This window comes from Oreochromis niloticus, linkage group LG3 (genome assembly GCF_001858045.2).
Source record: "Oreochromis niloticus isolate F11D_XX linkage group LG3, O_niloticus_UMD_NMBU, whole genome shotgun sequence".
NCBI classification, from domain to species: domain Eukaryota; kingdom Metazoa; phylum Chordata; class Actinopteri; order Cichliformes; family Cichlidae; genus Oreochromis; species Oreochromis niloticus.
The window spans coordinates 77,477,127-77,549,215 of NC_031967.2; the positions used below are offsets into that span (position 1 = coordinate 77,477,127).

Below are 72,089 nucleotides of genomic sequence, written 5' to 3' on the forward strand. Positions count from 1 at the left end.
TGTCAGACATTATCTACTGCACTCTGATCACATCACTCAGACCAGCTGCTTTCTACAAAGTCTCATCAACAACATCTTTAGAAACAAACATCAACAACCAGGAAGCAGCTTCACCTCTGATCACACACACACTCAACTCTACTCACTCACCTGGAGGAGCAACTCTCAGGTAGGTGGTGTTGATGGACTTCCATGAGCTTGGTTCTCCCACGAAAACACGACACTCGTACGTCCCAGTGTCATTCGTGGTCACATTCTTCAGAATCAAAGACACGTCTCCATCCTTCATCTGTCTGCCTTGCAGATCCACCCGGTTCTTCAAAGATGGATGCTGGTTGTGTGGCTCAAAGTGCCCGTCCCGGTATAAAAGCACATATTTTTCTCCCAGGTCAGCTCTGCTCCAGTTCACAGCTATGAGGTTGTTGTTTGGAGCTCGACATGTCAGAGTGACGTTCTGTCCAGACTCAGCTATGATGTTTTTCTGGTCTGAAAGAGGAAACAACACAGAGCAGATATTTCTATGATATATTTCTGGAGATTTGGGGAGATTTTCATGCACCTGTTGGATAAGAGCCAATCAATCAGAAGTAGGAATTATGAGCCAATCATGGTGGTGCTTTAATGCACAGTGGAGGTTTGGGACAATCTCAATTACTGGTTATGTTGATAAAGATGTCGTCGAGTACTTATTGGAGGAGCAAACAAGGAGGAACCGTTTACATGTCAACTAAAACTTGTCACACAAGATTCAAGTGTAACATTCTTAATCTTTCGGGTAAAAAAAAAAAATCCCATTCAGATTAAAAATTGCATTTCAAAGAGAGACCTGCATGATCAAAATAAAATGATAAAAAATAATAACATTTAGATAAAAATCTATCAGTTTTTTAATCAATAAAAAGTGTAGAAAAATACCAAAGATCAAGATGTAAAATAAATAAACTAAAAGAAAAGCCTTACGATAAAAATGAGACTGAAGTGATGTCAACGAAGACAAGTTGCACAGTTGAGCTCTAAGAGCAAACGTTTGATCGCTGTGCGTCTTTACGCGTGAGGTGGGAACAGTGACCAGGTTTCTGTCTGCAGGATCTGGGGATAGACGCGGTGGCTGTTACGGGAACAGCAGCTCTGGAGCCAGACCATGGAGGACTTTAAAAGTGATAAATAAAACCTTAAAGTCAGACTGCCTTCTTTAAGTTACCTCAGCATTATTGAGAGATATTACTTTGTTTCGATCAGTCAGGTAGAAGTTCAGGTCTGAGGCTCGGCTGATGTCAGAGCTCACTTTCAGCAGCGCAAACCACGACGCAGACGCACAGCACGCCCCGGAAAAGTGACGCAGGTTTAAGATGTTTCATTCCTGCTAACAGTGAACCAGAGGAACCGTCTACTTCATGCCTTTTCATCAATATTTAGTCACGAAATCCCGAATAACGTTGAGGAAAGCCTTATTTTAAGCTTTGGCGTGGGTGGCTTCAGCTTCTGACAGTAAGCTGAAAACTCTTTTGCATTTTTCATATAAGATTTTAGCATTTTGAATACTGGTTTTAATGTGATTCAACTCATATTTGGCTTTCTGTGGGTTCACACCGCAGACATAAACACGAATCTTACATTTTCTTTTGTTTTTTGTTTATTTCTTTTTTTGTGTGTGTTTTGTTTTTCTCGAGACAAATTTCCTTCCCCTTTTTTTCCAATGATGACGCTGTTTAAATCTGACTCGTCTTATATGCGGGCTGACTCGTGTCCGTACATAAACTAAATATCTTTCACCTTTAAACGGGGAAAAATCCGCAATTTGGGGTTGAAGGGATCGGTGGAGCCGTTTACATCACGCACAACCGTTCGCATTTTGACCCGATTTTTCCCACATCATTTGCATTACTTTACAGAAAATGAAAAATAATACAACTGAGAAGTGAAAATCAAATCATAACTGACATTTTACGTTTTACGTTAAGACAAAAAAACAAAACAAAAACCAAACAAACAAACAAACATGAAAACCCGAAGTTTGAAAAAGGTTCGCGTTCATCAGCGATACTCTGGTGCAGTGTTGAGTGTGCTGATGTGGAGCTGCTCGCATCGTTGCTCACAGCGTGAAGAAACGCAGAGCTCACCTTCGGCAGCGCAAATCAGGACGCAGGCGCAGAGCACGGCCCAGTACAATGAAGCGGCTGCAAATGTTTCCATTGTGGCTGAAAGCAAATGAGGAGAGGTGTCGCCTCCATGCGTTTTACCAACCAAATTTCGATTAACAAAATTTCGATCAAGGTTACAGAGTCGGCAAATTCTCGGCTTTGGCTTCGGAGTGGAAATGATGGTTCGTCTGTGAGGATACGCTGAAAAGTACTAAGTACTGATTCACGTACTGGCTATAAATATTCCTTTTAGTATAAATGACGTTCAGAAGTTTGAACTTTTAAAAGTTAATTTAAAAGAAATTAAGAACTTTATGAATATCTGAAGTGAAACTGTGTTTAAAATGTGTGGATGCTAAATGATTGAAACGTTTCTGCAAAACTAAACACAAAAACGATAAAAACTAAATGTGAAAATCGTCACTTCATCCTTCTGCATTTTTTTTCTTGAATTCATAGATTCTTTGTTTGGATGGGAGGTTGATTATTTTTATATGAGTCACATTTTTCAATGGTAAAGTGAATTATTTGAGGAATACATCCTAAAGAGGTTTGTATTTGGGATAACTTGAAATGCTGCTGGGGTAGACTTCATCTCCCTGTGAACCTGAGCTGGACGTGCAGAAGCAAATGAAGAGGGGACTTGAAATATCTCTTCAGTAATTTATGTGATGCTGAATATGAGGAGTACCTGAGCCACCTTTAGTTTCTGTTGTACAGACGTGATTATAAAAGCTGTTGTTCTGCTCTGTGTTCTCTCTGGACTCCTGTTAAATCATCAAACAGCACACAGCTCACCCTCCTGAGCTTTTGCTCCAAGCAACCGACAGTGGAAACTAGAGGGATCACTGATCCTCCTCCTTAACCACAGAGCACTTTATGAAAGCAGTCTTAAATCTCTGTTTGATAAGCTTTTATCAACCAGGTACAATCAGACTCATTGGTTCTTGTAGTATCAGGTAAATGTTAAGAATTAGGAACGTTCTGCTGGGTTGTTGTTGTGGGGGGCATGAAAAATAATAAAGTACACTCATTGGAGTAATGGCACGTCTCGTGTGTCTGTGAATTATGCCTCCACTCAAATAACATCCATAACCCCAAATAACTGAACAGTTCTGTGTTCACTTTTAAATCACAAAGATTAAACAAAATATAAGCTCTTTACTGTTATTGTTAACCTTTTATTGTGAGCCTGGGAGTCAAAGATGTGATCTGGCTCTAATAAGCTGCTCTTGGCCTTTTGCTGTCATTAGAGGCACCAAAATGAAGCTGTTGTTACAGATTTCAGCTGTTACACCTCTTCCTGTGATCTGTCACTAAGTCCTTGTTGAGTCAGTTTGACTAACTTTTGCAGGATATCACAGGTTGTTTTTAAGTGTTTCAAAAAGACTTTGTTTTTCTTTTTTGTTCTCTCATTTTTAAAACTTGTATGGGAGGATTTTGAAAGCCAAAAATCACATATTGTGGTAATGCAGAGTTAGAGGTACTTCAAACCACTGAAAAGCTAATGTTTTTAGACTTTTTGTACATTTTTGTACATAAATAGATAGTATAAAATGTACATAAGAACAAGAATGCAAACAATAAAAATACAGTGTGAAAATAATGTTTTAGTTCTGTGCTTTCTTTTTTATGACACTCGATTGGTGGACTGGCTGAGGTGACCTAATTCTCTGTTTCTAAATTCAGACAAAACTGAGGTTATTGTAGTCTGTGCTAAATCTCAGATACGTACTTTTTACGGCATTAACTCGCCGTTTAGTAAAAGAGTATGGAAGTGCCATCACATTTCCGCTCCTGCACAGGTCAAACACAGCTCCGTGTTGGATATAAAAGAAAAAAGTAACAGTTTCCTGCTCGTCAGTGTGTTACACGACTAAACCTATGACCACACTGTTCATCGCTTTTCTCTGCAGTCTTGTTAAATGTCAAACTCAAACTGCTGACCTCATTGTTTACCTCCCCATGAGTCTCTTGCTTTAACCTCTATTAAAAATTTCTGATCTTCCTCCGACAGGAAGTGACTTCATCATCTCCATGGCAGCAGAACCACCGAAGCATACTGAGCAGAGATTGGCTGTGGGGTGCTGTGACTGCTCAGCATCACTTCTGAGCTGCACAGACTCAGAGTCACAGAGTTCATGTTGAGTCAGTTGGGTGTAACTTGAGCTTTATTCACTGAACTTAAATGAATCCTGCCTTGTTCCATTTTAGTGAATTCTGAAAGGAATACAGCTCCGAGCTTCAGGGTCTCTTAATCTTTTCTTGTTGGAAACATGAACTTCCAGTTAGTATCTGCAGTGACGTGTAGTGATGGATTATCTCTAGCTTAGAAGAGCACATAATGTCAAAGCCTCCACAGGAACAGAGGGAGAGACTGTGGGGGTCGCACTCGATCTGTTTTTACAGCATCAACCAAGAAGGTCAAACTTTCCTACTAAAGAAACTGTTTAGTTTTAATCCTTGATACATTTCGCATTTGCTAACATGGATTTTATTTTGATTTGCATTAAGTTAAAGTTAGTAACTGTCTATAAATCATCACAGTACAGTTGGTCTGTTATCCACCTCGTGGGTAACAAACGCAAACACCTGTGTGGTCGTCCAGGTTCAAGTTTCTGATCCTCAAGCTCACACGCTGCGGGCATGTTAACATCTAAACCTGTTTGACTATTATAAAAATCTAATTTCAATAGGATCAAATTATAAGCAATATTAATTCCTATTTATCTACTAAAATAACTTAAACCTACTCTTAGACAGTTTTGATTTATATTTTGAATAATTTGGAGTTCACATTTCACTCACCATGACAGATGTTTACATAAATGTGGAACAACCAGCAGCTGAAACAGCAAAGCTCATTATCAGAAGTCATTTTAATATAGCAGACGTTAACAGTATCTCCCATATTATACATAACACACATAACTTTGTTTGTCTGATATTCTGAGACTTGGAGTCATACATTTTGGACAAAGACAATGTAGGAAGAGCCGATCATGTCCACACTGTACATGTATTCCTGACTCTCTTTGTGGTCAGTTTGAAGCCAGGTTAGGGTATCTTTCTTTTAGTGTTTGGTGCCTTTGCAGTTATTTCTGCTGTCTGCGTTATATGTTCCTTCCCAAGAATACCTGTGTGGAGGCACAGGAATTTGGCTGCACTGCTAGACAAGGATCTCCAAAATCTGCTCAGCTCATTGTCTGTTTCAGTCAGCTGGCAGAATCACTCCAATTACTGCTTTCAACAAGGAAACTTCACCCATTATATACAACGCTAACAGATGTGACTCCACTTAAATAACATCTGTTTGCAATGCAGTTAAGGTCATATCAACAAAGCAACAGTAATAAAGCATCTGCAGAAATGTCTTCAAAACTGAAGGATATTCTGACTGAAGCATCACAACAGGAAATAAATATAACTAAACAGGTCAGAGACAGCTCAGTGGCTGATGAACTATCAAACTACTTGGAGTCTCAGATCCCAGACATGAAGAAGAAGGAAGAGCTCTTCAATGATTATCTGGGCGTACTAGATGTTGTGTAAAAAAGCAGTAACAACAAACCAGAAGCTTCAGATCTGTCTGCTCTGAATGAGTTTTGGGGTATGCTGCTACTCACAAGCTTCAGTACAAAAGACTCTACTGAAGAGTTAAAAAGTCGACTGAAAACTGATCTGGACACAGCGAGGCAGAAACTCAGACAGAGAGAATCACCATCATCAAACCTCTACCACTACATTAGTTTTGGTAATGACCTGCGTGAAAACGGGAAGTTTGCATAGAGCATCAACATGTACACTAAAGCCATTCAGAAGGATCACTGTTGGGGAGCTATTGCATATTACAACTGGGCTTTTACATCTTTGAAGCAGCAAGACAGGAGTCAGAGTCCAGACTGTATCAGTCGAGCTCTGGAGGATTTGGAAAACGCTCTCAAGTCTGTTCAGCTTCACTTTGACCAACTTGAGGTCATACGCAGGTTCTTAATACAATAGTGCCATGTGGCTGTGTGCAGGCAGGAGTGGTGGTAAGGAGGACCCAAAGTGCAGACACTTGGAGGCGGAAAGTAATCTCAAACTTAGATTTATTGCTAGATGGCAGAAAAACAGAGAACTGGCATCACTTGAAGCTGACGCTCCGGTGCGTGTGTCAAAATAAACAACACACTGCTTCAGAAGCATTGTGTCGAGGCTTGATTCGCTTGGCCAGAGTCATCCGAAGCTTCATTTAAGACCTAACTGCTTTGGTAACTGATTCACTGTTTTATAAGGAAGTGAATCATTTGCAGGATTTGTGGAGTGTTTTGATGGTGAGAGATAGCAAACCACTGATCCTTCTATTGAGAGAAATGGAGCCAGCAAGAGGGTAGGTTCTGTCATATGTGAGTATTTTGAGTTGATTTTGGTCAATCGGATGGGTTAGTCAGCTTTATGTTCTTTTTGTTTGCTCTCGTTTTGTCTGTTTATTTTATCTTAAAACCTGAAAATCTTAAAGTGTTAAAAATCTGCTTTTCAAGTTAGAAACACTTCTATTTGAATTAAATTTAATATAATGAAAAATATGTATTTTTAAAATAATCCTAAAATGTTATTTTACAAAATGTCCAGCAATTTAATTAGATTATTCTTTTTAGCTGATAGTCTGTGGGACCCAGGAAGACAGTATAACTGCATCTCTACAGTTTCTGTGCACTCCAGCCTCTTCTGTTTCATGTGAGAGGATTTTCTCTAAGAGAGGAGAAATTATCTCCAAGAAAAGAAACAGGTTCGGCCATCGCACAGTGGACCAAATTCTCTTCTTAAATAAAAATGAAAAAGGGTTACCTCAAATGCATCATGTTTTTACTTTGCAAGTTCTTAAGCATTTTCCCTTTCCAGTTCACAATCAATTCAACCCCCAGGTCAAAAATATGTATAGGAAAATTTCCCTAATATAATATTATTTATAAATATACCTGTCTAGCGATTAATTGCATAAGTAGCCTACATGGAGGCAGGACCTCACAGCAGAAGCATACTCCATAGTGGGTTGTCCATTATTATATGTTTATTATATGTATTTTTCACTGATTGCTTTTACCAACATTGAGAAGTTACAAGTAAAGAAAGACCAAACCATGGTACATGTTTAAACAAGGAAAGTTTACTGATCATAATTATTTATTAAACATATAAACAACAAATTTTTCACCCCCCCAAAAAATACATGTTCAAAGTAACACAGCGGTGGCCCAATATTAGACAGAACTCCACCCTGTAGAGTGGGCAGCCATAACGAAGCACTTCGTTTTATTTTGTAGATTCTAGCTGCAAATCAGGGCTAATGAGACAGGGGAAGCAAAGCCTCATACAATAACCTGAGACACAGACTTCAAAGTAAAACAGCAAACATAACACAGAGACACAGACTTGACAAGGAATATAGAACAACTAAGGAACATAGACAGAAACCAGAAAGCAGAACTCTAAGAAATCAAAAGACTAGAAATAATAAATAATATCAAAATCAAAGTTCAATAATGATGCAAAACTGAAAACTCTGGGTCAACAACCCAGGCAACCTAATTGCCATTTATGATCCTTTCAATGGAATCAGAGCATGTTATCATAGAGATCCTCTGAAGTGCTTCCAACTCATTTATCACAACTCCTTTGATATTCTAAATGAACTTAAGTCTGTTAAATATCTGGGCCTGACTCCTGTCTATACCTTAGACACACTGTTTTCTCTGGGAGGCTTTTTCTCATAGATGTTAATAATTCAACTTGAGCACAAAGAAGAGAAAAAAATGATGATAGAAGTTTTTTTCTTTCTTTCTTTCTTAAAGATTTTTTTGGCTGCATTATGAAGAAATTATCCAAATGATTAAAAAAAGAAATTAAAAGAATTTAAAAGGATGTATTTTGAGCATTTATTATATGATGAATGATATGTTCAGTTTTTTTAGAGTCTTTATAGATAAGTTATATAATATTATAATATATTGTATGCAGTACTATTTTAGTTGGCAGTGTTTTGTATAGTTTATATGATTGTCACTGTATAAATCAACTAGTGATCTGGAATGTAATCCAGAATGGGAATCAATATGTTGAATGTATAATGAAATAGTAAATTTAGATGAGGCTTTTGTTTTCCCAATAAATCACTGGTTTCTGAAATACCACGGCACCAAGAACCATGCCACGTTCAGTGTTCCTAAATCACTTTTCTTCACTTTTTGTTCTCAGTTGGAATTTCAGCAGGTGATCTTAACCATGTCTGCATCTCGAAATGGATTTACTCTTAATCATTTAGGCATGCAGACATTTGATTGGCTGATTAGATATTTCAATTAAAGAATAGTTGAACAGGTGTGCTCAATAAAGTGGCCATTCGGTGTATATGCTTGATGCTTGATGATGCCCAGTAAAATGAATTCTGAATTTCAGTGTAAGCCAATAAACAGAGCAAAATGGTGACAAGTGATTTATAAAACACAACAGTGTAATAAGGAGCATGTACAGCCTCTGTGTCAAAATTTCACTTCATCCACCTTTTTTTCAGAATATTAAATAAACATCCTCACCATTCTGACTAAATATTGTGGATCATAGTCAGATCAAGAAGTCAAAGAGATAACACCATCAGTAATAAAAACATATTCAAGATACGTAAAGCCACAGATGGATCATAAAACTGCAAAGCTGCTCCTTGGGAGTTTTCATTGTTATATTTTGTGTTCTTTTTGTGGCTTTTAAAGCAAAATGGAGCTTTTCCAATGCTGTATGTAAGGGCATAAATCTGACAAATAATGAGCTGCAACGAGTTAAACAGGATTATTTTCGTGTAAAGCGGGGAGGAAACCATCCACCAGTAACGTTTTTAATATCGGTGGATTCTCTGGCTCAGCATGCAAGAAGCTCGGAGACACTGAGGCAACCATTCTCTGGGTTATGAAACCCGAGACTTTTCTTTTTTTGGAATATTTTTTGCAAATCAAAACAACAACAACAGTAATAACAGCAAAAACAGAGAGACCAACTTTCAGTCCGACAGATCCATCCTCTGTGTGTCCTCCTGTCTGACCTGCAGGTGAGAAACAGGTGTGAGGTGTCAGCTGTCAGGTAGGTGATGAGTGAAGAACAGAACAGAATCCATTTCCTCTTCAAACTGCTGTCAGACATTATCTACTGCACTCTGATCACATCACTCAGACCAGCTGCTTTCTACAAAGTCTCATCAACAACATCTTTAGAAACAAACATCAACAACCAGGAAGCAGCTTCACCTCTGATCACACACACACTCAACTCTACTCACTCACCTGGAGGATCAACTCTCAGGTACGTGGTGTTGATGGACTTCCATGAGCTTGTTTCTCCCACGAAAACACGACACTCGTACGTCCCAGTGTGATTAGTCGTCACATTCTTCAGAATCAAAGACACGTCTCCATCCTTCATCTGTCTGTCTTGCAGATCCACCCGGTTCTTCAAAGATGGATGCTGGTTGTGTGTCTCAAAGTGCCCGTCCCGGTATAAAAGCACATATTTTTCTCCCAGGTCAGCTCTGCTCCAGTTCACAGCTATGAGGTTGTTGTTTGGAGCTCGACATGTCAGAGTGACGTTCTGTCCAGACACAGCTGTGATGTTTTTCTGGTCTGAAAGAGGAAACAACACAGAGCAGATATTTCTATGATATATTTCTGGAGATTTTAGGAGATTTTCATGCACCTCTTAGAAAAGAGCCAATCAATCAGAAGTAGGAATGATGAGCCAATCATGGTGGTGCGTTAATGCACAGTGGAGGTTTGGGACAATCTCAATTACTGGTTATGGTGATAAAGATGTCGTCGAGTACTTATTGGAGGAGCAAACAAGGAGGAACAGTTTACATGTCAACTAAAACTCGTCACACAAGATTCAAGTGTAACATTCTTAATCCTTCGGGTAAAAAAAATTCTCATTGAGATTAAAAATTGCATTTCAAAGAGAGACCAAGATCAAAATAAAACAATAACATTTAGATAAAAATCTATCAGTTTTTTAATCAATAAAAAGTGTAGAAAAAAAACAAAAGATCAAGATGTAAAATAAATAAAATAAAAAGAAGCCTTACGATAAAAATGAGACTGAAGTAGTGATGCCAACGAAGACAAGTTGCACAGTTGAGCTCTAAGAGCAAACGCTTGATCGTTGTGCGTCTTTACGCGTGAGGTGGGAACAGTGACCAGGTTTCTGTCTGCAGGATCTGGGGGTAGACGCGGTGGCTGTTACGGGAACAGCAGCTCAGGTACAATATTCTGGAGCCAGACCATGGAGGACTTTAAAAGTGACAAATAAATCCTTAAAGTCAGACTGCCTTCTTTAAGTTACCTCAGCATTATTGAGAGATATTACTTTGTTTCGATCAGTCAGGTATAAGTTCAGGTCTGAGGCTCGGCTGATGTCAGAGCTCACTTTCAGCAGCGCAAACCAGGACGCAGACGCACAGCACGCCCCGGAAAAGTGACGCAGGTTTAAGATGTTTCATTCCTGCTAACAGTGAACCAGAGGAACCGTCTACTTCATGCCTTTTCATCAATATTTAGTCACGAAATCCCGAATAACGTTGAGGAAAGCCTTATTTTAAGCTTTGGCGTGGGTGGCTTCAGCTTCTGACAGTAAGCTGAAAACTCTTTTGCATTTTTCATATAAGAGTTTAGAATTTTAAATACTGGTTTTAATTCAACTCATATTTGGCTTTCTGTGGGCTCACACCGCAGACATAAACACGAATCTTACATTTTCTTTTGTTTTTTGTTTATTTCTTTTTTGTTTGTTTGTTTTTTGTTTTTCTTGAGACAAATTTCCTTCCCCTTTTTATCCAATGATGACGCTTTTTAAATCTGACTCGTCTTATATGCGGGCTGACTCGTGTCCGTACATAAACTAAATATCTTTCACCTTTAAACGGGGAAAAATTCCGCAATTTGGGGTTGAAGGGATCAGTGGAGCCGTTTACATCACGCACAACCGTTCGCATTTTACCCGATTTTTCCCACATCATTTGCATTACTTTACAGAAAATGAAAAATAATACAACTGAGAAGTGAAAATCAAATCATAACTGACATTTAACGTTTTACGTTAAGACAAAAAAAAAAACAAAAAACGAACAAACAAACATGAAAACCCGAAGTTTGAAAAAGGTTCGCGTTCATCAGCGATACTCTGGTGCAGTGTTGAGTGTGCTGATGTGGAGCTGCTCGCATCGTTGCTCACAGTGTGAAGAAACGCAGAGCTCACCTTCGGCAGCGCAAATCAGGACGCAGGCGCAGAGCACGGCCCAGTACAATGAAGCGGCTGCAAATGTTTCCATTGTGGCTGAAAGCAAATGAGGAGAGGTGTCGCCTCCATGCGTTTTACCAACCAAATTTCGATTAACAAATTTCGATCAACGTTACAGAGTCGGCAAATTCTCGGCTTTGGCTTCGGAGTGAAAATGATGGTTCGTCTGTGAGGATACGCTGAAAAGTACTAAGTACTGATTCACGTACTGGCTATAAATATTCCTTTTAGTATAAATGACGTTCAGAAGTTTGAACTTTTAAAAGTTTATTTCTTTTAAATTAAGAACTTTATGAATATCTGAAGTGAAACTGTGTTTAAAATGTGTGGATGCTAAATGATTGAAACGTTTCTGCAAAACTAAACACAAAAACGATAAAAACTAAATGTGAAAATCGTCACTTCATCCTTCTGCATTTTTTTTTTCTTGAATTCATAGATTCTTTGTTTGGATGGGAGGTTGATTATTTTTATATTAGTCACATTTTTCAATAGTAAAGTGAATGTATTTGAGGAATACATCCTAAAGAGATTTGTATTTGGGATAACTTGAAATGCTGCTGGGGTAGACTTCATCTCCCTGTGAACCTGAGCTGGACGTGCAGAAGCAAATGAAGAGGGGACTTGAAATATCTCTTCAGTAATTTATGTGATGCTGAATATGAGGAGTACCTGAGCCACCTTTAGTTTCTGTTGTACAGACGTGATTATAAAAGCTGTTGTTCTGCTCTGTGTTCTCTCTGGACTCCTGTTAAATCATCAAACAGCACACAGCTCACCCTCCTGAGCTTTTGCTCCAAGCAGCCGACAGTGGAAACTAGAGGGATCACTGATCCTCCTCCTTAACCACAGCGCACTTTATGAAAGCAGTCTTAAATCTCTGTTTGATAAGCTTTTATCAACCAGGTACAATCAGACTCAATGGTTATGTGTTCACTTTTAAATCACAAAGACTAAACAAAATATAAGCTCTTTACTGTTATTGTTAACCTGTTATTGTGAGCCTGGGAATCAAAGATGTGATCTGGCTCTAATTGGCTGCTCTCGGCCTTTTGCTGTCATTAGAGGCACCAAAATGAAGCTGTTGTTACAGATTTCAGCTGTTACACCTCTTCCTGTGATCTGTCACTAAGTCCTTGTTGAGTCAGTTTGACTAACTTTTGCAGGATGTCACAGGTTGTTTTTAAGTGTTTCAAAAAGACTTTGTTTTTCTTTTTGTTCTCTCATTTTTAAAACTTGTACGGGAGGATTTTGAAATCCAAAAATCACATATTGTGGTAATGCAGAGTTAGAGGTACTTCAAACCACTGAAAAGCTAAAGTTTTTAGACTTTTTGTACATTTTTGTACATAAATAGATAGTATAAGATGTACATAAGAACATGACTGCAAACAATAAAAATACAGTCTTTTTTATGACACTCGATTGGTGGACTGGCTGAGGTGACCTAATTCTCTGCTTCTAAATTCAGACAAAACTGAGGTTATTGTAGTCTGTGCTAAAACTCAGATACATAATTTTTACAGCTGCATGATAAAGAATAAAAGTGCAGGAGGTGCCCTGTAAGGGACTAATTCAATGAGAGAGTGCAGGAATTTATCTATATACAAGATATTAAAAAAGTAAAAATGAAGTAAGAAGTAAGACTCACATTGTGTAAGAGAGAAGTGCAAACTGCATTAACAAATAATGTGTACACTAAAATCTAAGAAAAATATCTTGGAAATGAACAGATTGGTAACAATAAATAACAATTTCCGAAACTCTAACAAAGTCACAGCTTTTAAAAGAAAGCAGAAATTCAGAATGCTGCAGACAAATAATGAGTGCAGAGAGTTAAAGATGAGCTCAAACATGATATTTATGTGTGATGGGACATTTTTATTTCTAATGGGTTCTCTTGCCCAGCATCGTCGTGTAAGAACCTCTGAGATATTTCAAATATTCATTTTATATCCATAACACAAAAATTTGCGTCTTCTGTAAATCAAAATTCCAACAACAGCAGCAACAAGAAGCCCAGCAGGAACACTCAGACCAACGATGAGTCCAACAGATCCATCCTCTGTGTGTCCTCCTGTCTGACCTGCAGGTGAGAAACAGGTGTGAGGTGTCAGCTGTCAGGTAGGTGATGAGTGAAGAACAGAACAGAATCCATTTCCTCTTCAAACTGCTGTCAGACATTATCTACTGCACTCTGATCACATCACTCAGACCAGCTGCTTTCTACAAAGTCTCATCAACAACATCTTTAGAAACAAACATCAACAACCAGGAAGCAGCTTCACCTCTGATCACACACACACTCAACTCTACTCACTCACCTGGAGGAACAACATGCAAGTGGATGATGCTGATGGGGTCACCACTCAGATTTGCTCTTTTTCTGCGATAATTTCCTGTCTTTACAAGACACTCGTATGTCCCATTATCAACAATTGTCACATTCTTCAGAATCAGAGACACGTCTCCATCCTTCATCTGTCTGTCCTGCAGATCCACCCGGTTCTTAAAAGATGGATGTTGGTAATCTGGATCAAACAGCTCATCTCGGTATAAAAGCACATATTGATCTCCCAGGTCAGCTCTGCTCCACTCTACAACTATGATGTTGTTGTTTGGAGCTCGACATGTCAGAGTGACGTTCTGTCCAGACTCAGCTGTGATGTTTTTCTGGTCTGAAAGAGGAAACAACACAGAGCAGATATTTCTATGATATATTTCTGGAGTTTTTAGGAGATTTTCATGCACCTGTTAGAAAAGAGCCAATCAATCAGAAGTAGGAATGATGAGCCAATCATGGTGGTGCGTTAATGCACAGTGGAGTTTGGGACAATCTCAATTACTGGTTATGGTGATAAAGATGTCGTCGAGTACTTATTGGAGGAGCAAACAAGGAGGAACCGTTTACATGTCAACTAAAACTCGTCACACAAGATTCAAGTGTAACATTCTTAATCCTTCGGGTACAAAAAAAAAAATCTCATTGAGATTAAAAATTGCATTTCAAAGAGAGACCTGCTGCATGATCAAAATAAAAATAATAAAAAATAATAAAATGTACATAAAAATCTATCAGTTTTTAATGAATAAAACGTGTAGAAAAATACAAAAGATCAAGATGTAAAATAAATAAAATAAAAAGAAGCCTTACGATAAAAATGAGACTGGATTAGTGATGTAAACGAAGACAAATTGCACAGTTGAGCTCTAAGAGCAAACGCTTGATCGTTGTGCGTCTTTACGCGTGAGGTGGGAACAATGACCAGGTTTCTGTCTGCAGGATCTGGGGATAGACGAGGTGGCTGTTACGGGAACAGCAGCTCAGGTACAATATTCTGGAGCCAGACCATGGAGGACTTTAAAAGTGATAAATAAAACCCTAAAGTCAGACTGCCTTCTTTAAGTTACCTCAGCATTATTGAGAGATATTACTTTGTTTCGATCAGTCAGGTATAAGTTCAGGTCTGAGGCTCGGCTGATGTCAGAGCTCACTTTCAGCAGCGCAAACCACGACGCAGACGCACAGCACGCCCCGGAAAAGTAACGCAGGTTTAAGATGTTTCATTCCTGCTAACAGTGAACCAGAGGAACCGTCTACTTCATGCCTTTTCATCAATATTTAGTCACGAAATCCCGAATAACGTTGAGGAAAGCCTTATTTTAAGCTTTGGCGTGGGTGGCTTCAGCTTCTGACAGTAAGCTGAAAACTCTTTTGCATTTTTCATATAAGATTTTAGCATTTTGAATACTGGTTTTAATGTGATTCAACTCATATTTGGCTTTCTGTGGGCTCACACCGCAGACATAAACACGAATCTTACATTTTCTTTTGTTTTTTTGTTTATTTCTTTTTTTTGTTTTTTTTGTTTTTCTCTAGACACGTTTCCTTGCCCTTTTTTCCAATCATCTCATATACGGGCTGACTCGTGTCCGTACATAAACTAAATATCTTTCACCTTTAAACAGGGAAAAATTCCGCAATTTGGGGTTGAAGGGATCAGTGGAGCCGTTTACATCACGCACAACCGTTCGCATTTTGACCCGATTTTTCCCACATCATTTGCATTACTTTACAGAAAATGAAAAATAATACAACTGAGAAGTGAAAATCAAATCATAACTGACATTTAACGTTTTACGTTAAGACAAAAAAACAAAACAAAAAACGAACAAACAAACATGAAAACCCGAAGTTTGAAAAAGGTTCGCGTTCATCAGCGATACTCTGGTGCAGTGTTGAGTGTGCTGATGTGGAGCTGCTCGCATCGTTGCTCACAGTGTGAAGAAACGCAGAGCTCACCTTCGGCAGCGCAAATCAGGACGCAGGCGCAGAGCACGGCCCAGTACAATGAAGCAGCTGCAAATGTTTCCATTGTGGCTGAAAGCAAATGAGGAGAGGTGTCGCCTCCATGCGTTTTACCAACCAAATTTCGATTAACAAATTTCGATCAACGTTACAGAGTCGGCAAATTCTCGGCTTTGGCTTCGGAGTGAAAATGATGGTTCGTCTGTGAGGATACGCTGAAAAGTACTAAGTACTGATTCACGTACTGGCTATAAATATTCCTTTTAGTATAAATGACGTTCAGAAGTTTGAACTTTTAAAAGTTTATTTCTTTTAAATTAAGAACTTTATGAATATCTGAAGTGAAACTGTGTTTAAAATGCGTGGATGCTAAATGATTGAAACGTTTCTGCAAAACTAAACACAAAAACGATAAAAACTAAATGTGAAAATCGTCACTTCATCCTTCTGCATTTTTTTTTTCTTGAATTCATAGATTCTTTGTTTGGATGGGAGGTTGATTATTTTTATATTAGTCACATTTTTCAATGGTAAAGTGAATGTATTTGAGGAATACATCCTAAAGAGATTTGTATTTGGGATAACTTGAAATGCTGCTGGGGTAGACTTCATCTCCCTGTGAACCTGAGCTGGACGTGCAGAAGCAAATGAAGAGGGGACTTGAAATATCTCTTCAGTAATTTATGTGATGCTGAATATGAGGAGGACCTGAGCCACCTTTAGTTTCTGTTGTACAGACGTGATTATAAAAGCTGTTGTTCTGCTCTGTGTTCTCTCTGGACTCCTGTTAAATCATCAAACAGCACACAGCTCACCCTCCTGAGCTTTTGCTCCAAGCAACCGACAGTGGAAACTAGAGGGATCACTGATCCTCCTCCTTAACCACAGAGCACTTTATGAAAGCAGTCTTAAATCTCTGTTTGATAAGCTTTTATCAACCAGGTACAATCAGACTCAATGGTTCTGTGTTCACTTTTAAATCACAAAGACTAAACAAAATATAAGCTCTTTACTGTTATTGTTAACCTGTTATTGTGAGCCTGGGAATCAAAGATGTGATCTGGCTCTAATTGGCTGCTCTCGGCCTTTTGCTGTCATTAGAGGCACCAAAATGAAGCTGTTGTTACAGATTTCAGCTGTTACACCTCTTCCTGTGATCTGTCACTAAGTCCTTGTTGAGTCAGTTTGACTAACTTTTGCAGGATATCACAGGTTGTTTTTAAGTGTTTCAAAAAGACTTTGTTTTTCTTTTTGTTCTCTCATTTTTAAAACTTGTATGGGAGGATTTTGAAAGCCAAAAATCACATATTGTGGTAATGCAGAGTTAGAGGTACTTCAAACCACTGAAAAGCTAATGTTTTTAGACTTTTTGTACATTTTTGTACATAAATAGATAGTATATAATGTACATAAGAACAAGAATGCAAACAATAAAAATACAGTGTGAAAATAACGTTTTAGTTCTGTGCTTTCTTTTTTATGACACTCGATTGGTGGACTGGCTGAGGTGACCTAATTCTCTGCTTCTAAATTCAGACAAAACTGAGGTTATTGTAGTCTGTGCTAAAACTCAGATACATAATTTTGACGGCATTAACTCGCCCTTTAGTAAAAGAGTATGGAAGTGCCATCACATTTCCGCTCCTGCACAGGTCAAACACAGCTCCGTGTTGGATATAAAAGAAAAAAGTAACAGTTTCCTGCTCGTCAGTGTGTTACACGACTAAACCTATGACCACACTGTTCATCGCTTTTCTCTGCAGTCTTGTTAAATGTCAAACTCAAACTGCTGACCTCATTGTTTACCTCCCCACGAGTCTCTTGCTTTAACCTCTATTAAAAATTTCTGATCTTCCTCTGACAGGAAGTGACTTCATCATCTCCATGGCAGCAGAACCACCGAAGCATACTCAGCAGAGATTGGCTGTGGGGTGCTGTGACTGCTCAGCATCACTTCTGAGCTGCACAGACTCAGAGTCACAGAGTTCATGTTGAGTCAGTCGGGTGTAACTTGAGCTTTATTCACTGAACTTAAATGAATCCTGCCTTGTTCCATTTTAGTGAATTCTGAAAGGAATACAGCTCCGAGCTTCAGGGTCTCTTAATCTTTTCTTGTTGGAAACATGAACTTCCAGTTAGTATCTGCAGTGACGTGTAGTGATGGATTATCTCTAGCTTAGAAGAGGACATAATGTCAAAGCCTCCACAGGAACAGAGGGAGAGACTGTGGGGGTCGCACTCGATCTGTTTTTACAGCATCAACCAAGAAGGTCAAACTTTCCTACTAAAGAAACTGTTTAGTTTTAATCCTTGATGGATTTCACATTTGCTAACATGGATTTTATTTTGATTTGCATTAAGTTAAAGTTAGTAACGGTCAGCAAGTCATTACAGTACAGTTGGTCTGTTATCCACCTCGTGGGTAACAAACGCAAACACTTATGTGGTCGTCCAGGTTCAAGTTTCTGATCCTCAAGCTCACACGCTGCGGGCATGTTAACATCTAAACCTGTTTGACTATTATAACAATCTAATTTCAATATGATCAAATTATAAGCAATATTAATTCATCTTTATTTATTAAAATAACTTAAACTCACGTGTTATTAGTGTCATGGTCCCTGTGCCTGCCTGGTCAGCCCATCGTGGCGACAAATTGTTTTGTTTTCGTTTTGTCTCTCTCTTGCTCTCTCGCTCCTGTCACTCTGCCTCCTCAGACTGAGCGCCCGCCCTTGCCCCACGCACCTGCAGCTGGTCACTGGTGATTCCTCACTATTGTTTGCTGGCTCTTCATAAGGCAGGGGCGAGGGCTACTCGTCGCTGGAATATTGAGTAATATTGAGGGATACCCTGTGAGGAGCGAGAGGAGTGGAGCATGTGTGAAGATCTTGTTGCTCCGTGACCCTGTGCACCCTTGGAACCTTTTCCCCCACATGCATCTAGTGCACCCAGTGTGGATTAATACAAGACTGTTTAATTGTATCTCTCAGTCTGCACTTGAGTCTGTCCTGACTCCTTGACACTTAGACAGTTTGAATCTACTTTATCATCTATATATTAAATAATTTGGAGTTCACATTCCACTCATCATGAGAGATGTTGACATAAATGTGCAGCAACAAGCAGCTCGAACAATGATGCACATTATTAGCAGCCATTTTAATATAGGAGACACTAACTGCATCTCACATATTATACATGACACATGCTGCTGCTTTGTGAAAACTTGTTTATGTGGGAAATGCATGATGATACATGATCAGTAACACCCCATCCTGAAAACAAGTGTCAGGAAAGTTTGCAGGGTTTTAGTTAAGAAGCAGTTTTAAGAAGTTTCCAACAGGGGACAGCAGATCACCTCTTCTGTTCCAACAGAGAGAGAGAGATTCACTATTTAAATACTGTGTTGAGTCCAATTGCACGCAATGGCGGTGCCATCTTACCCTCCGACCATACATACATTACACAAACATCACATGGGGAAGACAGGTCAGAGAGGTATAACATGGAAAAGCACAACATGAGGAAAGATAAGGAGAAAAAAATAACTCCCCCAGACTGAGCTCCAACAGGGAGATCAGTTTGAGAACAGAAAAAAACACCACTCACACACTTTTTTGAAAAAATAATTGCTTGTTATTTTTATTTTGCTGTTTATTCATTTTTTGTATATGTGTATATGGTGTGATGGCAAAAATGGCTGCTCAATTCTAAATGTCAGAAAAATGAATAATAAAAATAAATATAATAAAATATATTGTTTGCATTTTAAGCCTCTTAACAGTGACCTCTGAATTACTATAGTGTAAAAAGCCACCACAAACAAGGGAAGAACTGTACGCTAGCCACACATAGCAGACAATTTAGAAACTGAACCATGTTTTAATTGTACCTTTACGGGGGGTATTTTTCTATTAACAGCCTGCAAAAATAGATGAACTTTTAGAATGTTTTTAACTGAAGCTAGAAACAAACCCCAAGTAAGATCTCATTGATTGTTTCACACACTTGGTGATTCTCACAGAGCAGTTAGCTAAAACATTTCACAGCATTTTCTGCAAATTTGAGGAAACTGGATAAGTGGAGGACAAACTATCCACAGCCGATAAATAAACAAAAGTTACTTTTAAAAAAATTTTCTCATCCTGGAGTTACAAATGTGTTCAGTGACAAATACAGGACACAGTTTGTTTGCTACAGGATTTATTCATGAAAAGAAAAACTGAAAAACTGAATAACTCGTACAGCTGTTGTTACTGAATGTTGTTACTGAATGAGCAGAGCTGTCGTCCTCCTCACAGCTCAGAGACACAAAGTCTCCTTCAAAGAACTGAGAGCTGCTGGGACTCACAGTCAGACGAGCTGTGAGGAAAGAAAGAAGAAAGACATACATGCATACATGGATACATGGTTCATGCTTGGTGGGAATCAAAGCCAATGGTTAAGGGTGAATGTAGAGTGTTTTACAATTACTGACCTTGGTTTGTTGTGCAGCTCAACAGTGAGATCAGAACTAAAGAGAAACAACACTCAGGTTGATCTGAGGTCAAAATATGACAGTAGTGAAAAGTGATAACCACCATAGAAACTGTGCACAGAGATGGAGAATGAGCATAGAACGATTCTCTCACACCAGGCGTGATGGAGGAAACAAAGATTACTCTTTGTACCTCATCAGATTTATTTAAAGTTTTAATTCTTTCTTATTTGAATTCTGAAATTTACTTAAACAATGATTCCAAAACCTTTTTTCACCACATTGTAAATTAGTCATTGAAAATTAAACCCTGGTTAAACTCCTGTGCAGCCACTTTCATGTCATACACTGATATGAGCACATTAACTTGTAAATCAGTGTTTCTACAACAATTTTCTACATATAATTGATGTAGAGTAAAATAAATAAAAAACAGTTTTTTGGTCCCTCTATGCCTTTTCATCTAAAAACACTTTAACCTCCATTGGTTCTACACCCAGACAGATCTTAGTGACAGGGAAAAAAGAGAGAGAGAGGATATTTAGGCCTTTTCATAAGTAATCATTGCAGTGTACTTACAGAGTGGCCAAAGCAGAGATGCTTTCTCCATCGTGCCTCAGGGGGCAATCAGATAAACACATGAAGTCAAGCCCTCCTCATCTTCCTCTGTGACAGGATGGCATTGAAAGAAAAATGTTTCTTTGTTTCATTGAAACAAAGCAAAGAAATACATGTTCAGTATGTTTTAAAAACATGGCCTCAGGTGACTAGAATGCCGTTCAACAGCTTTTGGCTGAGTCAGCGTCTGAATATCAGATGAAGTGTCCTCCGGAAGGCATTGTCCTGCTGCTATTTATGATTACCGTACTTGGAAGTTGATCTTGATTGATTAACTGCTAAGTCTGTCAAGTGAGATGAGATGAGAGGTATTTTAACATCAGCGACTGAAGGTTTGTGATCGGTTGTCACAAGTGAAGGTCTCTCCTGTGAAGCACGGAGGGAACACCGAGCAGTTTGTCTGTGTGAAATATGAAGCCTCAATGCTATCAGTAATTGAGATCTATTACAAGCCTTACAACTTCCTTTTATAATGGAAGTCTACACGTTTAGTAGGTTTTTCACTCACTTCATGTGTCAGGATCACACATCAAGGTGGAATAAGAGAACAAATGGCAAATTTACTTGAAGAAAAGTGGAGAATTTTTAAGAAAAATGGACAAATCTGACAGGAATAACTCAAAAACAGTGTTTATTGTTCAAGGAGAGTAAAATAACTCTCCTTGAACTCTTCATCCCCTTTCAGCTCAGAACTTGATGTTTTCAGCTGAAAATAATACTGATTTTGATGAGGTGATAGCCTTTGAGAACTACAGCTTAATAGACAGATTCAGGGATATTGCTGGTAACATCTTTGGGCTAATATTATGGAATCTGATACATGATATATAAGAAAATATGTAACCATGAATACAAAAGACGTTTGCGTGCGTGTGTGTGTGCGTGTGTGTTTTGCATCATTCCCACATTCACTGAAATGGCAGCACAGGTGCCATTAAAATGTTATGACACCACATTCCCAGACACTTTTGTGAGCTTTTATCTCATTTAATCTCATTAAAGTCACACTTTTATCATACATTCATAATTTTGGCACTTTATTCTGTTGCTTTGTCACAGACAGTTTACAATCACTAGTTAACCAGACACATAGGTCTTTGGACTGGGGTAGCAAACTTGGGTTCTCAGAGGAGTGGAGTGGACAAGCATTGATGCTCCACAGTGCCTACAAAAAAAAAAAAAAAAAAAAAACTGGTCAGGATGTCAACCAGGAATATTCTTGTTAAAGCTGAAAATCAGAATTTTTTTTTACCATCAACATTTTATGAATCATCTTCAAACTTCACGGTAATGCATTAGGCCTTGGGGACAAGAGAACCTACATTGTTTAAACATTTGACCTTGACCTTCATTGTTAGCGCACAAGGTCAAAGTACCCGTTGAAAATATTTTCAGGAAGGGACATCAATTTACATATTATATGAAAGGGCATAGAGACAGCTCTACAACAAGCCTTTCATTTTTTCAGTAGCCAAAGATTTTAGCCAATTCTGCTCCAATGATATGGGTAAAAATGATGAAAAATACAAATTTTAATGTGTAACATTCCAAGGTCATAGGTCAAAGGTCAGGCTCCAATGAATTCGAAAAAGCTTTAGTTTCCATTGGATCATCTCCTGACTTTAAAGCAGACTTTAAAGACTGTTCAACAGCCTTGGTAACACACATTGAAAGGTGGTGTCTCTCCAAATTTTTCATCATTTATGGAACACAACTAACAAATTCTAAACCTGTAAACAAAGACAACGAGCAGCAGTGTATTTTATAGAAGCTGAGATATATAATCGGGGGCCTGGTCGTTTAGTGCTCTGTGTGTTAAAACAAGAATTTTAACACAAATCCTAAAATCTATCAGGAGCCGATGTAAAACATATAAAATAGGAATGATATGAGCTCACTTGCTAGAACATTATACTTATAATCAAGGAAACATGTGGCAGGTGGGGTACAAATAATTATATTCTTCCCCTCCTTGAATTGCCACCTTATCGTGGTGGATGGATGTGCACACCCAAACGATCCTGGGAGCTGAGTTGTCTTAAGCATTAACCTCCTGGTAGGCTCTCCCATGACAAACAGGTCCCAGGGAATGAGCCAGACTAAGAGCAATTCACACAAACTGCTATATGTATTATTCACAATGTAAATGCTCGTATTTTCCTCTTGAATTTAATCACAGATGTGGTTAAAAAAACAATAATGGTAAACTGTAATTTAGTAGAAAGACAAAGTGAAGCAGTCAAATAGATCTTTGTTGTTCCTTTGAGATCTCAGATATGATTTGAAATTCATCTTTCATGATTATTGCTCCTTACAGGCTCCTTCTGTGGTATGTACATGATGTCAGTCACACGTCACGGCCTTTAAGATCAGCTTATAGGGACATACTGATCATTCCAGTCAGACTTGTTTGGCAGTGCTGGTCACCACCATTGGAAAAAAAAAAAAGAGTACATTGAGGCTTTTTTTAGCAGATCAGTCTTTGTTGGTTTGTTGCAGTCTGGCTGAAGCAGACTGTATGGAACGAGGAGGAGGACCTAAATGCAGACATGCAAAACAAAACCTGAGTGTAACAAAAACAAGCTGGTTATTGAGGGTGGCAGAAAACACTACAAAGCAAAAGGCAATGCTAGACAATAACCTAAACTGGGCAAACTAAGATTAAAACATGAAAAACCCTGAACACAAAAACCTGACGTGGACAAATACAAAAACCTGGAAACATGAAATGAACATAGCAGACGACCAGAAAAGGAATGACTGAAAACCCACAGACTAAATGTACACAGGAGGTGATCAGGGAAGTGGAAACACACGGGGAAACAGCTGATTAAAATGAACATAGTGACGTCACAGGGAACAGTAAAAATTAAACACATTGAAAATGGGAAACTTTCAAAATAAAACAGAAAACATGGAGATGTGGACATGACAACACAAGGTAGACAACATGGAACACACAGACCTAAAACACATGACAGACCACAGAAGAAACAACACACAAAAACCAAGGATAGAGATGATAATAATCACTTACGTAAAAAAACAACGAGACCCTTAATAAGAATAATACAATAACTTATAATCACAAGCCTTACATCAAAAACACAGAATAAACTTAAAACACTGGGTCAGAGACCCAGCACCTGATACTTACTTAAAAAAATTTTTTATAACTGAATGTTGGCCTCGCTTAACTTGGTTGTTGATCGTGTCTTCATGATTACAAGATAAAAGTGAGGCTTTGTGAAGCACTGAAACAATGAAACCTGAAACATTTTTGCTACTGTCACAAATAGATGACACAGACAAGTGTTGCAGAGTTTGACTTGTTATACCAGATTATGGAGGGTTAGCAGGTGATTTCACTGTGTGCAGCCTGTTTACATTTTTAAAGAAGAAAGGGCTAGCTCATCTACATGTTGTTCAAAACACTGCAGCGACGTTACTGACCCGCTCGAACAAGGGAGCTCATATGACCCCTGTTTTAAAGTCGCTGCACTGGCTACCAATCAGATTTTGGTTCCATTTTAAAATTCTAGTTTTAACTTTTAGAGCATTACAGGGACAGGCCCCTCCCTATATTGCTGATTTAATTCGTACACATAATTCTTCTCGTAACCTGCGGTTATCAAATCAAAACGTTTTAGTGCTCCCCCACACTTGTTTTAGAACTCGACGGGACCGATTTTTCCAAGCTGTTGCACCCAGACTGTGGAATGTACTTGTTCCATTTCTAAGGTGTCTTGACTGAGTGAAGACCATTAAAATACAGCTAAAGACATTTTTTATTTCAAAAAGCTTTTAATTAGACCAGGGTTTTTATGATGTATTTATGACTGTATTCTGCTTTCTTACCTTTCTTGTAAAGCACTTTGAGACACTTGTCTGAGAAAGGTGCTGCATACATAAACTTTATTTACTTACTATTAATACTTGAATTTTTATGTTACAAAATCGGTGTTGACAGATCATCTTCCATGGATCACAGTGCTGTTCTCTGCTATCTCTAAAAAGGTCCCCATTTTAAAGTGTGACTGTTGTAAAATAAATCTTATCTTGTGTTTTTCATGACAGTATTTTGTTTCTGACAGATCACTGATTGATAAAATTATTGAATAATTAATTAATTTACTGAGCAGTATGTGCTTTCTCTCTATATATATTCATACGAGTTAATTCATTAACCTCCTAAGGTTTGTTGTAGCTCTTCTGGTGTGTTCACATACACGGCCGTTTAAAAAAAGGATTGTGAACCATCAGTTTTGAGAGACCATCTTTTCAGTAGGAGACGCTATGCACAACATCATGCTGCCACAAATACTCATTACAAGATACATAGATAAATAAAAACATCCATAAAGGATTTCAATCCATTCAACAGTCTCTCTTTCTTTTCTCTATAATCATAATCATATAGGATGAGATTTATTTAACTACACTTTGAATACCAAAGGTTAAGTGAGAGGACTGTTTTCTTGTATACACTTGTTATTATTAAAAGCAGTTGTATCAAAAACATTAATTTTGTGATTAAAAAGCCCAGCACAAGTAAGTCTGTTCCATTTAAATTAATAAAGGGAATCCTGGCACCTCACCTGTCAGGTAAGACACTTGTAGAAACAGTAAAATCTCAAATGCACTACCATAACCTCAACAAGTAGCAATGGTCATATGACGTGCGTGTTTTGAACAACATTTTGGAACAGTGTTGAACATCTGTGCTTCACAAGATCAAGACTGCTTCAAAAGGTCAGGGTCAAGCCAGTATTTTATCTCTAGGCCTCTGCTGGTTTATGGATGTGTTAGTGATGCCTTCTGGTGTTTGGGATTAGTTGTGTCAAAAGCTGCTTTTCAGGAGCCGCAAGTTGCCGAGCCGAGTCGATCATGACCAATTGGTCAATCCACCACCTTTTATTGTTTATACCATTACAAAAAAAACAAAACAAAAAACAAAGCATCAGCCCATTAAAATGAAAAATTACCATCGGCCCACCGGGCAAATGCCTGGTGGGCCTGATGGCCATTTCAGCTGTGGTCTCAGATGACATGCTGGATGTGGTGGTCCTGGCATGTGTGATTACCAGTGTTGGTCAAGTTACTTGAAAAAAGTAATCAGTAACTAATTACTTCCCCCCAAAAGTAATCCTGCTACTTTACTGATTACTTGTTTTCAAAAGTAATTAGTTACTTAGTTACTTTTTAAAAACATGATTTACAACCTGAATAGGTAATAAAGCAATAGATCTTTCAGCCCAATTCTACTTTTTCTGCATAATCCATCATGTAAAATGTAATCAAATGGAAAAAGTCCCTTTTTTAAAATTTGTTTTATTAGTTTTAATCTTTTAACTTTATGCATCAAGCAAAAATTAAATTATATGTAACTGTCTCTGACTGGAAGAAATTTGTTTAACATTTAAACCACTTTCTCCACATTCCCGCACATAAAATACAATAGGTTTTTGTGTTTACACTCAGTCTTTCAAATAGATGCAAGTAAAACACAGCACAAAATAAATAAAATCAAAGACTCACGAGTTTATCTGTGAATTTTCCATTATCTCGGCAAAGGAGAAGTGCTCACTAACACAGATTTTAGACAGATTTGTGAACAATATTTGAGAGCATATGGTATTTTGTGTAAGTAGAAAATGTTTTAGATCTTTGAGTTCAGCTCATGAAAAATGGGAGCAAAAACAAAACTGTTGTGTTTGTATTTCTGTTCGGTGTACATTAAAACCAGCGATGCCTGTCATTCTTTCCATGATGAAGAGGTTTGACAAGCATGACATGACTTTAGCCAAACAGGACACACCTACAATTTGAAAAGTTTTGGGCTCACTCTACAATTTATTGAAATTATTATAAAAATCGAATTATTTCTTGCTGGAATAGTGACTGTTTTGCTCTTTAGATGCAGACTCTATTTAAATGACTTCTTCAAAGTAAGTCTCTTAAATTACAGTAGATGCAAATCATAACAGGCATGACAGGAAATTCACGTTTGATGACGGCAGGGCAGGGTTTGTGAAAGAGAAACAAAAGGGGTGAAATAACAATACTGGCTCAAGAACAGAGACAGCAGAACACCGGAGGCGTCTTGTCAAACACACATCATCAGCAATCTTTCTCATCATGTCAACAGGTCAGTATTGGATTTAAAAAACACTGCATTCAATATGAATAGAAGAAGCTATTTTCCATTGCTTTCTTGTTGCAAACAGTTGCCACAGTATAGTATTTGTTAATGTTTGAGTTTTACACTGAATGCCCGACTTGATGCAACCGCAAAGGAGATTTGTGCCTCCATCTGCAGTAAAACCAGCAACCTTTTTCTTGCCAAGCAAATATGTACAGGTTACAGAAGTGTTAGTGCCTGTGTTAGACTATGATTGTCAGTGTACTGATACAGTGGAGAGAATAAATACATAAATACTTGGGAAGTAACAATCTCAACACATAATAACAGATTATTATAATCTCATTAAGAAAATGGATGATGAAGAAGAACTTCTCAAGAAGCTGAAAGGACTGGTAACAAATATCAAATGGAGCCCAAATAAAGTAAGTGACTTGTTTGATGCCCTTTTGAAGCGATTTGAGTCATCAACAAAACAATCTAACTTTCTCGCATGGATGATAAAAATGTTGCACTGCATAGAGATTCACTTTATTACTTCAGACTGGAAAAATGAAGATGGAAAAACACTTCTGGAGATGCTGCAAGACAAAACTGTAACAGATGAAACCTTGAAGGAATATTTAGCCAATGACAGAGAGAAGACTCTGGATGAAATCATTGACGAAATCCGCCAAGACAAGTTAAACCAGGTCGATGAAAAGCTTTTAGATGATGTCAGAGATATTGTATCAACGGTTCATGAAGGGTGTGATATTCCTGAGGATGGCTCACAGAAGAGTGAACTCAAAACCATCTTAAAGAAGCTCTGTTTTGCTGTTGAAAAAGCAAAAACTAAAAATACCAAAATGCCATTTCAGCCACGACTGACACAGATGGTGAGCTGGTGTTTGATGGCTCTTTCAGAAACAGGGCGGTTGATTCAGGTCGGCACAGGAGAAGGGAAGTCCTGCATCGTGGCCATGTTTGCAGCTTTTAGAGCTCTGCGAGGGGAAAAAGTCGACATCATGTCAAGTTCATCAGTTCTTGCAAAAAGAGATCTTGAAGAATGGAAAGGATTTTATAAAGAGTTGAATATCACTGCAGATTATAACTGCAACAGGCCTGATGAAGAATTAAAAAAGTGCTATGAGTGTCAAGTTGTTTACGGCACTGCAGAAGACTTTGCTGGTGACTGGCTTTGGCACCACTTTCACAGGATGGACATATTAGGGCAGAGGAAATTCCAGTGCACAGTAGTGGATGAAGTGGATTCCCTGATGCTAGACAAGGGTCATCATGTTGTCTATTTAAGCAGTAACATGCCTGCTTTACAGCATCTCAACCCACTCTTGGCATGTATATGGGCCACTGCTAATCAGTACAATAAAATTGGCACAGATACAACAGTAGGGCCAAAATATCCTTTTTATCAAGTGCTGGAAAACATGATGAGCAAAGATGCCGATGAGTCATTCATTCATCAGATAGCAGAGGACACAGGTATACTGTCGAAAGGATCAGTCAAGGACCTGAGAAAGAACCCGAGTCTCTTAAATAAAATGACTAAAAGTGCGACTGCTGACCAGCTGGCTGAGTTCTTCAAAGCAGTGGAAAGGAAATTTCCATCTTGCCAGTTTGCTCTCCACCATATAAATAACAATGGTGAAATACAGGAACTTTGCAAAGAGCTGCAGAGTGAACATGAGGAAAGAAGAAGAGTGTCACTGCTTTTACTTGATGGTGGCTTCTGTCAGTACATGTACTCTGATCACAACAGTGTGGTGAGAGCTGTAGAAGAGGAAGTAAAGAGATCAATTCATTTTACACCATGTGAACTGAACCAAGCTAAAAGCAGCTGCTACATCCCAGGTTTCTTTTCAGAGCTGGTCAAATCTAAACTAAAAGTCTGGATTGAAAATGCATTTAAAGCTCAACTCATGACAGAGGACCATGAATATGTGATGGAGAAACATGGAATCGTGCCCGTGGACTACAGCTGCACTGGGGTTGTTGAGAACAACATGAAGTGGGATGATGGACTTCAACAGTTTATTGAAAGAAAACATAAGTCAAAGATGAGTGACATGACAGTCATCACAAACTACATGTCTAATGTGGGCTTGCTTCAAAAGTATAAAAACCAGATCTATGGGATGTCTGGAACTCTCGGTCAAAAAAAAGAGACTGAGACTTTGCAAAAGATTTATGACGATATCAAAACCTGTCAGATACCTTCATTCAAACGTAGAAAGCTGTTTGAGGTTGAAGGTGTTGTTGTGGAGGATGAAAAAGAATGGGTTGAAAAACTCTGTGATGTTGTCATTGCACAAACCAGACCTACATCATACAGGGATCCTAGAGCTGTGCTCATCATTTGTGAGACTATCAAACGAGCAAAGATGATAGATCAAGAGCTAGGAGACAGAGTCCAGAACAGAAAACTTTACATAAACAACAACGTGGACAACAGTGTAGTCATTTCCAAGGAGCTTGAAGCAGGAGAAGTCATTATAGCGACAAACCTTGCTGGCCGTGGAACAGACCTTCAGGTTTCTGACACAGTAAAGGGAGCTGGAGGTTTGTTTGTTGCGCAGACCTTCCTGCCCAAGAATGCTCGTGTAGAGGCGCAGGCATTCGGCCGAACTGCCAGACAAGGATCTCCAGGATCTGCTCAGCTCATTGTCTGTTTGAGTCATCTGGCAGAGCCAATTCAGTTACTGCTTTTAACAAGGAAACGCCGCTCATTATATAGAAATCTAACAGATGTAACTCCGCTTAAACATCTGTTTGCAATGCAGTTAAGGTCATATCAACAAATCAACAGTAATAAAGGATCTGCAGAAATGTCATCAACACTGAAGGATATTTTGACTGAACCATCACAGCAAGACATAAACATAATTAAACAGGTCAGAGACAGCTCAGTGGCTCATGAACTATCAAACTACTTGGAGTTTCAGATACCAGACATGAAGAAGAAAGAAGAGCTCTTCAATGATTATCTGGATGTACTAGATGATGTCTACAAAAGCAGTAACAATAAACCAGAGGTTTCAGATTTGTCTGCTCTGAATGAGTTTTGGGGTATGTGGCTACTCACAATCTTCAGTGCAAAAGACTCTACTGAAGAGTTAAAAAGTCGATTGAAAACTGATCTGGACACAGCAAGGCAGAAACTCAGACAGAGAGAATCGCCCTCATCAAACCTCTACCACTACATTAGCTTTGGTAATGACCTGCATGAAAACGGGAAGTTTGTAGAGAGCATCAACATGTACACTAAAGCCATTCAGAAGGATCACTGTTGGGGAGCTATTGCATATTACAACCGTGCATTTACATCTTTGAAGCAGCAAGACAGGAGTCAGAGTCCAGACTGTATCAATCAAGCTCTGGAGGATTTGGAAAACGCTCTCAAATCTGTTCAGCTTCACTTTGACCAACTTGAAGTCACTCACAGGTTTTCTAAACAGCACACCAACAAAGACATTGAAGATTCTCTCACAAGACTTGACAAGCAATTCATGGCCAGATACACAGTCTTGGTGTCATTTATGGAACACATTACAGAAACCATAAAGAAGCTGGTCAAGGTCAGAGATGAGGGTGAGAAAGTGAAAGTGGAAAAGACCACAGTCTTTGCACTGGTTTCATTGGATGACTCTGTGATATTGAAGGTGTTTGCAATGGAATCACTGGACGGACTCCTCTCTAGAGACCCTCTAAAGTGCCTCCAACTCATCAGCGACCCCTTCTTTGATATTCCAAATGAGCTTAAGTCTCTTAAATCTCTGGGCCTGACTAACATCTATACCTTAGACACACTGTTTTCACTGGGAGGCTTTATCTCAACTATTGGTAGATCCATAATGTCATTCCTGAATTTCTTTCGGTTTTATGGCAGGTGATTTTTTTATTTTTTTATTCTCACAATTTTATTTATCTGAAGATATGTGATATTATTATATACAGTATACACTGAGCAAAATCATTCGTTTTTATAAGCTCATTTTTAATGTTTTTGTCAGAATTCTCAGTATTTTTGTATAAATTAACTGAACATCAGTGTATAAATCTCCTGATGAATTGTCATTTAATACAAAATAGGAATTGATATAATTGATATTAGTGTTTGACTTTTATTTTTATTGGTTTATTTTGATATTTAATTCAATATAGCTGTATTCTTTGTTTCTTGGCACTTTAACATTTAATCAACTGTATTATAACCACCAACTGTCTTTTATAACTTTTGGAGGCATACTAGAAGAAAAATAATATCTGACTGAAATCTGTGAACACATTCATGATCTTAATTAAAGACATGACATTTGTGTTTTAGCCTTCAAGTAACTGCTGTTAAGTACACAGTTTATGAAACACATTTTTAAGGTGACATCTTCATATTAGAGCTCTGACATTGTAAAAATGACTTTTTTAAACATTTTCGGCTAAAGCCTAATGAAGCAGGTGTGGAAGTATTCAAAATGAATGAAATACCGGGAATACCGACACCAAAAAGGATGTTTCTTCTCAAGATTCAAAGTTGAATATTCAAAAAATTACAGAAAATGAAGTAGAAAGTATAATCTCTAAATTAAAAAGTTCTAAAGCAAAGGATGAGTTTGCATTTGATACCAATTTCCTGAAGCATTATAAATCTTGTCTTTTGGTGCCAGTGACCCATCTTATTAATTTATCAATCACACAGGCAGTCATTCCTCTGAGTTGGAAGGTGAAAAAGTTACACCAATTTATAAATCGGGTGATAATTAAGACCCTGTTAATTATCGACCTATAAGCATACTCCCTATCTTTTCAAAGATAGCAGAAAAGTGGGTTGCTAATTCTGTCATCGAACATCTTAATGACTCCAATCCAGGTTTGCACCTTATGCAAATACCAAATGCAATTTCGCACTCTTCAATGAATTGAAACGGCTGTCTGTTTATTGGTTGAGAGTGAAATCTTACTTAGACAAGAGCAGTTATGTTGCGGCTATTTTTCTTGCTTTCAAGCGTGCGTTTGACACTGAATTATCTTAAGCTCTTGTCTAGACTGTCAACATTTAACTTTAGTAATCACACCGTTAAATGGATACAGTCTTATCTATCAGATAGAAAACAATGCATGCAAATAAAGAATAGCAAGTCACCCATCGTTAATGTAAGCAAGGTGTTGCTCAGGGTTCAATTCTAGGCCCCCTGTTATTATCACTTTATGTAAATGACTTGCCCAATGTGGACACGATTATCTATGCTGATGATATGGTAAATTTTACACAAGCCAGAACTGCTGATGATGCAACCCATCAGCTTTCATTGGCATTACATGATTTGCAAAAATGGCTGAATGACTCATACCTGTGCCTAATGTTAAAAAAACCGTTTAAATGTTTTTTAGTAAACCTAAAACAACTGTGGCTGTAGTAAAAGTTCACTTGGCTGCACAAGAACTAATTAATGTTGAGGAATTTAAGTGTTTGGGAGTGCTACTAGACTCAAAATTATCCTTTAAAAAACACATTAAACACTTATGACTTTCATTGACCTAAACCAATAGATTCTCTTTTATACTATTTTTTAAAACTTTATTCTAATCTGCTCCTAGGTCTTTTCTTACAGCTTCTATCCAGCAAACATGCCTGTGTGGACCCACAGTGGGTAGCTGTGGGTAAACTGTGGGGTCAAGTGTGCAGGACAAACCCATACTTTTCCGAAGCAGCTGCAGATGGGGGTGCATCCACACAGGGCCCACAGCAGATTATATATTAACATCTCAAGTATTTACAGCTTATATAAGCAAAAGATTTCAGCCAATTCTGATCTAGTTAAATGGATAGGGATAATAAAATAACAAGTTTTAGTATGTACTACGTCAAGTTTAAAGGTCAGAGGTCACGGTCACATGACTTAGGAAAACAATTTAGACTCCAAACTTTATAGGTAGAGATTAGTCACTAGGCTAGCACTTTCTATTCTAGCCTGTCCTCTAGACTCCATAAAAGAGGTGGGGAAGAGGAAGATCTTAGCCAGACTAGTCAATTCAATTCAATTTTATTTGTATAGCACCAAAATCACAATGAAAGTCGGAAAGCCCTAACTATATGCTAAAGCATATAGTTAGGGCTGGACCAGGTGACCCTGAATCCTCCCTTAGTTATGCTGCCGGGGATTCCCATGATGCATTGAGTTTTTCCCTTCCAGTCACCTTTCTCACTCACTATGTGTTAATAGACCTCTCTGCATTGACTCATATCTGTTATTAATCTCTGTCTCTCTTCCACAGCATGTCTTTATCCTGTTTTCCTTCTCTCACCCCAACCGGTCGCAGCAGATGGCCCCGCCCCTCCCTGAGCCTGGTTCTGCCGGAGGTTTCTTCCTGTTAAAAGGGAGTTTTTCCTTCCCACTGTCGCCAAAGTGCTTGCTCATAGGGGGTCATATGATTGTTGGGTTTTTCTCTGTATTTATTATTGTGCTATCTACTGTACAATATAAAGCACCTTGAGGCGACTTTTGTTGTGATTTGGCGCTATATAAATAAAATTGAATTGAATTGAATTGAATTGAAAAAAACTCCCTTTTAACAGGAAGAAACCTCTGGCAGAACCAGGCTCAGGGAGGGGCGGGGCCATCTGCTGCGACCGGTTGGGGTGAGAGAAGGAAAACAGGATAAAGACATGCTGTGGAAGAGAGACAGAGATTAATAACAGATATGATTCAATGCAGAGAGGTCTATTAACACATAGTGAGTGAGAAAGGTGACTGGAAAGGAAAAACTCAATGCATCATGGGAATCCCCGGCAGCCTACGTCTATTGCAGCATAACTAAGGGAGGATTCAGGGTCACCTGGTCCAGCCCTAACTATATGCTTTAGCAAAAAGGAAAGTTTTAAGCCTAATCTTAAAAGTAGAGATAGTGTCTGTCTCCCGAATCCAAACTGGAAGCTGGTTCCACAGAAGAGGGGCCTGAAAACTGAAGGCTCTGCCTCCCATTCTACTTTTAAATACTCTAGGAACAACAAGTAAGCCTGCAGAGCGAGAGCGAAGTGCTCTAATAGGGTGATATGGTACTACAAGGTCATTAAGATAAGATGGGGCCTGATTATTTAAGACCTTGTATGTGAGGAGCAGGATTTTGATTTATATTCTGGATTTAACAGGAAGCCAATGAAGGGAAGCCAATACATGAGAAATATGCTCTCTCTTTCTAGTCCCTGTCAGGACGCTTGCTGCAACATTTTCGATTAGCTGAAGACTTTTCAGTGAGTTTTTAGGACATCCTGATAATAATTAATTACAGTAGTCCAGCCTGGAAGTAATAAATGCATGAACTAGTTTTTCAGCATCACTCTGAGACAGGATATTTCTAATTTTAGAGATGTTGCGCAAATGGAAGAAAGCAGTCTTACATATTTGTTTAATATGTGCATTGAAGGACATGTCCTGGTCAAAAATGACTCCAAGGTTCCTCACAGTGTTACTGGAGGCCAAGGTAATGCCATCCAGAGTAAGAATCTGCTTAGATACCATATTTCTAAGATTTTCAGGGCCGAGTACAATAACCTCAGTTTTATCTGAATTAAGAAGCAGAAAGTTAGCGGCCATCCAGGTCTTTATGTCTTTAAGACATTCCTGCAGTTCAACTAATTGGTGTGTGTTACCTGGCTTCATGGATAGATAGACCTGCGTGTCATCTGCATAGCAGTGAAAATGCATGCTATGTCTTCTAATGATGCTGCCTAAGGGAAGCATGTATAATATAAACAGAATTGGTCCTAGCACCGAACCCTGTGGAACTCCATAATTGACCTTAGTGTGTGAAGAGGACTCTCCATTTACTTGAACAAATTGGAGTCTATTAGATAGATATGATACAAACCACTGCAGCACAGTACCTGTAATACCTACAGCATGTTCTAATCGCTCTAATAGGATATTATGGTCGACAGTATCAAATGCAGCACTAAGGTCTAGCAGGACAAGCACAGAGATGAGTCCACTGTCAGAGGCCATAAGAAGATCATTTGTAACCTTCACTAAAGCTGTTTCTGTGCTGTGATGAGCTCTGAAACAGGGGCGATTCTAGGATCAGAGCTTTGGGGGTGCTGAGCACCCAGAGAGCTGCCCAGCCAGGCAAGATAAACTTTACACATCACGATGAGACTTCTTCCCCGTCTCTGTCAGTCCCTGCATCCTTAAATGTCTCCAGTTGTCCCCAGTTCCCTCTGACTGTCTCCTTGGTGCATTTAAACCCCTGTTCCTCCCTGTCCTCATCGTCTGTCTTCATCTCCGCTATCAGTCATCATAATTTTACCATCTCTGTGCAAGTCTGCAAATTTCTTTATTAAATCATAAGATTCTTAAATTCATCAAGTCTCTCTCTGCCTGGGTCCTCGTCACAAAACATGACATCACCGTTCTGTACATTTTAACACAATTTAATCCCCACATTTGTGAAAGCAAAACACTTTTTTGAGAAGTCTGTAACAAAACCATCAAATCTGATAAAGGTTATTTAAATGATGCTCATAGTGAGTAAGAAGTAAACTGAGTGCATGTTTTGGACTGAGATTCACTTTTAATGTGTATGTATAATATAATACAGATACATAAAAAACACTCCCAAAACAGAATAAATTATTACAAAATATTAATAAAAAACTCTAAAAATGGAGGCAACTTTGCCTGTGGTAGAATGTATACAATGTATGAAAAAATCTTTACTGCAGATACTAATTTAACTAATTTAATAATACTAATTTTGTGTTGTAAGATTTATGAGTTTCATGCTTTCATAGTGGTACTTGGGAGAGCTTGACATTTTTCTCAGGTGGTACACACTGTAAAAAGTTTGAGAAACACTGATAAGTGTTTCTCTGCCGCATAAGTCTGTATGCAGCAGTCATACAGACAACTGGACAGTCCAAAAGTTGGCCTACCTATTACTGGCTGAGGTTTTAGTAGAGTTGTGGCTGAACCACATAAAAATATATCATAATTTTAATCTCCCCAATCAATGATAATGTTATGTTGGAATGTTGTTAAAGAGGGTCAAAAATGTTTCAACCCAGTTTGTTTTGCAGATTCTGTGTAGCAGCTTTAATACAGGGAGGACACAACAGCAGGCTACGGACAATTTTAAGTTTTAGATTTTAAGTAGGCTGTATACATTTCAGTGGGAGCAACAGGACGGTCAAATGTCACTGAATTTACTACAGAGTAGGACGGATTGTAGGGTAGCAAACATCATTGGAAAACACGTTTTCAACACTGCAGGTTACCTGGTGTAAGGTTTTTCAGCTAAAAAGAAACATGACTCCTATCTAACTACATAAAGAGTAACTGAAGGTTAAATGCTGCTAATATGTCCTGTTTTAATCCAGGCACTCCACCTCCGCTCCGCTGCGTCTCAGCTACCATCGCTCTGGCAGCAACGACCCCAGAGCCAGAGTGGGGGCGAGTTGGAACAAACCATTTTGGGAGGGGGGAGGGGTTATCTATACTTTTGTTGTTAAAATGTTCCGTCTCAACCAAGTACTGTATGCTTTTTATATTTTTAGTAGTGTGTCACACAAACAGCAAATATTGTCAAAAAAGTAAGAAATCTTTGGTGCTTTGTCTGACAGACAGACAGACAGATAGATATATCTATATCCAGGGGGTTCGGATCCATGTATAATTGTGAACTGTAGTCATACTGGGGGGAAGTAGGAATGAATACCAGAATGTATCTGAAATAGATAAGGCCCATATCAACCCAGTTTTGATCTGTTTATAGGATCAAAACTGGCTGTTCTCCATTTTTGTTCATACAGAAACTCTATTCATTCTGCATTCAACTCTTACCAGTGACAAAGAACAGTTTAACCTATCCCTAACTAGCCTGACCTTTACAGCTAATTTACTCCATGAAGGTAACTGCTAATGTACACTGTGATTCATGTCTTTCCACATGGACAGACAAGATCACTGATCCACCTCAACACAGAGACAAACTACAATATATATCTTTTTCTACTTAAAAAAAATGGGCTAAAATTGCCCCTGCTCTGAAACCTGACTGAAACTCTTCAAATAAGCCATTCTTCTGCAGATGATCTGTTAGCTGTTTGACAACTACTCTTTCAAGGATTTTTGATATGAAAGGAAGGCTGGAGATCGGCCTGTAATTAGCTAAGACTGCTGGGTCTAGAGATGGCTTTTTGAGTAAAGGTTTAACAACAGCCACCTTGAAGGCCTGTGGTACATAGCCGATTATTAGAGATAGTTGGACATTACTTGGACCTAACTGTACTTCTCTCACCCCCTACATGAAACTGGATTCCTTGAGCAGCTCCTTCAGCAGTAGACTGTTACAGCCACAGTAAAGGAGCACTATTGCAGGTCTTTCATCTCATCAGCACTCATACTGTTCAATAAAAACATGCAATAAATACCTGTAAAAATAAACGTCATCTAATGTATTTTACTGTAAATAGCAAACATTTGTACACCGTACAATTCACTTTTGTATAGTATATTGGTTCTTTTATTTTATTTTTCTTATTATTTTATTTTTCTAATATATCTCTAATTTATGTTTTTCTTCCTGACTATAACAAGTGGATTCCCCCAGAGCGGGATTGTATGTCTCTTTCTTATTTGTTATTTGTCCCTCCACTGACAACTGATCAATGGTCATTGATCTGTGGTTGTAGAACAGGGGTGGGCAATCTCAGTCCACGAGTGCCGGTGTCCTGCAGGTTTTAGATCTCACCTTGGGTCAACACACCTGAATCACATGATTAGTTCTTTACCAGGCCTCTGGAAAACTTCGGCTGTGTCCGAATTCAGGGGAAGGATGCTCATAAGGACACTACCTACCTACGTCACAAGGTAGTGTCCTTAGACGGACGGGTAGTCAGGAAGTGAGCGGCTTGGACAGCCCCCTTTTTTTCTCCATAGAAACTTTATTGAACAAACAATGAGTATCCAACATAACAGATGGGCTGTGGACAGCCTCCTAGCCTTCAACTCCGCCCTTACTTGCGTGTTTTTCCGGACGCTGGCGCCACAGCGCGAAAACTTTAAAATGGACCCAGAAATGTCGCTCCGTTGTGTGGACAATTTTAATTCTCGAGGAGCTAGAAAAACCTTATCGTCGCCGCCCGCACGTTTTGTACCTTAGGCTCATCAGAGACAATCATATCCAGGTAAAATAATTTTCTTTAATCTACACGCATTTAGGAATTACTTAGCTAATTACGGATAATTGAATTATTGCCAGCGTTGTGCCAAAAAAGTGTTCGCCTGCCAAAACTGATTTCCAATGTTTCCGAGTGTAATATGTGTAATATCTTTATGTATGTTGGTAAATAGACTTCGGTGAACATGGTTTACTAAGGGGTTTTATATATACAATAATTACCTGTTGTTCAAGTATCTTTATAACTCTGGTTATAATGTAGGTACAGTTGATATATTTGTTGCGCTGTCTGCTGTCCTCTTGGCCAGATTACTCTTAAAAAATAAATTTCTAATGTCAATAAGATTTTTTTTAACTGGATAAATAAAGGATACATAAAAGTCACTGCCAAAAACTGATTGCAGCTTCTACCTTGTTACAGGAATGTTGCTGGTGGCTCAGAGTGACTTGATATCACTAATGAGGGACACATTTGACATGTTTCACGTATTATAGACCAACAAGTTATTAATAGCAGGATAAATACGAGCAATCAGTTTAGGGCAAAAACCGGAAATCAGTTTTTGGCAGACGATCATTTTTTGCCACAACATCGGTCATTCTCACACATGTACTGTATCATATAAAATATATAAACTAAATATCTTTGAAACGTATAGAATCTAATCTTTTGTTTGTTTGTTTTTTTACATAGCACTTTATCAAACTGTTGTCTGCTACAGAGTTACAAGTATTATACTAATAATATAGCATCCACCATCTCCTGCTTGCATATTTCTGTAAACATCTTAGTGGTGTGGCAGCCACGAGTGAGCCAGCCCTGCAAACCCTGTGGATGGACGATGCAGTGGACAGTGGGAGGAAGCATCCTGAAGCTCTCTTTGCAGACCACCCTGTGTGATTCTCCACTCGCCCACCAGAAAAGACAAACCGCAGGTCTCAGTTGCAGCAGCTCATCCACGTCTGATCTTGCTCGGGCAGATTCAGCAACACTGCCAGAGACTTCCTGTAATCTATTACAGTTGTTCAAGAAACAGTCCAGGAACAGGTCACTCAGGTTAATCCTGTGTGAACAACTGAAAATATTGTTTTTCCATCTTTACATACTGTGTATTTGAAATATTCTTGTTTAATTGTTATTGTTATTTACTTTATTGCTATCAAATAAATATCCAAGTAATACTGTTCAAAGTTAGCGTTATGTTCATACATGTTAAAAATGCCTGTAAACAAGATTGAGTTCAGTGACAATTACTGTTTGTTTGAATCAATTTATTAATAACATAAAACCTTTAAACTAATGCAACACATATAACAATGTAACAAATATATTCAAATAAATAAATTTCTTAATGCATAACTCATTTTGGAACTAATCTTTCTAGAAGTGAAAACAGTCTGTCCGTCCTCTCCCTGCTCTCCTCTCCTCAGCCTCTCTTTGCTGCCTCATGTCCTCTCTGATGAGGTCTAGCAGCTCATCATCTCTTTTCCTCTTTCTCCCGGTCATAGGTGGCTGAGCCGCTTCGTCATCGCTGTCGTTTTGGTCACCCACTGCTGCGCTTGGCCCTGGAGTGTCCTCAGGGAGAGAGGAAATTAGGACAGGAGGCTTAATGGAAGGCATCTGTCCTATCACCTCATCCATGAGGGCAAACCAGGGCCAAGTAGCAGCAGTGGACTTCCCACTGACCCCCTCTCCTGAGCCTGGATACTTGCAATCCTAAAGGCAGAGGAAATCAAAAATGACAGCAGGCAAATAAAAACACCACAACAACTCTTAGTAATTGCACATTTATTAACTTGTGTTCTTGTGAATTATCTTCTTGATAACACACATACATACTTTGTATTCTTTAAAGTTATCTCATGTCTTCTGGCCTGCAAGGGGGTGACTTTCCCCTGCAGGCCCATCCTCTCCAGAATTGTCCTGATCACACACAACAAATAAGAGAAGAAAGGAAACCATGGCAACTATGTTAATCCCTAAGCCCAAAGGTTTTCACAGCAGAACACCAGAGGAACACCGTCTGGACATCACAGGTTCTGTACAGCAGCGGTCCGTGAGTCGTTTGGTACCGGGCCACGAGAGTTAAGGCTCCGGTGTGACAGTTATGGTTTTCAGGGGTTTTATCGTTAACTCTGTTTCCCTGAGTCTTTCCCTTGTTGTAGTTGTGTGTCTTATTTTGAAAGAAATATTTACACGTTACCATAGCCACCAGAGAGCATTAAGTGGCAGAGAGGAGGATACTGTTACTGTCAATATTGGCGCATTTTCAGGAGGACGCTTCTAATAAAGTTACACAGTTACACAGTACATTCACGTTTATTATTATATTTACAAAATACCACAGTTTTTGTCTTGGTTGGATCATTTTATGTGGTTGTATTTATCCGCGATACCTTAAAGGCTCCGTGTCTGACATAAACCGGTCTGTGGCTCAAAAAGGTCGGGGACCGCTGCTGTACAGCATGAGGGTTAATAGGACCGTACTCATATGAATACGATGTGTACATTGATTTATTCTTGTACATCCACGCTGTAGCGGCCCAATTCTTCACCCCAGTGAAGAGGTGATCGTTTTCTCCTCGTTTTAATAAATTAAGCCGTTTGGTCTTTGTTCCCCACAACATATCACAGATTCGAAAAAATCTAAATTAGCTGTATGTAAGCGGCAATACATGAAAAATCGCGGGATCCGCGATACAAGCTGGTTTATGGTTATTTTAAAGAAAAGAAACATGTCTATGCAGATGCCCAAAGCTTAACAAAACGACCGCTATAACAATTTAACTTTTGTACAACCAGATTTTCATATACTTACATTTGAAAGTGTTTTCCTCTCCTGCTTCGACCACCATCGTTATCAGAAACAAATCTCCTCTATGACCCGCAATGAATCCTGGGATATAGTAGGACATGAAGGATACATCGGACCATCCTTGGAATTCAGGGCAAAGTAGGACGCATTTGTCGCCACATTTTGAGTGCTCTTTGAATTTGGACAGCCTTCGTCGCGTCGCCGTGACGTCATTGCCTCCAAATTTGGCATTGGCGCATCCTTCCCCTGAATTCGGACACGACTAACCCTCAAATTCGCGGAAAAGTAGGACACATTTGTCGCCACATTTTGAGTGCTCTTTGAATTCGGACAGTCCTCGCCTCGTCCCTGTGACGTCATTGCCTCCAAATATGGCATTTTAAGCATCCTTCCCCTGAATTCGGACACAGCCTTCAGGACATGTTGAGGAGCTAATTTAGCCATTTAAATCAGCTGTGTTGGTTCGAGGACACATCTAAAACCTGCAGGGACTCCGGCCCTCATGGACTAAGATTGCCCACCCCTGTTGTAGAGCAATGAGCAATGAGCACAAAGCCAAGATGTAGTACTACTTTTACCACGTTTGGTTTTGTAAAAAGATGTATAAAATATCCTAAATATAGGTTTTACATGTTTTATGTTATTCATTTCCTAGTTTATTTGTAAGGCTGCAGTACATAAAGACACTGACGGCTGCAGAGGTCGTGCCAGGTCAGAATGGATCCAGTGACCTCTCCGCTCTGTGTTATTTCCCCTTTCAGACTAAATTATCACAGCTTAGACAGAAAACAGCGTCACTCTGTCATTGCCAAACTCCAAACACTGATACCAAAGTTATATTTCCACAATCATGTCATGTTGGGTGAACTAAAATTCTTGTGCTGCCATCTGCTGGCAGCACTTATACAACACAAGTCTCATTCACACCCACTCAGCAGTCACTGTGAACCAGCGCTGTGCTGGTAATCTTGCATACAGTGGGCTGGTGCATTTGTGGGCCGATATGTCTTTTTTTTTCTTTGTCGATATGATTATACAAGCTGCATGAAGGGGCGCATCACACTGGCCCTACAAGCACTGTTAGAGATCCGACTGTTTACATCTTTTCCCCTTGCTTATTGCACCGTCAACCTGGTGTGTGTGAATGTCACAAAATCAATCATAAATTAAACCTAACTGGAGATCTGCATCCATATTCTTTTACTTGAACTAAACGCTTTGCACCTAAACCTGTTAAACATCCTGGAGACAAGGACCGATCCTTTTTACTGACAGCAGCTCATTAGTTGTTTTTAATCAGTGAAAATTAATTGCCCAATCAAATCTCTTAAGGGAAAATAGATGAAGGGACATAATTAGGAAGGGAGAGAATGCCTACTTTGACCATGAGCCACTGCTAATAGCTAAAGTCTAACATTTGATTGTTACACTGCAGTGCAACTAACCCAACAACTGCACCAACGAAAAAAAAGAAAAAAAAGAAAAGAAAACTGCTTCGATATCAATAATCAAACACTAGTCCAGGCCTTACCTGCTGTGCATCAACATTAAAGGTGCAGTATGAATTGACTTCAGATGCTGCATGGGGAGCAAGGGGGGAGCAGGTGTTTTGCCCTTCAGGGCCACAATTATCAAACCATTTGAGGTGCAATAAAAAGTTTAAGAACTTCTGGTAAATTTTAAGTAGAAAAAGATATATATTGTAGTTTGTCTCTGTGTTGAGGTGGATCAATGATCTTGTCTGTCCATGTGGAAAGACATGAATCACAGTGTACATTAGCAGTTACCTTCATGGAGTAAATTAGCTGTAAAGGTCAGGCTAGTTAGGGATAGGTTAAACTGTTCTTTGTCACTGGTAAGAGTTGAATGCAGAATGAATAGAGCTTCTGTATGAAAAAAAATGGAGAACAGCCAGTTTTGATCCTATAAACAGATCAAAACTGGGTTGATATGGGCCTTATCTATTTCAGATACATTCTGGTATTCATTCCTACTTCCCCCCAGTATGACTACAGTTCACAATTATACATGGATCCGAACCCCCTGGATATAGATATATCTATCTGTCTGTCTGTCTGTCAGACAGACAGAGATATATATGCACAGCAGACTTTCATTCCACTGAGGGAGCCTGTGATGCAGGGGCGATTTTAGCCCATTTTTGGGGGTGCTGAAATGAATCAAAGCACCCCCAAAGATTTCTTACTTTTTTGACAATATTTGCTGCATGTGTGACACACTACTAAAAATATAAAAAGCATACAGTACTTGGTTGAGACGGAACATTTTAACAACAAAAGTATAGATAACCCTCCCCCTCCCAAAATGGTTTGTTCCAGCTCGCCCCCACTCTGGCTCTAGGGTCGTTGCTGCCAGAGCGATGGTAGCTGAGATGCAGCGGAGCGGAGGTGGAGTGCCTGGATTAAAACAGGACATATTAGCAGCATTTAACCTTCAGTTACTCTTTATGTAGTTAGATAGGAGTCATGTTTCTTTTTAGCTGAAAAACATTACACCAGGTAACCTGCAGTGTTGAAAACGTGTTTTCCAATGATGTTTGCTACCCTACAATCCGTCCTACTCTGTAGTAAATTCAGCGACATTTGACCGTCCTGTTGCTCCCACTGAAATGTATACAGCCTACTTAAAATCTAAAACTTAAAATTGTCCGTAGCCTGCTGTTGTGTCCTCCCTGTATTAAAGCTGCTACACAGAATCTGCAAAACAAACTGGGTTGAAACATTTTTGACCCTCTTTAACAACATTCCAACATAACATTATCATTGATTGGGGAGATTAAAATTATGATATATTTTTATGTGGTTCAGCCACAACTCTACTAAAACCTCAGCCAGTAATAGGTAGGCCAACTTTTGGACTGTCCAGTTGTCTGTATGACTGCTGCATACAGACTTATGCGGCAGAGAAACACTTATCAGTGTTTCTCAAACTTTTTACAGTGTGTACCACCTGAGAAAAATGTCAAGCTCTCCCAAGTACCACTATGAAAGCATGAAACTCATAAATCTTACAACACAAAATTAGTATTATTAAATTAGTTAAATTAGTATCTGAAGTAAAGATTTTTTCATACATTGTATTCTACCACAGGCAAAGTTGCCTCCATTTTTATAGTTTTTTATTAATATTTTGTAATAATTTATTCTGTTTTGGGAGTGTTTTTTATGTATCTGTATTATATTATACATACACATTAAAAGTGAATCTCTGTCCAAAACATGCACTCAGTTTACTTCTTACTCACTATGAGAATCATTTAAATAACCTTTATCAGATTTGATGGTTTTGTTACAGACTTCTCAAAAAAGTGTTTTGCTTTCACAAATGTGGGGGTTGTGTTAAAATGTACAGAACGGTGATGTCATGTTTTGAGACGAGGACCCAGGCAGAGAGAGACTTGATGAATTTAAGAATCTTATGATTTAATAAAGAAATTTGCAGACTTGCACAGAGATGGCAAAATTATGATGACTGATAGCGGAGATGAAGATAACAGACGATGAGGACAGGGAGGAACAGGGGTTTAAATGCACCAAGGAGACAGTCAAAGGGAACTCGGGACAACTGGAGACATTTAAGGATGCAGGGACTGACAGAGACAGGGAAGAAGTCTCATCGTGACGTGTAAAGTTTATCTTGCCTGGCTGGGCAGCTCTCTGGGTGCTCAGCACCCCCAAAGCTCTGATCCTAGAATTGCCCCTGCTGTGATGTCTCTCCTGCATGAAGTCCAGGTGCTGGTTTTCCAGTGTGTGCATCTAATGGCCTAAAGCTGACTCAGAGCTGTAACACCATCAATGGCTGCAGTATGGAACAGATGTGGGTGTGTCCTCATCTCCCAGAGGAGTCCAAATCGTCATCAAACAGCCCTACAGACACAAAAACGTGAAAATATAAACAACCAGACTATCAGCAGTGATTTAACTACTTTAAGACCTCTGTGAAAATCATTTACAGTATATATCACAGAATTTAAGGCCTTCATAATCACATACAGAGAAAAGTACTAAACTGAATCAATTTCAGCTTTCATTTCTCATGATGTATATTGTATTAATAATTAAACTTCATTATCTGTATCTTTACCACACATTTGCCACACAGGTGTAGATACTGTAGGTTCAGTGAATGCTTAAATTGCACTGATTAGAATATACTGGACATTCAAAGCTAAGATTCAGCGCACTGTGTTAGAGGCTGGGATTTGATGACTTCATCATATATACAACCTTTGATCATCATTTATGTCCAGTTGAGAATGAATCTGTGCACTCACATATTAAATAAGGTTTCTGAAATGAAGTTTATTAAAGTGCAATTGAGAAAAAGGTTTTTGAAATGAAGACTTAAAAAGCATTTTAAAAATCTGTTTATTCAATTGGAATTCAAAAATGAATTTACAAATGCAGATTTTATTCTACAATTCATTAATTAAGCACACAATTTTTTATTTCGTTGCATGTGGCTCTTGTGGTCCTCCATACTCAGTTATAAATATCAAGGATTAACAGAGGGGATTATAAATAAATTGCAAGAAAATTGACAAGAATACTACAGTGTTGAGTTCTGTTCCATTTCGAATGTCTATATTTAAGCCCACTCTCTCCCCACATGTTTGTTTTGCTGTGACAAGAACAGTGAGGTTACTTTACTGGCATGAACATGATGTCAGTCACACAGCATGGCCATGAACAGACTGAGTCATTCCAGATAAACTTGTTACGCAATGCTCGTCACCGCCATAAAAAAACAAAACAAAACAAAAAAAACTTAACTTTTCTAGCAGATCAACTGTTGTTGGTTTCTCTCTATCATTTATTAAGTATTGTATTGAGCATTATAGCATTTTGTATGATTTTGAGAGACTTCTTTTTATAAATATATATTTTCTAAATAATCGAGAGGTTTTGCAGAGAGATTCTTAAAACAAGCCATGCTTTAAATTATTCATAATCATTTATATCTGAATATAAAGTATTTAATCAAATCCTAACAAAGCATGGTTTGCATCACAGGATAAACTGTTTGAGCTTTTATATGTTATTACTGTGGCCACTCAAGTTATTCTATTAAGTTTCTCTCTTCTTGCGCTGTGCTAATGCTGAAGCATGCCTGCAAATTTATTGGTTGAGTTTTATTTGCGATATAATCAAACAGGTTTTCTTCTAATTCTTTTGGCTCACCTGGATCTTCACACATAGCTGTCTTGGCCTTACCTAAGTTGGTTGTTGATCGTGTTTTTACGATTACAAGACAGATGTAGTGATGGGCAAAAGGAGGGTTTGTGAAAGACTGAAACAATTCGACACAATCCTTATCTACAGTAAAACCTGCTGCACATTTTTGCTACTGTCACATCGTGATAATTAAGATAAGTGTTGCAGTGTTTGACTTGTTATACCAGATTGTTAAAGGTTAGCAGGTAATGTGGAGAAATCCCTGTGCAAACCACAGATAGCAGGAGCAAACTAGCCCTGACTGGTATCATATGCATTCTTAGAGGTGATTTCACTGTGTGAAGTGTGAATGCATTTTTATGTCACATAATTGGTCTTGACAGATCTGCTTCCTCCCGGAAACACAGGGATGTCCTCTGCAATCTTCCAATCTCCCCGTTTTAATATGCAACTGTTGTAAAATTAATCTTGTGTTTCTCTTGACAGTTTTTTCTGACAGATCACTGATTGTTAAAATAAATTAATTCATTTACGAAGCTGTGTGCTCTCGCTCTCTATTCATATGAGTCAATGTAACTCACCAAACAGCTTCTCTTCTCAGCTTTACAAAATTGAGACTGTTAAAAGGTCAGGGTCAAGCTTCCCATCCCTCCCTACATGTTCTGTCCTCATAATTCACCAGTTAAAGTCGATCATCACTGTTACATTTGTACTAAGACCAGTATTTTATCTCTAGGCGAATGCTGGTTTATGGCTGTGTAAATGATACCTTCTTATGTGTTTGGGATTAACCGGTCATGGTTGTGTCAAATTTGTTGTAAATTTGCTTTTCAGGAGCCGCAACCAACAAAGCAGGAAATAAATACAGTGAAAATTTGACCTTTAAAAGTTTTTGTTTTGTAGCGTGAAGCAACAGGGGGGGAAAAAAAAAAAAAAAAAAAGTATGTTCATATACTGCAAAATGTTCTTTTTGAAAAAACAATAAGCATTTCAAATATTTTCACAGTTCCCATTGATTGCACTGCCGAGTCTTGTCCCATTGAGGTGGCATCTAAAAGACAAGACTCCGCGGTCCATCTGCATCTAAAAGACAAAGGTCACTCTTTTGAGGATGCCAATGTTCACATTTTGGACAGTAAAGACAGATGTTTGAAAGAGGAGTGAAAGAAGAGAAAAAGCCATTTATGTCCACTGTGAGCAATTATCTAATGGGTTAACAGAATCTTTGTTTCAGGTTCTCTGTTAAACCTCCAGGTTTAAAAAAAAAAAAAAAAAAAAAAAAAAAAGTGTAAATTAATCACAACAGATGAAAGACCTCTGTTCATGTGGACATTTTCAGTGGAACCTTTTTGGGATTTACTTGCGTGGGTGATTGAGCATGCATCAAGACAACAAATAAAAGAATTGGGGTTTCAGGGCCCTCTAGAGGTCCCTGGTCAACATTGCAAGTCTTATAAACAGATTTCAATCATTGATCACATCAATTGTGGTTTTAAACTGCGTTTAATATATGTGAAGAGTTTTCTTGTAGGTGGAAAGGTGTTGGGATATTAAAGTAAACACGCAACTACAACAAACATGACCTCAGGTGACTGGAATCCAGTTCAACAGCTTTTGGCTGAGTCAGCATCTCAATATCAGATGAAGTCTCCTCCTGAACGCATTGTCCTGTTGCGATCTATAAACAACTTGGAAGTTGATCTTGATTGATTTAACTGCTGCGTCTGTCAAGTGAGATGAGAAGTATTTCGACTGCAGCGACTGAAGGTTTGTCATAGGAGACAACTTCACTTGCGGCAACCTAATAACATGAAGCACAGAGGGAACACAGAGCAGTTTGTGTCTCCTTATAAGGAATTTGTTACTGCTCATTTCCGTTGTTTCAGAGTGAAATACGAAGCCTTAATGTTATCAGACCGGCCACTTGAGGAGGCAACCTACGGAGAGGAGTGCCCAAGGGTGCCACCAATTACTCACCCGTGTAGTTCCACTGCAGACCTCACTGTCACTCACACTGAAATCTAAATGGTGCAGTCTACCTATGCCCGGTGTGTACACTCTCATGCATCGGGGAGGGGATTCCACCTCACGTGCCTAGCCCCTCAACAAGCGGCAGCACCTCCACTAAAGCAATACAACAAAGCATAAAACATGGAACAAATTAGTAAAAGAGCAACAAAACAAATACACCGTAAGTTACAGTTCTTTATAAAAGCACAATATAAAATGTATAAAACAATTCCAGGTAAAAGACCATAAAACCAGGAGTCAGTCGAGGCCAGTCCATAAACGTTTGTAAGATGACAACAGGCCACAACAAGACACAACAAAAACAAAACAGCACAAAACAAGACAGCAGCAGTATGGCACAATCCTGTAACAAAAGAGGGAAACAGTCGTCAAGGTCCACCCTACTATATGACACATTATGATAAACGCAAGAGTCCCACTTATCACTCTCTAAAGGACAATACTAAAATGAGTAGCTTTTCTGAGGAGATCTGCAGTGCTTAGCTGCCTAATGCTCTCAGCCACCTTGGATAGGAAAAGACTGCCAAATGCCTCCGTGTGGTAGTGAAGTGAAGCGCAGCCGTTTCTTATAAGGCCGCTAATTATCAGCTGGGAAGGTGTGGTGTTAGTGCTGCATTCGTGGACATCACGTAAAATCCTACCCCAGAATCTACTTCACTACATAGTCTTTGTATGGAGAACTCCAGCGCAATGGACAGATTCAGGAATATCGCTGGTAACACCTTTGGGCTAATAATATGGAATCCGTGGTATAGCAGGACAAAATCCGCAAGATTATTAAAGTCATCTATCCTCTCGCTGTAGAGCTTCCAATAACGAGTACAGGGCGACTGCAGTACAGCATTAAAGGGCCATTTTTTCCCCCATAAATTGCCAGTTTAATCTCAAAGATTTGAAACGCCTTTTTCTCATACATTTGCCATTTTAGTATCAAAGATCTTCGACTCCCCCCCCAATCTCTCACTTTAATGTAGAAGATTTTGAGGTTGTTGTCCTCTCTCCAAGCTTTGCCCCAAGCAGAATATAGGCGTTGCGTTGTTAGAAGTGATTGCTACCGGTTGAGCTCTTGAGCAATGTGCGCATGACACATGCAAATGCCAAAGGAGTGAAACGTTTTCGGAGGCTCACAGACTGCGGTTTCTCCAGCGTGTGCACTCACCTGCTCACCTGATGGATTCTCTGAGAGTGCTTCCGATCTTTTTGCTCCTGTTTTCTGCGTCTGCAGGCGAGTAAAACAGTTCATTCAAGAGCTAAATGGTGACGACTAAAATGACGATTACCTTGTATTTTTTTATCTGTAGCTTTATGGTGTAACTTTAAAGAGGGGCTTCTGTTTTAATATCAAGTGCAAATATATGAATTCCTTCCCACCGTAACATTAATAATAGATCAATAGGTCAATAGAGAAATAGTTCTTTAAAAAACAAACCATTTTCCAATTATGTATTGTATACATCTGTTAGTTTTAACCTATATTATCGTTTAACAGATATTATCAGAAATCCCCCACTGCTATAACCTGACTCCACCCTCTTTATTTGTGTATTTGTTTGTTTGTTTGAACGTTTACTGTACTTTTAGCTGTCTTGCACTTGTTTATTGAAAACAGATTTATATTCATTTGAATGTTTTCCTGTTGTTCATATTGTAGTGTACTTTTTATGGAAAATAAGAAACAACGAAATAAGCTCAATACGAACCTCTTAAGTGACCTGTTAAGGCTTCCCTTCCAGACCAGATAGGCTAAGTTAGTTAAAGCCACCGGGATTTATTGAAAGTGAAAATGAAAGTATATGTAACCATGAATAACAAAAACAACTTTTAACCAGTGTCCTCACTTCTGCATCATAAAATAACTACAATTTATAATTAACAGCATTAATATTAATTAATACTTAGATCACAAAGCTTTGTAAACTAGTCTGTATTTAAAGCAGTGATGGAAACCCTCTGTGTGTGTGTGTGTGTGTGTGTGTGTGTGTGTGTGTGTGTGTTTGGGATTTGCACACCTTTCTCACTCTCAAAGAAATGGCAGCACAGGTACCATTACAATGTTATAACATTATAACCCCCAGACACTTTTATGAGCTGTTCTCTAATCTCATTAAATTTAATCTCAGTTACTGAAGAATTAAAATTAATTAAATTTATTAGCTCCACATGCATCCAAATAATAAATGAAATAAACCTGCTCAGGGTGTGAACCAGGAATGTTCTTGTTAATTAACAGTGTTGACCACTGTAAGACCATGCCACCCTAGTTCTTACCCTGAAGGGAGGGAGTGTGCAATCGGGTTTGTTTGTTTGTGTGTGTTTGTTAGCAGTCTAGAGCCCACAGTTTTCAACATATCTTGTCTGGACAAGTTGACTTTACTTTGGTAAAAAACTAGTCTGGGTTACGCCAAAGCTGAAAATCAATCAATCAAACTTTATTTTTTTTTTTTATTTTTTTTTTTTTTACCAACAAGGATCATCTTCAAACTTCACAACAATACATTAGCCTTTGGGGACAAGACTCCCTACATTGTCTAAACATTTGACCTTGGCCTGTATTGTTAGCACCCAAGGTCAAAGTACCCCTTGAATTACATGAAAGGGCATAGAGAAAGCTCTACGGCACACATTTTTAAAAAAATGTCAGTAGCCAAAGATTTTGGCCAATTCTGCTCCAATGATATGGGTGAAGATAATAAAATATAACATTTTAGGATGTAATACCCCAAGATCATAGGTCAAAGGTCAGGGTTGCATGAATTTGGAAAAGCTTTAGTTTCCATTGGATCATCTCCAGACTTTAAAGCAACATATTAGTCATTGGAGGATGTAAGCACTCTCCTTGTAGTCAGTCAATAGCAAAGCTCACATCACCTTCCCACTTTTTCTCTTTGGTTTAGGCTTGAAACAGGTAAATGTGGAATCCGCGGAGAACATCCGTCTGGACTGTCAGGGTCCTAAAAATGCCAACATTACCCTGTTGGAGTGGAAGAGACACGATCTTCTCTCAGAAGGATATGTCTTCTTCTACCGAGATGGTCGTCTGCATAAAACCTTCCAGCATCCATTTTTTAAAGACCGGGTGGAACTGAGTGATCCCAAAATGAAAAATGGGAACTTGTCTATCATTTTGTACAACACCACCATCAACGACACTGGAACATATGAGTGTCGTATCATTGTAAGAAACGCAGGACAGAGAAGCAGCGCTACCTCCGAGATCAGGCACCGAACCAGGCTGAGTGTTGTTGATCCTCCAGGTGAGTGAGTAGAGTTGAGTGTGTGTGTGATCAGAGGTGAAGCTGCTTCCTGGTTGTTGATGTTTGTTTCTAAAGATGTTGTTGATGAGACTTTGTAGAAAGCAGCTGGTCTGAGTGATGTGATCAGAGTGCAGTAGATAATGTCTGACAGCAGTTTGAAGAGGAAATGGATTCTGTTCTGTTCTTCACTCATCACCTACCTGACAGCTGACACCTCACACCTGTTTCTCACCTGCAGGTCGAACAACACAAGTCACAGAGGTTGGAAATAACAAGAAGGGATTCAAAATATATCGTGGTGCTGGAGTGTTAGCAATTTTTGCTGTGTTGGCTGCTATTGTGATGATTTTAATATGGAACCAAAAAAAAGACCAGAAAAACAACAACAGTGAAGCCTATAAAACATTACCTTGCACCTGAAAAAACCTCCCTGATTTGATTCCAGCCAGCGAAACATTCACTTGGAGTTGCATCATTCTGGCCATCTGGTGTAAAACCTCTCCACGGTTTCAACTAAATGTAGCTGAAATGATAGACTGTTCGACAGCCTTGGTAACACAGTCTGAAAGCGTCACGGCCCAGCAGATCAGCAGGTAGCTGATCAGCTGCATTGTTGTTCTCTCTCTCTTTCTGGGGAAGAACGCATTGCGGGTTCACGTCCTCCCCCTGCGTACCCGTGAAGTGGAAACACCTGAGTCTCACTGACGTGGCCAGCATTTAAGCAGAGGGATGGCAGCCATTCATCCCTCGATTGCTACGTAACTAACATCAGTGTGTCTCAGCTCTCATAGTATTAGACTCCTGTTATATCCGTGCCTTCATTCTAACGTGTTCACTCTGTGTTTAGATCCCCTGGACCCGTCCCTGTTTCCCAGTGAAGATCCCTAGTCGTGGATGGTTGGAGAGTAGCTGGAAGCAGGCAGTGAGTGGGTGAAGAAGAACGAGTGTTTTCCCCCTGTCCTCCCCACCTTGGATTCCCTGGAGCCCGGACCCCTGTCACACTTGTATATAGCATAATTCCCTGCACTGTTTGTAAATACACCTGGTGAATGCAAAATAAACCCTACTGTGTCTCCTCAAACCGAAGAGTCCTCCGTGTGAGTCTTCATTGAACCATCACAGAAAGGCTCTGTCTCCCCAAATCTTTAATTTTTATGGAAAACAACTAACAATTTATGAGCCTATGAACAAAGACAGCGTGCAGCAGTGTATCTCAGAAGCTGAGATATATAATTGGGGGCCTGGTCATTTAGTGCTCTGTATGTTAATACAAGAATTTTAAAGCAAATCCTAAAATCTATCAGGAGCCGATGTAAAAAGTATAAAATAGAAGTGATATGAGCTCACTTGCTAGAACGTTATACTTATAATCAAGAAAATGTGGCAGGTGGAGTTAAAAAAAAATTACATTCTCCCCCTCCTTGAAATGCCACCTGGAGGGGTTTGTGAGCTCAGACGATCCTGGGAACGTTCATGTCTGGAGCGTTCAGCTCCTGGTAGGGTCTCCCATGACAAAGGGGATGAGCCAGACTAAGAGCAATTCACACAAACTATATTTATTCTTCACAAAGTAAATTCTCTTATTTTGCTCTTGAATTTAATTGCAGAAATGGTTAAAAAAAACAATAATAGTAAACTGTAATTTAGTAGAAAGACAAAGTGAAACAGTCAAATCAATCTTTGTTGTTCCTTTTAGATCACGTTTCATGATTATTGTAAGTGTAGGATTTTATTTGTTGTTGGCAAAGGGGATAAAAAAGTTGATTCGATGTTAGTTTTGCAATTAAGAAATATAAGTGGTGCACATGATATGTTATAAAGTCGGATTTAATGTTTTATGACCTTTAGCAGCATCTAAAGTGTTATGAAATCCAGCTATTTTTTTCTGGATTCTTGGTTGATATTCTGTCTCTCACTATTAAAATGACACTAACATAAAATTAGAGACTGTTCTCTTTATTTCTCTTAAAAGACTGAGCAGGTGATCAGATTATTTCATTCAGTACCAGCTTTAAATTTCAATGTTTCTGCCTCTGGTCTTCTTCCACCACTGCTATGAACCTTTAACGTTCCCACTATCTTCTACTAAAATAGCTTATAGAGATGTTTGTTTTACACTCACAACAACAGTGAGATTCCTTCTGTGGTATGAACATGATGTCAGTCGCATGGCACGGCCTTCAAGATCAGCTTATATGAAAAGACTGAATCATTCCAGACAAACTTGTTTGGCAGTGCTGCCTCACCACCATAAACAAACAAACAAACTGAACATTAGGCTTTACTAGCAGATCAACTTTTGTTCGTTTGTCACTTTTTAAATATCTCTGTCTCTATCATTTATTAAGCACATTGTACCACTCTGTATCATTCTGAGAGACTTTGGCTTATAAATTCATTTTCTAAAATAATCCAGATGATTTGCAGAGAGATTCTTAAAGCAAACGATACTTATTATTACTTTTATACCTTTGTACTTATCATTATGAATAATGATTTATATGTGAGCATAAAGTATTTTATTAAAATCTAACATAACGTATTTTGCATCTCAGGATGAACTATGTTTGTTACTGTAGCCACTCAGGTTATTCTCTTTCTCCTTTCTTCCTCTCTTTCTTTGTTATGCATGAGTCGAAGCATGAATGCACTTTAATGCCCAATGGGGTTTTCTTTCCACTCAAGTTATTCTGTTACGTCTCTCTCTCGTCTTGCGCTGTGCTGAAGCCGAAGCCAAAGCATGCCTGCACTTTAACGAGTGGGTTGAGTTTCTTTGAGATATAATCAGACAGGTTTCCTTCTCTCTAATTCTTTTAGCTCACCTGGAGCTTTACACATGGCTGTCAGTGATTCTTGGCCTCGCTTAAGTTGGTTGTTGATTGTGTCTTTATGTTTACCAGACAGACGTAGTGATGGGCAAAGGCTTTGTGAAACACCTGCATCTACAATGAAACTGCTGCACATTTTTGCTACTGTCACAAATAGATGACTCAGACAAGTGTTGCAGAGTTCGACTTGTTATACCAGATTATGGAGGGGTTAGCTCATAATGTGGAGAAATCCCTGTGCAAACCACTTACATTACATAATTTGTGTTGACAGACCTACCATCCTCCAGGCACCACGCCCACATAGCAAAATTGGTATGGCCCAGATCTGGCCCACACAATGTGCTTACACATGGCCCACATACCGCAAAGAATGATGGCCCTTTGGTGGCCCAGATCAGGTTTGCCAGATGTGGTCCACATATGGGCCGGCACAAAGCCAGTTGTGGACACACTGCTGGACCTGACATGACGAAACTCTGTTCAGACAGTGAATGGACTGATTCTTATATAGCGCTTTTCTACTCTCCTGGATTACTCATGTTGGAAAACTGAAGCTCTTGTGCTGCCATCTGCTGGCAGCAATTATAAAACACTTTCATAACAAGTCAGTGCGCATCTGATTCACACCCACTCACCAGTCACTGTGAATCTGGTCTGTTCTGGTAATCTCATAATCTTAAATCTACCTGGACCAGCATTTGCCACCTGCAGACTAACGGGTTGGTGGAGTGGCTGAATAAGACTTTAAAGTCCACGATTCATAAGTTCATTCACGAGGATTAACGCAGTTGGGGTTACTGGTTAGACCCTCTGTTGTTTGCAGCGCAGGAGGTTCCCCAGGCCTCCAAGGGGTTTTCCCCCTTGAATTGCTGTTCAGCAGGAAGCCATGGGGTGTATTGGACCACACTTTAGTTTCCAATAACTTTATTGATTGGTTTGGATACATTTGTTCTATTTGTAAGCGCGCACATTTAGTTTACTTATGTATTCATATCACTTCATTACTTTGATTTTTGACTAACCTTTGTCTTCTTATTTCTTACCTGCCATCATCCCTGGGAGTTGCTGGACAAAAGATGGTAGCCAGGGTTTGAAACCATTATATGCAAAGGGGGATAATTGGACCACACCACCACTTCCTACTGAAGGGAGAATGTGTGTTTTCTTTCATTTAAAAACAAAGTATTTGTATTTAATTAAATATTTGAGTTTAGGGTTTAATGGGGTTTTGATTTTCTTCTTTAGTGTTTAGTTTATTAACAAACTAGATTGTACTGCATTGTTTTGTGATTTATGCTTGTGTTTGTTTGTTACCCCTCATGTGTCACAATGGTCTGATCAGCCATTATATATACCCCTGTGTGTCATTTCATGTTAGGTCAATTATGTTTGTTTGGGCAGTCATTTGGTTTGTTAAGTTTGCAGTCTTTGCCTGAGTTCAGTTTTGTTTCTTTGACCTCTTTTATGAGCTCAACATTTATTACTTTTGTAAATATAATTTTTGGGGGTTAAATAAATGAAAACTATATTTTTCTAATAATTCCTGGGACTCCTCCTGTTTTTCAACTCAGTCCATCACACCCCCTCACATATGCTAATGTGGACTTTAATATGACCAACCATTCCCATGTTATTACGGTGTATCCATATAAATGGCCAACCGTGTAGAAATTAGTGACTATACCCAGCCGTAGTGCTGCCATCTGCTGACAGCAATTATCCAGTACTTTAAACAGATTCAAAGTCAGTTGATTCACATCTGATTCACACCCACTCTGGGCTGTGCTGGGAATCTTGCATACAGTGGGCTGGTGTAAGCACTGACGGTTAAATGTTAAATCTCTGTAGCATGTTCCATCCACTGAAAGTCAGTTTTCTGTATAAGTTTGGTATGTCCTACATTATTGAACTGATTACTTTAACTGACGTTACTGGAAAAAAGTAATCAGTAACTAATTACTGATTACTTCCCCAAAAAGTAATCCTGTTACTTTACAGATTACTTATTTTCAAAAGTAATTAATTACTTAGTTAGTTACTTTTTATAAACACGATTTACAACCTGAATAGGTAATAAAGCGATAGATCTTTCAGCCCAATTCTGCAATTGCACCCACAGCGAGGTAACTGGATTCTCCCCTTTTTACTTGTCATATGGACGCTCCCCACAACTGCCAATCGACATGCTGTTCAGCTTGACCTCAGAACAAGGAGATGACAATCATCAAGACTATATGGTAAAATGAAAGCAAGGCATGGAAGAAGCATATGAGATCACCAGAGAAAACGCTCATAAAGCAGCTGTAAGAAGTAAAAGACATGACAGCAAGGTGAAGAGCTCAGTATTACAGCCAGGTGATCGTGTTTTAATAAGGAACATGACACCTCGAGGAGGTCCAGGCAAGCTGAGGAACCTCTGGGAGGATGTGGTTCACACAGTTGTTCCTCAGGTCAGCAGACATATCCCAGTTTATGAACTCAGACCTGAGAAAGGAAAAGGGAAATCAAGAATATTGCATCGCAATCTTCTTCTGCCATGTGACCATCTGCCTGTTGAAGTTGAAACGCGACCACGAACAAGAAAAAGAGCTGTGAAGACAAGTGAGGAAGTGGAACAAGGCGAGGAAAAGGATGACGATGATGAGTACTATCCAGTGTCATCTCAGCAGCCATTTGAGCCACTTCACCCTCTGACACTGAATCCTGTGAGCACTGATGAACCAGCCAAACACCTTCAAGCAGTGGAGAACATGTCATCTGAGCCAGAGAATGGACATGAATTGCTGAACCAATGTGAACAACTACTTGACCAAGAGGAAAATTATGTGGAGGAACCTGTTCCTGTACCTGTTCCAGACAAACACAGCAGAACCAGTGAGCAAGAGCGTCAGCGACCGAGTAGAGAGCGCAAGCCACCAAAGATCTTCACATATGATCGGCTTGGTTCACCAGCTTGTTACAACCTGAGAACACCATCACATCATACACACTTCATGGTTCCACAGACTGTTCCGGCATACTGCCACTGATAACTGTATGGACAAATGTGTGTTACTGTTGATTATTAGGCTGTTATCATTGTTCATTGTAGCGAAAGATGTGAATTGCGGACAGTTTTTGGCAGAAGTTCCAGTTAAACGCTGTTGCCGTTTATGCTAGTTTTCGCTAGTACTCCGCCATATTGTGTCATGATTTTTGTGTTACTGTCTGTGTAGCTTTTTGTCTAATGTTACAGTTAATGTCTTCTACAGTATTCTCATAAACTCAATACAGACGAGTGAGAGTGAGAGCTGCGTGTCTGTGCTGTTCTTTCACCTCTCCTCACTATTTCCCCTGTTTAAGGGCACATCGGGTCCACGCTCTGTGTTTACATCTTTGTGTAGAATCCATGTACCTGCTCTCATTTGCTATTTGGTGGTTGTTGAAATAGTTTTGTGAGCTTTAACCTGAGATTCTGGCGAAACACAGTTATATTTAAAAGTGGATTCAGGATTCAATTAATCGAAATCGCTTCATTCAAACTACTCACCTCTCTCTATTCCACATGCACTTTCAACTTGACCACAGCCAATCAGAGAGGTCCCGTCCCTGACTATCTGTGATTGGTTTAGTCCACGATAAGGGCATAATGTGTGTCTGTTGTTGACCACACGGAGAGTTGCAGAGGTTTTTTTTGTTTGTTTTTTTATACCCGAACATTTGGTTGCACCGGTGGGACCTATTGAAAAATTTGGTGGCATTTGCGACCTCTAGAGCCCTAAACCTTATCTTATTTTAACCTGTGTCTCCAGCTGGGGTACACATGTACTATCTTATTATATTATAATAATATAGCACAAGGTTTAGTTGTTCTACAAAAATTGTACTTTTCACTTTGAGTACTTTTCAGAGCCTTCACTTTACTTGAGTAAAAAAAAGTTGCTTCAGAGCTTCAGCTTTTACTGGAGTGGGTTTGTTTCTTTTTAAAATTATTATTATTTATATATTTTTATTAAACCTAGGTCCCTGTACTTCTACTTCAGTAAAGTACTTTTATACCTTTGTCACCCCTGGGTATGGTGCATTCAGAAGCAGCAAATCACTGTAATCCAACAAAGGTAAAGGTAAATCGCACAGTGAAAAGGTTGCTAGATATTTACACACCACATTCTGCAATCTGTTGCCCCTCCCACATTAGGGTAAATTAATATTTATATGTCAAAATAGTCAACATGTCTGCTTTACCCTTGATTAATCCTTTTTGTACCCACTAGAATTTTCAAGGTGGATGGGTGTCCTTAGGGACATACGGATTTCAAGAAAAGAGGAGCAAAAATCAAATTCTTCTGTTTTCACTGCTTTGGATATCAGAGTGTAGCTATGTTTAATTTTCAGTGTGACATGCAGCTGCCTTCCACTAGAGGATGCTTTAACATAAACGGATGGGGCTCTGAGGCATTTCCTCTCAGGTTTCATGTTTTTTAGGGCTCATTCTGTATCGATCCTTGCTTCACAGCATCCCAGGAACAGAACACAATAGTTTTTCTAAATACTATGTAGGCATAAATCAGTTTTGTTGAGAGAGTCCTTCCAGTTAGTTTTCTGACTCTGAGAGTGGTTTCTGAGAGTCAGTGGTGCTCTGCTCTTATGACACAGCTTTTTCTGTTTTGTGCAAACACACATTCTGGTCACATAATCCTCTACTTCCTGTTGCATATAGGGCCAGTAAAACCGGTCCCATATCAGTGACAATGTTCTCTCTACACCTTGATGGCCCATTTCATGGAGTTCCTTTAGTACAGTACTTTTGTGTATTTCTGGTAGGACCAACTTTTTTCTGTTTGCTGTTTTTCTGTGCAAGATCCCATTCTCATCCATGTCCAATTTGTCAAATGTCTCCTTCAGGAGACATTTGACCTGTGGTCTGAGTTGTCTTAGTTCTGAATGTGATGGTTTTTCCTGTGTTAGTTTACACTGAATTACAGGTCCAATAGTCAGATCACTTCTCTGGTCCTGTTTGATTTGGCCTTTTGTCAGTGTAATGATGGAAATATCTGTGGCCATAGCTGAGCACCTGACTGAAACACCCATGGACCATGACACATTGGAGTCATCCTGCCTTTCCACTGCCTGTGTGGTTGCTCCAATTACATCATATGTCATTTCCTCTGTGCATTCATTCATAAACGTTTCCACGTCTAGGCTGTCTGCATCCACATTTTCTTTACCAGGGCGATATTTAATTGTGAAGTTGAAATCTGCCAGTTCTGCTACAAATCGACACCCTGTTGTATTCAGTTTGGTAGTGGACAGTACATAGGTAAGTGGATTATTGTAGGTGAACACGGTGAAGAATGGTGCATAATATAGGTAATCAGAGATTTTTTCTGTGATAGCCCACTTGAGAGCAAGAAACTCTAAAACTTGCCTGAATGCAGATGGTAATTCTTCTCAGCTGCAGTTAAAGTGTGGAAACATAAGCAATCACACGCAGCTTTCCATTCTGCTTTTGGTACAACATGGCACCTGATCCCTGGTTTGACGCATCAGTGTGGAGGGTGAATGGCTGTGAAAATTCTGGAAAGCCTAGAACAGGGGGCTGAGTTAGACAGTCTATCAGCTGCTCTAGTGCTAACTGGTGCATGTCAGCCCACTCAATAGGTGTGCTCGAAGGGACACTACACCTGTTTCGCTTTGTTTGCCACTTTAATCTTGTGTTTTGCTGGGTCTCAGCATCTGCAGGTCCCTGGAGCAAGTCATACAGAGGATTTGCAATTCTGCCAAAATCCTAGATGTATTGTCTGTAAAAACTTAATAGGCCCAACAATGCTTTTAGTTCACCAACAATACCTGGCTGTTTGTTTTTCAAAGCTGTCACAGCAGCGGGGTCTATCCTACTTCCCTCTGCTGCCACAATGCTGCCAAGGTACCGCACTTCTGTCCTAAACAGGTCGCACTTCCTTGGTTTGAGTTTGATTCTGTACTCCCTGATTCGGCGCAGCACTTTCCTGACATCCTCAACATGATCCTGAAATGTTCTGCTAAAGACAGGACATCATCGAGGTAAGGCACACATATTTCATCCCTTAACCCTCCTAAGCACTCCTCCATGCAGCGTTGAAATGCTGCTGGAGCATTCATCAGTCAAAACGGGATTCTGACCCACTCATACAGGCCGCAGGGGGTCACAAAAGCTGTTACGTGTTTACTGTCTTTGCCCATGAACTCCTGGTGGTATGCTTTACCCTGGTCCAGCAAAAAAAGAGAGAAACTCTTGCAGAGGACATAAAGTCAGAGATAGAAATCACAAGGAGCAGGTGCATCTAGTACAGGTAGAGCTGCTGCAAAAACCCACAGAGCTCAGCAGCCAGTGCTACAAATTCTGGATCCTTGGCTTTTAGTTAGCAGTTAGCATTAGCAGCACATGCTGCATCCAATGTGAAAGGACCTTTATGCTGTGCACTGTGACTCACAGCAATGGTCCCGGGTCAGCCCTGACTTTGTGTTAAACTAATCCTAAAGCAATAATGGTATTTTTAACCACTGATATACCACAACTTTATCCTTTCAACAGCTACAAAAAGTTAGGAGATCTAGCTTCTATCAGATATTTATATAGCTATCCTCCAGCTTCAAACTGTATTACCCTTCAAAGACCTACAGTTCAAAAAAGCGCCCCTCCGACAGCCAAACCTATCTGTTCTCTCATTGGATAGTTAAATTTGTGATTGACATGACATTGACCAATCAGCTGAAAGGAAGAAAAATAGGGTCAAAATTTGTACTTGAGTGCAGAGCTTCACACGTATATTTTGGCTAAGTACACACCTTTTTTTTTTTTTTTTTTTTTTACACGCACACAAATTCTTTTTCCACAAACAAATCTTTATTGCGCACACACAAATTCTTTTTACACATACAAATCCCGATTTTACAAAATATTTATGGCCACAATTTGAGACCATAGGCCACTTGTGGAGGCACTCTAAAGGGAGGAGTGCCCAAAGGGTGCTACCAGTTAATCACCTGTGAGGTCGCACTGCAGTCCCCATTGCAAATTAAATGACCTGTTTTACTCTTATCCCAGTGTTTACACTTTCATGCATAACAGGGAATCTTATAAAACGTGCCTAGCCCCTGTCCAGCAAATGGCCGTCTCTCTACAAAAACAAGCAAAAAAAAGTAAAATAAACCTAAAGGAACTATTCAGGGAACAATATAAAAACAGCAGCATATGAAACACAATTAAAATACTACAAAGTTGAAACAAAACCAGTCACAACAACACAAGAAATCAAGAGGGAAGTTCAGTTATCCGAGGTCCACCCTACTGTAAGCCACATTGCAGACCTCGTACAAGGATCCTAGTCACCACTCTATAAATATGCAGAAAAAAAGTGACTCAGTTGCAACAAATGAGTTCAGTACAAGTGAAACAGCTGGAGCTTTGAGGCCCTCTGGAAGCTCGTATAAACAGGAAAGACTCTTATTTATGTGTTTCTAGCACATATTTATTCTCCACTTTTCACAGAAATCTCTATGCACAACATCCATGGTGCACAGAGACGTCTGAACATTTTTAATTGTTATTTGTTTTAATTCATTATTTAATTATTGTTTAAATGTTCTTCGACATATAAGCATGCAATATTGTGGGCAAAATCTTTAACATCAGCTCTAATTTAGACCCTCCCTTTGCCAAAAACAAAACAAAGCGTACAATCGTAAAAGATTTATTGGGCACTGCAAATTTTTGTGTACACTGTGGGCCCAGGTGTTTCCTGATTTTCACATGAACACTGAGGGTTTGCCCACAATGACTCTGCATGAGTCAGGCATGTTTGCTGGGAAACTCCCCTAATGTTTATATCATTGTTATCTGAACTTAGCTGTAAAATAAGGCTGGTCGTTGAACCAAATCATCAAAAGATTCATAAAAACACAAAGATAATGCTTCATTTCCAGCTGTGATTGAGTTTAATTCATCAATGAGAATTTAAAATGAATGCTCCTCTGCTAAAGGAAGTAATGGAGTAATCATTGGACCTGTTTCTTAAGCGCTTGGAGAATCCAAACAAGTGTTCATGTATGGATATTACACACTGACTGTTATGTGTGTATACTGTATGTACGTACATAATTCAACTTTTTTGTTTTTAGAAAATTATCTTTCTGTCTATGTCATGGAATGCTCTGTATTTCATAAAGTAAATATTATGATCGAGACAGCAGCATAAGACACTTTCAGTTTTTGAAAAAGGAGATTTTTTTAACCCTCTTGGGGTCCAGGGTATAATTGGCCGATTTTGACTACTTTTGATTTTTACCTCTATATTTCACCTTTAAAATATGTTTATTTTGCCTTGTTTGGTACCATTATTTTCAGCACAACCTCAAATATCTGAAATTCTAGTTATTTTTTTCATTTTGGCATACCATATTAGCACAATTGATCTAAATTCAGACAATTCATTTTCATAACTTGAAATGCAAATTGAAATTGTACATTTCTAAAAATATTACACAAGTTTTGCAAACAACAAAGTTATATGGTACCATTCACCTCAGGCGTTTTTTATATAACCATTTAAATGTATTTACAGAACAATCAGGTGTGCTGCATCAAATAAGAAGGCACACAAATTATTCAAGCCAGTCCAAAAATAATAGAGGAGAACAGCACAGGTCTAAACCCTGCAGGGGTTTACACTGGAATCTGCCTTTGACAGCTTTTTTGGAGCAAATGTGAAAGTCAGCAGTATAATGCCGGGCTCACACTGTGCGATTTTTGGCCCATTTTGAGCCGATTTTTGAGTCGTGCGACCGTTTTGGCGATTGGCCCGATATTGGCCTTCATCGTGCGTAGTGCATCGTGTAGTATACGTGGGGTAACGAGAAGTGATTAACACCTCACGTCCAGCTCCTGATCATCAATCGCCCGTCGTGAGGGTGTCACTGCGCACACGCAAACACACATTTCAGCGAAAAATACGGCGCAGTACGACAGTGCAGCGTGTGATCTGGACACAAATGATGGAGGCACAACTTGTAAAACTTTGGAAAGCTCATCCGAGCCTTTTCGATGTGGCCTCACAAAATTATCAGGACCACAACAACCGTGTAAATAGATTTACATTGCTGCTCAATCACAACTGCCTGATCAATGTTTTTCATTAGCAATTTAGCAAAGTTGATGGTGGTGGTGTGCGTGTCTGTGTGAGTGAAAGACAGAGAGGGAGAGCGAGCAACAGCATTTCTGTTATAACCTTCATTTTATGGACGCACAGTTTGAGCACCCAGGTCGCATCAGAGCATCGGGACGTATAGTGTGAGACCCTGCATCGTGACCTATGAACTTCTAACCCCTGCGAGTCGTGGAGTTTGAGCAGGAGCTGAATCGAACAACTGAAAAAAAACGCACAGTGTCTGCCCAGCATAGCTGACACACAATATGAAACAATAACTACACAACACACTAACTACAGCCTCTAAACACACTAAACATCACTAATGTCTCACATATGAACACTCGCTCTCTGGTGTCACTCCTAAAAACTTCCCCTTCTCCCTAAACAACCAAATGTCACATGTTGCCTTATCATTTTATTGATTGGCTGACATGTTAAACTTTAACACCAATAGAATAGGGGTGTTTCTTCTTTTTCTTTTTTCACTCGCAAGTGGAGAGTGTTTGCTAGCAGGCTGAAATCGGAGCGCATGAGAATATCACCAGGTAAACCCGCGACATTTTTAAACGTTTTGTTGTTCAACGGCATCAAGACTGACGGAGTGTGTTTGAGATAACCTCACAAGTGTCACAGATGACACATTTGGCGGGGGTTTTTTGCTGGTTTGTCGGTAGCAGCTCCTGAAACGCAAGTCTGCCACACATCTGTTCGACCAAATCCTGTTAATCTAAGCGCCAGTTAATCTGGAACACCGGCACATCCGTCGACCCCAGAGCGTTAACAGTTACACAGCCAAACGATCGTCAGAGGAAATTAGTCCCATCTGCAATGCTAAGGTCAGGCTGTGATCGTCACCAGCTATAAGATAAGATAAGATAAGATGGCCTTTATTAGTCCCACAGGTGGGAAATTTGTTTTGTTACAGCAAAAGTGCAAAGTTATGTAGCAAAGTTACTATAACAGTGTTCATGTAGCTGCTGTGTCCTGCATTGGTACAGGGCATTGAAGGTGATAACAGTGGGTGGATTGAATTTTTTAAACAGCACTTTCAGAAAGACATCTTCTTTAAAGAAATTTACTCCGCACTGCTGTGTAATTCATTATTGTAAATTTAAACATTATCAATTTTAAGCATGGATGATAGAGAGAATGTGTCAGAGGCAGCGGATTGTGTTAAGGAAGACCCTAATTTTAAGGAAACAATCTCTTCCAAAAATAGATAAGATAATGTGGTCACTCAGAATGGTTCCAGGCCCCAACAGATATGTAGTCAGCCACATTGACATCAAGTCATCATTTGAGCTTTTCATGACATCATCAATTGAAAATACTGTAGTTCAGATCACAAATTTAGAGGGGACGCTTATGTATGGGGACATTTGGAAAAACTTGGATGTAATTACCCGAAAGGCTACATTGTAAACTCCTTGCTCAGTTTGGCAGAAGTTTACAAGTCAAAAGCTGAAGCAACAGTAAGCCTTTGGAATACTAAGACTGGAAGGGCAATATTTCCACCATGTTTCTCAAGACCTTCAAGTTTTGTGCTGTGGTATATACTTTGATGACAGGGAAACAAGCCAGGCCCGATGAGAGCGTGAAAACATTTGGTGCAATAAGGGATGTGTGGGACAAGTGGGTACAGCGTTTACCCCTGCACAATCCAGCAGCGGTGCTTTTTCCAAGCACCTGAAAAAATAAGGGAAGAAGAGTGGTGCTTGACACGGCTGAAGGACGGTATATATGATATCACATGTGATCAATTTTTGGGTGGCCTGAGTCAAAGTAGGATTATCCTCGTGCAGCTTGGTAATGCTCTGGTTAAAACTGATATTGAGAGAAGGGGGTGCCTTCTGAGAGCATCAACAGCTGCTGCAGCTAATGTGAGGGGCATGCAGACAAATGCAAACAGTCCAACATCTCCAGTGGTGCAAACCACGAGCAGGAAATGTAAAAGGTGACAGGTTTGTCCCAACAGGAATGATTCTAAGACTAGCATAACCTGTTCACAATGGAAGAAACATGTCTGCAAGGAACATTCACACACACTCTGCACATTCTCTGTACAGTAGTGAAGACAAAAAACGTGACTGTTGGAAAAGAACTGTTCCATGTTCTGACTATATGACTGATTTTGTCATTATTTTCTGTTTCACAAATGGTTGAATTTCACCCCAAATATGTGCCCCTCCTTCAACATAATAATAATAATAATAATGATAATGATAATAATAATAATAATAATAATAATAATAATAATAATTATTATTATTATTATTATTATTATTATCATTATTATTAACACAAAAAACAAACAAAAAATAACTCCTAACTGGCCATTGCTGATCCCAAGCTCAGATAAGAAAAGAGGAGGGGTGAGTCAAAGTGGCGTTAGAGCAAAGGCTCTAGGGTCACAAAAATCAATAGGATTCATTCTAAAAGGGCATGGATGTGCACCCAAAATTAGAAAAAAAAATCCAAATCTAAAATTGAATGTTTGACCTGATGGTGGCACTAAAAAAAGGTCATGTCATCGCCAAAAACCAATAGGGTTCATCCACTTGTGGTCATTAATGTTGTCAGTAATTTTTTAAAAGATTTGACTGCAAACTTTTCAAAATACATTGATTCTAAATGAAAGGTTTGACCTGATGGTGGTGCGAGATTTTCATTATCATGGGGCTATTTATGTATTCAATTAATTAACAAAGTGCTTGACTCAAACACTCAGTCAACAATTGTATGTAAACTATTTTCTGGAGGCAAATATCCCTTGGGGTAAAATGTGTTTGTAATATTAGAGGAGAATAGTAGGGTTAATTTCTGTCTGTCCTCAGATCAGAGCTGTTGTAAATGTTTTAATACAATTCTGAGAACCTAAAATAGCAGAGAACATATGCTTCTAATGGTCAGTCTTACAGAGATGAGGGAACTGAAACGATAAATAAATAAGTTTAACAATAATAATAATACACGTTATTCTTTCTACTGGTGTGTGGCAATATACTTCAGGTTGGTTTTCTGGTTCCTCACTGAATGCAGTCCAGTTGTTTGCTGAGGCTGATGAAGTCATTCTGAGTGGAATCAGTCTGTTGAGTGTTGCTGAATGGCACCTATCCTCAGGTCATCCTTCTCTGCTCAGGAGACTTCATCCAGGAAAAGCTCTGAGACATTTTACGAAGTCTGCATTTCAACAGGTGGACGCTCTGAATCCTGATTCTTTTCATGTTTTCTGTAGATCAGAAAACCAACAACAGCAGCAACAAGCACAACAAAAACACTCAGACTAACTATCAGTCTAACAGATCCATCCTCTGTGTCTCCTCCTGGCTGACCTGCAGGTGAGAAACAGGTGTGAGGTGTCAGCTGTCAGGTAGGTGATGAGTGAAGAACAGAACAGAATCCATTTCCTCTTCAAACTGCTGTCAGACATTATCTACTGCACTCTGATCACATCACTCAGACCAGCTGCTTTCTACAAAGTCTCATCAACAACATCTTTAGAAACAAACAACAAGCAGGAAGCAGCTTCACCTCTGATCACACACACACTCAACTCTACTCACTCACCTGGAGGAACAACATGAAGGTAGATGACACTGATGGGGTCACCATCAAGATTAGATCTCTTCCTGCGATTTGTTCCTCCCTGGTCGACACGACACTCGTATGTTCCAGTGTCGTTAATCATCACGTCCTTCAGGATCAGAGAGACATCTCCATCCTTCATCTGTCTGTCCTGGAGATCCACCCGATTCTTAAAAGATGGATGTTGGTTGTCCAGATCAAAGTTCTTGTCTCGGTAAAAGAGGACATATTCTGTCCCGAGCTCAGGTCTGCTCCACTCTAAAACTATCATGGGATCGCTTTTGTTGTTAGTAGTTCGACACGGCAGAATGACAGTCTGTCCCACTCTGATGGTTATTTTGACTGAAAGAGAAGAGCCGATATGCAGCAGAGAGTTAAAAAGGTCAATATTAAATGTCTCATTTGCACAGAACTGATCACCATGATAAGCTACTCTACCCTGTCTACAAAAAGCAGACAGGGTAGCGTAGGCACTCAATGTTGAAATTTTCAACCGGGTATAGAAGGAGTCTGGAATGTACGGAATGAACTGGCTCGCCGGTTCGGGCCAGATTCTAAATAAAATGGGCAGCAAAACACAGCTGATTTGTGGAATTGGATTACATACATGTTACATAGTTACTTGAGCATTTCTTCTTCGATGGAACCAGCAAGGAAGAGATTTCTTTTATCTCATCTCTCCTAATAAAGTATGCACACAATAATAAATATCACAAATGATAAGCTCCATAATATAAATAAACAACACTACAGATCCTATAATCTGATTTCTGTCTTAAGTGAAACACCACACAGTTTGTCTGATTATCCAGATGTACATAAGCATGATTACACACTTACGCAATCATACCAAAACTCTGTCCTGATAGTTTCCACTTTCTCTTTTGTATCAGACATACTGAGACAATATTCGGAATAAATAACCATGAAAACAATTTATTTATTCAATTTAGAGGTTTACACATCACATCATTGGAATCAAAGAGCCTGTTTCACTTGAATCGTCCACTTGATGGCGCAGTAGAGCAAATGAATTATTACAATGCTTCGAACCATGAGTCGACCAGTTGGATGGATTGTTGGGTTTTTCTCTGTATCTATTACTGTAGGAACTACTGTACAATATAAAGCGCCATATGTGTTATGTGGTATCAGTTATGAGGGGATGGCCAGTATACATGTACAGGTGGAAACGATGCTTCTGTCTTTCTACTGCTCCACATGAAAGTGGGGGAACCTCATGGACATGTAAATAAAATATCTCCAAACTCATTGGATTCACTTCTTCATTGTCTCCTTTCTCAGTGAAACCACCATCATTACAATAAAATAGGCACAAAAGCTAAATGTGTTCTTCCCCCCCTTTTTTCTTCTTAACCATAGATTGTTTCAGCAGAAGTAAGTATGAGAATGAGAAGAAAACAATGAACACCCTGAGTTCAGCTCACTGAAACAATGCTGCCTCTTCTCTAAGTGTGTTAGTGATTAAAGGATATGTGGTTATATTTCCATATATAAATTTTTAGATATTATTTAAGAATGCCACAGAGACATTTAAATCTGAAAACTTGTCTCTCTCTTTTTCCCTACCTCACAGTTTGTGTGTATGATGCTTTCTCACACACACAAGACACGCATGTCTTTAAGCACACATATAGAAGAACAGAAACCTAAAAATAGGTCTAACTACAAATCCCAGGGCACTGAGCCTCTTCTAGAGGAGGTGCCTCGAATGAGCCGATATGCTTTTCCTCCTAGAACCATGCCTCCATTTGGGAAACCACCCAAACCACCTAATCTATCTCGTGTTCCCACTACCTATCACGACCTGGCAGAGGTTTTTCATAAGGATTGTGCCTTGTCCCTTAATCATCATCAGCTGTCTGACTGCACAAGCGACTTCCTTCCTGGTGCTCCACTCCCCACCACCAGGCTGTACAGGTCATCAAAACTTGAACATGAAGCTGACTCCTTTACTTGCTGGCATAATCCGTCCGTCCTTTTTCTCCCGCTAGGCGCAGGATTTTTCTTAATGCAGAATCGTAAGGTCTTGTATGTTTTTTCTTCACAGGCTATTGTTGTTTGGGTGGCATTACTATAAGTATCCCTTGCATTTCCTTTCCTCTGACTTTGAGCGTGTCCAGAGAGTCACCAATTTTACAAAGCTAGACTTTTGCAGTACAAATCATCTAGTGTGTACAAAGAACAGATGGATCGAAAACTGTGTTTAACACTTACCTGTGCAATTCTGCTGTCTTCCAAGCCGTGGTACTACCTCAACAGGTTTTTTTTTTTTATATACTTAAATGACATTCTGATCTTGTCTTAATCTCTTTTGAAATACGTGTCTCACGTTGGTGTGCTGCTCCACCAGCTGCTGGAGTATAAGCTGTTAAAGGGGAGAATGGGATTTTCACGGTCAATCTGCTTCCTTCGTCAGCTAAATCATGGAGAACAGGCAGATCATAACAGACCTAGACAAAAGCCAGGCTATAATTGATATCCGTAAAGATATCCGTGAATATGTGTCATCCTGTCAAGTATATCCCTAAAATAAATCCGTCACTTCTCCGCCCACAGGAATCTTCGGACTGCTATTGACTCAGCCTCGGTCCCATATAGCCTTGGATTTCATCACTGGTCTTCCCCCCTCAACAGGTGAAACTGTAATATTTACAATTGTGGATCATTTTTCTAAGGCAGCTCACTTTATCACCCTACCTAAGCTGCCATCTGCACTGAAATAATCCGGCGCATTACAGATCATTTTTTCCATCTGCATGAAAGCATTCCGACATCGTTTTGGATCACGACCCTCAGTTCAATTCTATAGAGTGCGGAAAGAGTTTTGCATCATTCTCTTAACTCAGGTTAGTCTCTCATCTTTCAACCGCAGATCGATGGCCAAGCTGAAGGATGAACTAGGAGCTAAAGGCCTTTCTTCAGTGCAGTGTCCTCTTATCTGTCCATTTGGAGTACCCAACTAACTTGGATTGCATATGCACATAACTCAATGACCTCATCTCCCCTTTCTGATCGTCCTCAGCCACTATTATTTCCATCCATCAAAAGTGAGTGCACAGTTCCTTCTGTCCAGCACCTCTCTGTAGGTGTTATTCACTCTGGAAAGCAGCATGGGCAGCCTCGCCATCAAGTATGTTTCATTACGCACAAAATCATGCAAAGTCTCATAATTTTATTTCACCATTTCAAACCAATGCCCTCATCAGTCCTGTCACTGTTTGCCTGAAGCTGCTGTGCAACATGCACATTTCATAATGTCTTACATGCATCCACATCTTTACAACCAATAAAATGGAATATGTTAATTGGAGGACCTAAAGCGCTATACAAACGCAGGCCATTTAATTCTCAAATAAATGTGCATAATAAAGTAAGAATAAAATACGACCTTTCAATATAACTATTATTTACAAAACTAAAAAGGGTTGGCATAGTAATGGGAAAAAAAAGAAAATTCACAATTTCTTTTACTGCAATTCTCTAATTTGTATAACAAAACAAAACTTTTTAACTTTTTTTTCTTTTCTTTTTTGTCTTGTTTGTCTCTGCTGTAACAGCAGCAGCATCACATCTACTGCAGCAGCAACACCACACTTTCTAAAAGCTTGGAAAAAAGGATGCATCTCACAGTATTAACTTTCCTTTTGTGAGTTGCTGAAACCTGGGGTGTAAAGTGAGTAAGCTTTACTAAAATCACTCTTATTACACCAGTGTATGAAACAAGAAAACTCTGCAGCTTTCAACTCTGCACTCAACAGAGTGCAGAGTTGAAACCTGACACTGGGTCATGTGCATACTAACAGGGATTAGATGTTTAGCTGGGAGGAGGGTGAGTGGGCGAGCTCTGCCAGTGTTGTGTGAGCCTGCGCACAAACAGAACACGAAAAGAAAGAGCGAACAAGAGGTAAAACCATCTCATGTGTGCCTTTTCCAGTGAATTTTTCAGCTACTGTTCATATTCAGTTTATCTTCTTTCTCATTTTCTAAAAGTTTGACGTAAGGGGATGGGACATTTGTTTAAGGAAGCGTTGTCCCTCCTAGCCCCAGCGTAGAGCTGGCCATGGATTTGGGGTTTTTCCTTGAGTCACCATGAAGCAGGAGCAACATGGAGAACAGTATTAGAGCAGGAGTTTCAGATTTTTGTGCACAATACACCACAATATATATTTTAGATTCTGGGTAGTCTTTAAGCCTTTTGGTGTATTTCCATTGCTTAGTCAGACGCAGCATACATAACAAAAGCATTCTACAGCTTTTGTTTAGCTGTTTACCTTTGACCCTGTCCAGCTGCACACTCTTTTTAATGACCTTTGGTTGGAAAAGCTTTTTGAAGTCCGAAGCAGCTCCCTCACTCATTTTGTAAGTGTAGAAGTTTGAATCAGAGACAAGGACTAATCAGAGCTAAAAAGTTATTGACAAAAAACGTGGTTTAACCTCCTTGAACATGTCGTCCACATATGTGGACATCACATTTTGGGCTATTTAGACCAAAATACTCAATTTTGCTCTACAAGGGCCTGATATCCTTTTACGTTATACTGCTACTGTTCTATCAAATTTTTAAAAGAATACCCTCACATGTGGCTCTTATTTTTCTTAAAAACAAAAATAAGGTAAAATAAAATCTGGTAATTCTTTGTTTTTAAAATTCATATGCCCCAATATGCCCAAATATCAAAGAGAAATTTAAAATGCATGCTGTGGAAGAGTTCAGGTCTTAGGACGTTAAAGATGCTCTGATTCTGTCATGTTTCGGCTGTGTGCAGGCAGGAGAAGGACCCAAACGCTAGTGATGTGTCCTGTGTGTCTAAGCGTCGAATCGTGTGTCGGGTAATCTGGGGGGCGTTTTTGTGAAGCGCGTAGTGAGGCTTGCTTTGATTACGTATGCAGTGACGTTCGAGGCCCCGCGGGCAGTCCGTACCACGTGACTGATTCAGGGACTGGTTCACCGGTTCGCGCCAGATTCGAAATAAAATGGGCAGCAAAACACAGCTGATTTCCCCATCACACTG

At 39.2% G+C, this 72,089-nt stretch overlaps 1 protein-coding gene across 1 annotated transcript; it reads left to right on the forward strand.

Annotated features, from left to right (window-relative positions):
- The first annotated feature begins 26,884 nt into the window (after positions 1-26,884).
- LOC112843799 (protein translocase subunit SecA-like) lies at positions 26,885-30,918 on the forward strand. The gene is made up of 2 exons (XM_025902820.1): positions 26,885-27,011; positions 27,356-30,918. Exon 2 carries the CDS (start codon positions 27,359-27,361, stop codon positions 30,893-30,895), a length of 3,537 nt encoding a protein of 1,178 aa, XP_025758605.1. The 5' UTR covers positions 26,885-27,011; positions 27,356-27,358; the 3' UTR covers positions 30,896-30,918.
- The last annotated feature ends 41,171 nt before the right edge of the window (positions 30,919-72,089 follow it).

What these genes read in the sequence shown, in the direction of transcription:
- LOC112843799 (XM_025902820.1), top strand. Translation starts at nt 27,359, where the DNA reads ATGGATGATGAAGAAGAACTTCTCAAGAAGCTGAAAGGACTGGTAACA.